The sequence below is a fragment of the Molothrus ater genome, chromosome 11 (genome assembly GCF_012460135.2).
Source record: "Molothrus ater isolate BHLD 08-10-18 breed brown headed cowbird chromosome 11, BPBGC_Mater_1.1, whole genome shotgun sequence".
NCBI lineage: Eukaryota > Metazoa > Chordata > Aves > Passeriformes > Icteridae > Molothrus > Molothrus ater.
Window position 1 is genome coordinate 10,973,332 of NC_050488.2, and position 70,399 is coordinate 11,043,730.

The 70,399-nt window shown below is 48.9% G+C and overlaps 2 protein-coding genes across 4 annotated transcripts in view; one reads left to right on the forward strand and one right to left on the reverse strand.

Annotated features, from left to right (window-relative positions):
• The first annotated feature begins 12,846 nt into the window (after positions 1-12,846).
• CHST13 (carbohydrate sulfotransferase 13) lies at positions 12,847-40,242 on the forward strand. The gene is made up of 3 exons (XM_036391200.1): positions 12,847-12,940; positions 35,469-35,545; positions 38,931-40,242. Exons 1-3 carry the CDS (start codon positions 12,847-12,849, stop codon positions 39,774-39,776), a joined length of 1,017 nt encoding a protein of 338 aa, XP_036247093.1. The 3' UTR covers positions 39,777-40,242.
• Positions 40,243-47,103: 6,861 nt separating this feature from the next.
• The window catches only part of SLC41A3 (solute carrier family 41 member 3), a 27,360-nt gene continuing 4,064 nt past the window's right edge, over positions 47,104-70,399 (reverse strand). For 2 of the 3 annotated variants that reach the window (XM_036391269.1, XM_036391268.2), the window contains exons 3-11: positions 61,170-61,277; positions 60,314-60,385; positions 59,380-59,524; positions 56,862-57,008; positions 54,108-54,252; positions 52,559-52,638; positions 51,282-51,416; positions 50,345-50,493; positions 47,104-47,963 (exon numbers count right to left, since the gene is read on the reverse strand). In XM_036391269.1, coding sequence (XP_036247162.1) covers positions 47,778-47,963; positions 50,345-50,493; positions 51,282-51,416; positions 52,559-52,638; positions 54,108-54,252; positions 56,862-57,008; positions 59,380-59,524; positions 60,314-60,385; positions 61,170-61,277 — 1,167 coding nt within the window. In that variant the 3' untranslated portion in view covers positions 47,104-47,777. Of the gene's footprint in view, positions 47,964-50,344; positions 50,494-51,281; positions 51,417-52,558; positions 52,639-54,107; positions 54,253-56,861; positions 57,009-59,379; positions 59,525-60,313; positions 60,386-61,169; positions 61,278-67,306; positions 68,250-70,399 lie in introns of those variants that run through there. The other variant, XM_036391270.2, reaches the window with a different exon arrangement.

A 70,399-nucleotide genomic window follows, 5' to 3' on the forward strand; every position in this document is an offset into this window, starting at 1 on the left:
CAGGCAAGTCACTTCATCTTGACACAAGGACTGTAGGGACATGTATCCAGGGGAGGTCTGTTCCATGCTTTTCTGGTAATGGCTGTGTTCACTTTCTGCTTTGTCCATGTTCATTTGATCTGGAGATATGCCTTTAACGTTTAGAACAGGGTACTATGGATTAGAAGTCCTTGTTAAAGACCCAAGCATGCAATAGATAGTTTAAAACTAGTGAAGGTGTAATTGGTTAAAGAGTGAGTAAAATGGAAAGGAACCTGTGGCTGGTAGGGCAATAGAGCTCCATGTTCTCACCCCATCAGCCCGCAATGGGGCTCCTACAATGATTTCAAGATTCATTGAATCTTGGCTGCCCACTTTTTGCCACAAAGAGCTATAAATGTGTCATGTTCCCCATGGCATTAACTTGTTTGGCACCACAGCCTCTTCTGAGCCAAGTATTTCTATAGTGGCACCACACAAACAGTGCTGCAGCTTGCTGTGAATCATTGAGTATCCCCTTTCCAGAGCAGAAATGTGGGGGGGAAACTGCTGACACCCCTGGGCCTGTGGACTTTCCTTCTGCCTGTGCCAGCTGTGGGAAGTTCTGCAGAGCTTGTGAGCAGAGCTCTGCATTCCCCAGCTGCTTCCCATTGCTTTTACACAGGACACATGCAGGGTGGTAAACTGGCAACAGGGCTTGTCTTTGGGTGGGGCTTTTGAGGGATACTTAATGAGACACTTGTGCTCTTCTGCACATCTTTTTGATGTGCTTTAGTACAATTCTGATCCCAAAGGGTATTGCCCAGCAAACACTCATCCTAGTGAGTCTTTGGGGTTTTTTGTGTTTGAACTTACTTGGACAATTCACCTGTGTTGCTTAGATAATAGCAAAAATATTCCCCTAGAATCTGGCTGAAGAATTTATATTCAAGACCCAGGATGCTATCATTGTACTGATCTCTTCTTATGCAACTCTCAATCCAGCTCACAGACTAGTGCACTCACTGTGTGCTCCTTCTACCCTTCTTACCATCACCTCCCTCTTCATCCTCACTGTCCTACTACACAGCTTGGTCCATATCTTATACAAACTATGCCCCCATTTTCACCCCCGAGCTTCTGCGGTGGAGAAGACACAGCACCTGTGGCCCTGGGTCCAGCAGTGTCCCTGTTGTTCCCATTCCTGGCATCTGTGTTGGAATGGATAATAAAATGCTTCTCATTTCATCTTTATTAGGCTTTCCAAAAGGCTTTGGAAAATAAGATCTCTGTCTGAAGGGGTCTCAAAATTCACAGGCTCAGTTAACTGCATGGACTAGAAATCACCTGGAGAGCTTTTTAAAAAATTTTTGGCCTGTGAAAATTTAAATTTAGCAACCAATGTTTTCTCTGCAAGAGAAGGTGAATTAACCACCTCTTAACTCCAAGGAAAAAGCTGCTTTCCCTGATTTCCTTACAATGCTTTAGATGTTAGTGATTAACAGTGTCAGCCTTCATTTCTGTCTTTGCAATACTGAATTTTGTGCATGTGGCAAGTAATGCAGGTATACCACCTATTGCTAATGGACCAGCACTTCCAGCAACAGTAATTCATTTCAGCTGCCATTGTTTTGCCAAATTGCAACTATTTGGGCTGAAATTTCCTAAGCAGAGAATGTCTGCTTCATATGGATTAATTTGCTTTAAATATCAGCAAAAATGTTTCAACTACTCTTTGGCCAAGGTTAAAGAGATGCAATATCGGATGTTGTTCTTACTACTTTGGTTATGGTAGAGATTTTTATCCCTTCCATCAAAGAAATTCTACCATCCACATTTGTTGTACTCTAAGCTTGTCATTTCTTGGATGGGATTTCTGGTGTCAGGCAGGGCTGTCCTGAGAGCCTCTGTGAAACAAATGGTGAAATCACAGCCCATTTCCCTGCCTCCTGTTACAGTCTGTCTCCTGGAAACCTTGCTTTCCCTGCTCCTGTCCTCAATCCCACCATCCAAGCTGAGTAGCTTTCTGCTGTCCCCTCTTTCAATCAAATACACTTGGGGTTTCAGGCCTCCTTCCCCTCACTCCTTACAAATCTCTCCCAGTGCTCAGATGTACATTTTTGCCCTCCCTGAAGTCAGCAAATAGGCTGTTTTTAGTTGGTTGTATGAGTCTGGACAATGTGAACATTTCCCACTTGATAGAACTTCTCAGCACTTTCTGTGTCTGGAGAGGGTATGGACACTGAACATCTTGGGAAATGCTTGTGTTACATGAGTTTATTCGGGTTTCTTCAGATAGCTGATTGATTTCAAAGCCAATATTCTTATGGGAAGGTGGGTGGAAGTGGTTTTTTTGGACCAGGAGAAAACCAGATACTGGAAGCTAGTTAAGGAAAGATTCCTCCCCCTTCTGCCCCCACTTAGTTAATATGATATTTACTTAATATCACTAAATGTTATTTAAAAATGGCAAGAAAGACTTGCTGCAGGAAAACAGAAATATTCACATCTGTCACTGTAACTAACGGGGACTTTCTCTGAGCACAGCCCAGAAAGTCAGGTGCATTTGTTTTCATTGCTGTTGGATCTCTCACCAAAAGCATTTGGTTCCCCAGCAGGATTTCCTGCTCTGGCTTCCATGAGATTAATTGTTTCAAAAGCTGGAGTGGATGGAAAGTTGTGATGGCTCAGTCCATATAGAGCTAGCACTAATTCTCCATGCAGGAAAAGCTGATATTTTGAGCAGTGCCATGTGTTTCTGTGCAGTCTAATATTTCATTCAGCTGTTACAGATTTTTTACTTTATTCAGTCATTATTTAACATATTAAGGAAGCATATGAAGAGGTTCCATGCTGCTGTTGAATGATACCTTTTCCTTTATAGTCTTCTCACAGCAATTTTTAAAGTTGCATTGCCACACTCACAAACAGCAACATGCAGTCACAGATCAGACTTCAAACCCAGGGCAGGTGTTGGAGGCACTGCAATCAAAAGGAGGAGATTTTGCTTTGTGTCATTCACTGCTGCTCCTAACAGTGGTCACAAAGAGTGGGGTCTAGGATTAAGTTTCCCTCTGCAGTCCTGACTGATTGAAGAATACATTTGAGAGACTTCAGCTGAGAATGAAGTCTTCCCTCTTCTTCTGCATTGTTCAATGAAGATGTCATTGGAAAACAACTAGTTAAGTACATCTCTTCTTCAGCTGAAGTTGCAGCAACCCCATAGCTATAAATTCCTGTGTACCTAGACAGGGGCTCACGAGATCCATGGAGTCATGCCCACTTTGTCAAGCTCTGGACACCCTGAGAGGAGCCTCTGGAAAGTTAGCACTTGCCTTGACTGCATGCTTGGCTGGTTTAACACCAGGAGTCTCTGCTGGGCTCTGCAGGAATAGTTTGGCTGGCTACAAACCAAAGACCAGAGAAAGTACAGCTACAGGAGCAGAATAGAAGGCAGTAGTCGTGGTTTAACCCAGCAGGCAGTGAAACACCACACAGCTGCCTGACAGACTCTAACACACACACACACGACTGGGAGAGAACTGGGGACAAAAAGTACAGGACAGCAGTAAAGTCATAGATACTGCCCTGCAGTGGGGATGGTAACTGTCAGAATAGCAGACCTTTAGCACATTTTTTTCCCTAATTCCTAATGTTTTCCTAGCATGCAGCCAGAGTTTATAGTCTGGGCCAGCCCTATTTCTAGATAATGTTTAACCATGATTCCCTGTCACCGATTATCTTACAGCTCAGTTTCAGCTGCTTTGCTGGGCAGCAGGAAACTTTTCCACATGGTCTGTGGACATCATTAAAATGTGACATGGGCCTGGTGCTTTCAGCCCAGAGGGATTTGACCCCCCTCCAGCAGCAGGCTGAGCCCAGCAGCAGCCCCTGGCTCTCCCCAGCCCCGTGGTGCACTGAGGAGCTCTGCACAGGGAGCCTCAGCCTGCACGCTCCATGCAAGCTTGGATGAGATCCATGTTGCAGTACAGTATGGATGCACAGTTCATTCCAAGCATGTCCCTCTCTGCCACCCCTGCAATTTGAGCAGTGAGGTTTTAATCCCTCACTAATTATTAGGTATTCCTTGTCTTGCTTTGATCAAACCAGGAGGTTGGGGATGGCTGTAGTCCCCCATCTTGCATTTGGGAGAGCCCTCATGAACAAGAGGACTGCAGGGCAGAATTGTTGGCCAGGGGCATCTCAGGGCATAAGCCACAGAGAGGCTGACTGAGGAATTTTGTTCAAGCTCCTTCACTCCATTAACTCCAGGATGCCAAATGCAAATAAAGCAAGCTTCAGTGCAGCTTCGGGGTTTAAAAACTACAACATATGCCTGAGCTACCTTGTACTGTGTCCAGCTGGTGCTTTCTGGACATGCCCTCATTGAAAGAGACAATTGTGTTTTGTTTAAATTAATTTCTGAAGTTTAAAAGCCCATTTATATCTGCACAGTTCACTGAACTGAACCTCTGCACAGTAGCATATTCAGTTTCTACTGTAACCTGCTTCTGGCTGTAGCTGTAACCACAAAATAGCAGCCAAAAAAAACCAAAAAACACCAACACTCTACTCACTTTTTTCCTTCTTTTTTTAATTTTTTTTTCCCTGATGACACTGGCTGCACTGTTCTTTGGAAAGAGGGTTTGGGCAAGGCATATGACTGTGCTGTCTTCCTCAGCTGAGAGAGGAATTGGAATTCTCTCTGCCTTTGCTGAAATCACTCTGTTGCTGAGAACATCTGTAGAAATGAAGTCGCTTTTTCTCTTCTCCTCTCACTGATGGCAAACTTCAGAGCCGGTCAGGCTCATGGGTGTTTGTGTGGATTATTTTCATGACACTGAAAAGGGTAGAGCCTGTCTCACTACAACCAGCTGGAAATACAGCAACCTCTTTAAAAAGTACATGATTTAGCTGCCATCAATGTATAGATTTGGTGGCAGCCAGACTGTCCAACACTGTCAGCAGTGCCACCACAACAAGCCAGGTGCTTTGAGAGGAGATCTGGCCATGCCCTGGGCAGTGCAGAGCAGCAGCAACTCAGGCAGCCACACTCTCTGCTTCGATGCTGGAGCCTCCTCCAGGGTGCCTCAAAGCTGGGGACAGGCTGCACCTGGGAGCTGCGACTCTCAGCTTGAGTTTCTGGAAGCCCATGACACACAAGCTCATGAATCATCCTTCCATGGCCAATCTCTGCAAGAAGAGCCCAAGGCACTCCCTGAAAACCTTTGATCTGAGGGGTTTGGCCTGCAATCTGCAGAGCTCCATGGGCTGCTTCTCCTGGATTGATTGTGGTAGTAATAAAAGCTCCAGCTGCAAATCCCTGTTCCCTTCTGTCTGTGGACACTGGGATGAGGAGCTTGTTTGGAAGATTTCTTTAGCAAAGAGAGAAGCCAGCTGGCTTGGCCTTCTCTGCAGTGGCTCAGAGGCTTGGAATGGGCTTTCTCCACACCACACTGAGCTGATTTGGTAGCTCTCCAGGACTAAACTTCTTGCAAAAGACACCTCTGGATATAGTTTCTGGTGGAGGCAGACACCATGGTTCCTTGATAGACCTCCTAGACATTGTGGGTCAGTGGCTGTCTGATTTTAGCAGTGCTGGAATTTTCTAATGCAGATGTAATTCAAATAGGGCACCCAGAGGATTGGAGAAAAGCCTTTATTATTTTTAGTCTAAATAAAAATAGTATCTCAGCCTTCCTAGAATAGTGAAAACACAGAGTATCATGAACAAGAGCTGGACTAAGAATATTTATATGCCTTTTCAGCCAGGGTTTCCATGAAATAGAAGCTGTTTGAATTGGATTTGCCCAGCCCTGTCATGTTCAGACACATGCAATTACTTCTCTATGCTTAAAATTGCAGTAACAAACCTGAGTTTGACTTTGTGGCAGTATGTACTCACTAATGTATTTAGTTGATGATGATGATGATGATTATTTTAACTGCACCTCCTTCAGTAAACAAGAGATCTGTTTTTAGTCATGAGGGGATGTATCAGCAGTACTAAAGGGATTTAGGAACCTACAACCTCAGCCATGCATGGTCAGTGAGGACACTGCCTAAGTCACGCAGGTTTCTTTGAAAGTGTCATTCCATACTGTTTTCTTTGTTCATTTTTCTCTTTCCCCAGGGCCAGCTTGCTTCATTGTAGAAAGAGTCAGCAATGTCAATATTTCAGGATGGTCTGGTTATGCTGTCAGGACATGGGGTGCTGAGGGGAGAAAGAACAGACCTGCTCAAGCTTCCCTGATGTGAGAGGGACAAGAATAAATGGGACCTCTGTCCCTGCCTATAACACAGGGTTTTAAGGAGAAAGAGAAGTTTCTCAGCATGTTCTTTCTGTGGTTGAGGAGATTTCTATAGTGCTGTTCTGAGAACTGATGGCAATTTACAGTTGCTATTTCCAGTGTGGGTGTTTTCCCCTTCCCTTTGGAGCCAGTTCAGATGGATGTGTGCATTGTGTAGCAATGTGAGCGCTAGCAGTGCCCACCAGGCTGGGAAGATGCTTCCCTTGGCCACAAGCATTTATCCCCACAAAACACCCCCTCACTCCACTCTCAGGGATAAATCTGCCTTTGCTCAGACCTGGGGAGTGACAGAATGCAACACCCCAGGTCACAATCTTGTGCTCAATGCTGCTGGGCTCAGGAGGGGGCTCTCTAAATGAGGCACTAAAACTAAAGTCTCTCTCATGCTGTTTCTTGGCTGTGGCTGGTTGGATGCAGCAGATCCCAAATTCTTTGGTCCCAGGATTCTGCTCATGAACAGTCAATGTAAATCAACTGGAGTCCAGGAAACAGAACACTCCAGAGAGATTTCTGAGCAGTCTTTGCTACCTGCTCTGCTCCTGAGATAGCAGGCTTGTCTGTGCTGCTGAGTTATGTTCTTTCAAGCAAATAAAGCCCAGTTTAGAATAATCTGGTTTATAACTTTTGCGAAAGTATAAAAGCATGCTGTTAATCAATTTCTTTCTATCAAATGCATTTATGCTGGACGTGGTCCCTCAGCTGGGATGAACTGAATACAGTCTCTGAGCAAATGCTTAGAGCAGACAAAGATCTGGCCTCTCCATTACAGGCTTCTGGGCTCCAAATCCATCACAAGGCACTGTGTCTGCGTGGGCAAGCTCTGCCTTTTGCTTCCCCAGCACCAGCTTCAGCCAAATAGCAGAAAGCACAGGGTTCAAATTGCCCTGAAATATGGCGAGGTTTCTTGATGGCATCTCCAACCCTCTCTTTCCTCATTTTGGGAATATTTTGAATGAAAACTGTGCTTCCAAGGAGAGAATTTTCTGTTCTGACATGCTGGAACTGTGGTAGCAAGGTCAGCATGTGGAGGTGCAGATGTTGTGCCCATCTCACCTGGCTCCGCTGGGAAGGTCCAAGAGTGCCTGAATGCAGACAGAGGCTTAACAGAGCTGCCAACACTGGATTCCCAAAGACCCATACCAGGTCATGGTGAATTTCTGGGAGGTTTAGGGCTACCCAGTAACGCAGACCCTGCAGTGTGTTCCCCCCAGATGCAGAGAGCAGTCAAATGAAACATTTCTTTGCAGAAGATTGGCCATGACCTATTTTTAACCCCCCCAAAATTGGGCAGTAGTGCAGCTCTCATAATCCCCCCAGAGATTTAAATGCTGCTGTGTCACACTGTGAGGTGAAGCAGCATGGCATAGGATGCAGTCAGGACTTTCCATTGATTCAAAAATTACAGGCTTGGGCCCTTGAGAAACCATCCTGCCCTGAGGAATTTGGGTATATAACTACAGGGATTTTTTTTTCTTTTTTCCCCAAGACAGGATTTGGTGTTATTTGTTGAGATTTGCAGTACCAGGTATGAATAGGACATAAGATATTTTTATGAAACAATGAATACTCAGTGACCACAAATACTGAGAAACCTGCAAGAGAAGGTAATTTGGGTCCTATAAAAAGTCTGACAATATAGCTAATCTGAACTGGGTATTTGTGAGCCAGGTAAAATTCTATGGGTCTTGTTTCAGGAGTTTTTATCCTTTGCTTCAGAGTCCTTGTGATAGGGCAGATCCAGCTCTTCCTTGGAGGGAGCTGGAAAAAGAGGGAAAAAAGGAAAAAGAGGGAAAAATTTCCACCTCCAGAGGACACTTGAAATGCATGGGTTTTTGTTTGTGCTTGAAAGGCTCCAATTCCTCGTTCCCAGCCACCATAATAGGGCTGTAAGAACAAGCACTGAATGTGAGAGTCCCTGCTCTGTGCAACGTTTCCATCCTACCAACAGCATTTCCAGTAGATGCAGGCAGAGGGTTGTCCTTAGAGCCTGTAATTTGGTTTGCTTCCTTCACCACTGGTGCTTTTAAAGGAACAAAACTGCTTCTTTTTCTTTATTTTTAAATTGTGGCAGAAATAAAGTTAAAGGAATGTTTCCTTGAAATATATTTTGACAGAGGCCAGCATGCCAAAACGAGAAGAGACAGCCCCGTTTTTAGTTCCTTGGTCTTTAGGAAGATTTCTGAGGAGATCAGGAGATTATTGTAAAAGGGCCCCTGGGAAGTCATTAGCTTTTTCTTTTTTATGTGGTGAGGGGGTAACAGAAAGGTTGAGAAGCTGTGGAAGTTAGCCAGGCTACAATATTGACTACTGAGAATCAGGTGCTACATGCACTATTCTAAAACTCAGAACTTTTTTTCTGATGAGGCATAAGAACCTGACTAACTTTAGGCAATGTACACTCTCATACCCACCACATCAGTGGGATTCCTCAGGGTGTGGAGTGTTTTTGGGATTGGCTGCTGTTGTTTCCCTGCCCTGTCCTTCTGAGACCAAGGAGATTTCTCAAGGCATCAGTGCTACTGATCTGGCTGCAGATTTTAAAAAGATGCACGAAGCATCTTGTTATATTCTATGTAATTAGTAATCCTCCAGTTACCTCTCCAGAGGTATTTGATGTCATTTTTACCTTTTATCCAACCTGTGTCTTTTGTATACTGACTTTGTCAATATTTAGTCCAGCACTCAATGGTGAATAGTCCACCCCAGCATGGCTCTCTGCTGCTGTGAAGAAAGGCTCTTGTGTATCAGTGCAGAGTGAGCATAAACACTAGTGCATTTATGGAATAATATTTGAAAAGTCACATTCTGCAGGTACAAAGGGCTACAGGAAATTATGGAAAATCAATGTACTGCTTGAGAAAGCAAGTATTCCAGCTCGGTGCTCTCATCAGCAGTGATTTTTCCTTTTAATACATAAAAGTGACAGAACAAGGCTCTCTGCTTATCTTTCAGGGCTAAATGTCCCAAGCCCCTGATAATGGTTCAGATAAGGTTCCAGGAAAAATTTTAGAGGGTTTGTAAATCTGGAAAGGATTGCTTGGCGAGATCTTTGGTGTCCATCTTGGGGAAACTTGCAGAACAAGCTCAAGCAGGGATAGGCTGAGGCTGTGCAAAGTCCCTCTCAGCCAGCACGTTACAGTGATGCCATAAAATTTAAACCACAGCATTGAGTGTCAGGATAACCAGGGGTCCATGGAAACCCCAGAAGCAGGGAGGTGTCTACTGCAGTTCTTAGGAAACAGAGAGGACATGACCCATGGTCACCCCTGGAGCATCTCCCAGCTGCTGAGGAAAGCCTGTGCTGCACCAGTGTCATTCCCCACACCTCTGCCCAAGCCTTCACTTGGTGACACTGACAGTGGCAGCACTGCCAGTGCTCCAGGGCCACCAGCAGATGGGAGTCTCACCGGCAGGAGGCCAGGGAAAACTGCTTCTGCAGCTCCAGAATTAAACAACTGGGTGCAAAGTCAAAATATCCTCTAGAAAGGCTTTTTCACAATGGCTGGACAGCCGGGCCTCAGGGAGGAGTACCACAGATTCCTCAGTTTCCAGCAGCAACTAGACACTGTTTAATTTCTATTCAACATGGTCATCAGACCAAAGCTCGGGGTTAATCTCACTCAGTGGCACCAGGGTCCTGGGAAAAAGCAAAGCATGTGGCAGAAACCTGCTGAGAAGACAGTAACGAGCACTGCTAATGAGCAGGGAGGGAATCAAGCATGCACTGCATCAAAGGCACAGCATCATTCTGCAGGCAAACTGCACTTCCTCTTCACCTACAAGCCAGCTGCAGCTCAGACCTTGGCAGTAATAAATAATTTCCCTCCACAGCATGTTTTTAGCACCTTTTGATCATTATTTTTGGTTACCAGTATTGTTTAATAGTCATAAATATCTTCAGCCATGCTCTGAACCCCACAGTGGGAGGCACTGTGGAGACAGGGAACAGGGGGCCCCTTCCACAAGGAGTTCACAGCCTGTCAGGGAAGGAGCCATTGCCATTCTACAGCAAATACTCAGTTCTTCCAATTGACCTGGCAAAGCAACAGATTAAGACACCAGGCATCAGTGCTTGCCACATTTATTTCATGTGTGCTGCTGAGCAGTTGTATTTTCATGTGTGCTTTGTGCACCTGCTGTTTTCCAGCCACCAGTGGGGCCTGGGGAGGGAGAGAAGGGCTCCTCCAAAGCAGACTGACTCTTATGATTCCATTAGAAATAGGCTTGGGATCATAATCTGAGACTCTGACAGCTTCATCTTGTGCCCTTCTATATATCTGCAGTGATCTTCTCAAGCAAGCACTGGTCACTTTTTGCCTTAATGGGCTGGGGTTGCTCTTTTCAGAATGGTGGAGCTGCAGGGGAAGGGGGGTCGTACAAGAGAGCAGCCTGTGTGACCAGGGAGGTCTGTCACCACTCAGGAACAGGCAACAGCAAAGGCCTGACCTCCCAGCAGCTGGTGCCACTGCCAGCAGTCAGCTCTTATCAAAATATAACCTCTTCCCTCTGGAAAATGGGTTTGTCCTTCTAAAAGGGGTTTTCTCCTTCTGAAAGGGGTTTGTCCTTTAAAAAAGGAAGCATTTGCAGCTGAGTACACATAGGAATCCTAAGAAATGCTCATGATGTGCTTCCATGTTTAGCCCCGTGGATCTGAACAGCATGTTCACCTCAGGCTGCTGAGGACCAGCCTCGCATATGTGATGTGCTCACAGATGGCACTGGCCCTGCCCCCAGGGATGAAATACAGACAGCAGGACTCAACAGGTCCTGCTCAGTGCTTGAGTTTCTACTGGGATGATTTACTGTATTTTCTTTAATGGGAATTTCCAACTATGGGTGAAGTTTGCTTATTTCTACTCTTTTTATTGCTCCTGCTAAATCCAGGGAAGCTGGGCTAAAGGGATGATTATTTTCCCTAGCTCCTCTGGGAACCTAGGGCTAGATTTTCTGGTGTTTCAGTACTGGAAGATGCAAATAATGAAAAATTCACCAACAGTCTTGAGTTCACATTCCAGCTCCTGAAAAGCTACTCCAATGGAGTTCCCACTCCACAGGCTGGACATGTCTTCAGTCATTGAACTCCCTCTGGCCCCAAGGACAGCAGTACCAGACATCCCTTTTGCTGCCCCTGAGGTCTACCAGCCCATCTTTACATGTGAGGCAAAACCCAAGTGTTTCCACACTCATCAAGGGGCCAGAATTACTTCACCATTTGCAACAGACAGGAGGCTGCATGTGCACAGCCGTTGGCACCAGCAGCACTCCCGAGCTCTGTCTCTTGCTCCCTGGTGCTCGGGGTCACAGAAATAGATCACAGATCCCTCCCTGCAGGTCACAGAAACAGATCACAGATCCCCCCCTGCACAGATCCCTCTCTGCAGGGATCAAACAGGCACAGGGCTCTGCAGCCAAGGTTCCTTCCACACTGGGGTGCCCTTGCAAGGAGGGGTGTTAGGGTCCCAGTTGTAGTCTCATTTCTGTTGCCCCTCTCTAGACCATCCAACAGGGACATCAAAGAGATGTTTAATTCCATGGGCATAGCTCAACACAGCCTGCAAGGTGCTGTGTGTGCTCTTACTTCATTCCAGCTTCCTTCACTACAATGAGATTTTCCTCCTGGTTTCCTCTGCCGTAAATGAGGGTAGAATGAAGCCCTGCATGTGCACATACCCAGGCTTTCTTTGTCATTCCCTGTGGCTCCTCCTTGAGCTGTCCTCTTTTTCTCAAAACTAAGTGTGCTGGGGCTGAGGAGAAGCAGTGAATGGGTGCTGTCAGTAGAATCCAGCCCTCGGTCTGGCTAATTTGGCAGGTGGCCTTTGAGTAGATCTCAAGTGTTTTACAGAGCTGGGTGAAAAGCATTGCTGCTATTTCAAAACTGGGGCAACGAAAGCTCTGGGCTGGTTCTGCCTGTGATTGCAGAGCCCGGGGGATAAAGGATGCAGTAAGAGAACTTGGTGCTCTCACTTTCCAAAAGCATGCCGAGAATCATAGAAAATTGTGTCCTCCTTCTACAGAAATTTATTGCTTGAGGTGGAATTAGTCAGAAGCATTATTGCTTTCAGTAAAAGACTGCAGGGGCGGGGGTAGCCAAAAGAATATTAAAAAAAAAATAAATAAAAAAAGAGGTGTATTTTAAGACCACGTGTATTTTAAGGCCACGAAACTTTGTGATGCTTGCGAAGTCCTGACCGCGCGGAGGAAAGTCACCAGGAAACTCCCGACCCTGCCACCACGCCAGCGACTCCCTTTTCCCCTGGGGGAGTCCCGGAGCCGTGGCAGAGCCGGGCAGGGCAGCGCGCACCGCCGAGCGCCGGCAGGGCGCGGACACGGCACGGCCCGCGGAACCCCCCGGCCCCCGCCCGCCCCCGCGGCCGGGCCGAGCCGCTGCCGGCGCCGCGGGGCTCTCGGGGGGCGAAGTTCCCGTGGCGGCGGCTGAGCCGCCCCGTGTCACTTCCTGCGGGCGGGCGCGGGGCCGCGGGCGCGGGGCGGGGCGGCGGCGGCGCCCGGCGGGGCACGGCGGGCCGGGGCCGGGGCCGGGGCCGCGGGCGCTGCGCTGCGCCGCCAGCCGCGGCCGAGGATGCGGCGGAGCCGGGCGCCGCGCCTGGCGCTGGCCGCCGGCCTCGGCTCGCTCCTGCTCGTCCTCTTCTACTTCCAGAGCAGCCTCAGCCCAGGTGGGTCCGCGGGCGCCGCGCTCCAGGAGGGTCCCCCGGCGGTGGCGGGCGGGCGGAGAGGGGAGCGGGGCACGGCGGGCAGCCCTGCCCTGCTCCTGGAGCCCCTCGGGTATCGGCCGGTCCCCGCTGAGCTGAAGTTGTGTCCGCCGGGGAAGTCGCCGGCGTTGCCCATCGCTCGGCTGAGCCCGTCCAAGTTCGGCGCGGTGCGAGCGGCGCTCCCGTCCCGGCGCCGCCGCTCCGCAGGGACTGACAGCCGCGTCTCCTTGCCAAAGGCACCTTCCCTCGGGTCGCTGTCCCGTTCGCTGTCCCTGCGGGGCACGGAGCCCCGGTGAGCTCTGTGCCATCGGGGAGCTGGGCGCAGCTTCGCAGCCCTGCCGAGGCTGAGCGGGGTCGGTGCGGGAGAGCGGAGCTGCTCCGTCCCGCCTGTGCCCATTCAGAGCCGCGGTCACTGAAGTTCCTGGGAGACTTTGAGTGGCTCAAGGGACTTCTCGTGTGTGTGCTCTTAGAAATTTCTCGCAAGTTGGGAAAGAATTCTGAACTAAAATCTGAACCGTTTTGTACTGGGGGGATAATTTATTTCCCTGCCTTTTCTGCTCCTTTGGGGAAATTAGTTCCTCTTTCCTACGAGATGTTTTTGGGTAATTGCTGCCGTTTTAACAATGTACTAATGTTTTCTGAGTACAGCAGCAATCCATCAATGGGGCCTTTAGAGTTATATCTTAAAATTCAGAAGACTGACTTGACTGAAACGTTAATGGAATTTTATCAGTGTAGAGTAAATGAAATGTGATTTTCTTTTTAGAGGGGGATGCTCCATCACTTTAATGTGTTTTTTTCCTAAAAATAAAAAAGGCATAACTTGTTGGCTGAGTAAGATTGAAAAGGAGTTGGATTTCGAGCAAGCATTTGTTATTTCTAGACGAGCGTGTGAAGCTTGTCAGATGAATTCAGAAATCCCAGAAGACCATAATCAGTATTGTATTCCTTAGTAACTTTTTCTTTTCTTAAGGAAATTATTTATGCGCCATATTTTAGTATTGGGGTTGCTCAGTAAAAAGTGCAACACTGAATCAGCTTTAATCTCCAGGGGTGCTAATGAGGATATGGATATGCCTTCTAGCATCTGACTGGAAAACATATCTCTTTTCAGGGCTCTGGTTTTCAAAAAAGAGATTCTGCTGGTCTGAGTCAGCAGAACTTTCTGTGCTTAGTTGACTTTAATTCCTCACCTGGTCTCAACCCAGTTTCATGCAGAGTTCCCGTCAGGTCAGAGCAAACCAGGTGATGGTTATGGTGGTGGTGTCTCACGAGGCACTGGAGGGAATTTGGGTCTGGAGTGCTAATGCAATGCCCTGTAAATCTATTATTTCAATGGGGCAAGTGTGTTTTTTGAAAGTTCCCATAGATGCTGATAGGTCTGAGGTAGGGATCTCCAGCTGCTGGAAGCAAGTAATGTTTGTCACTCAGGGGGAACCCATTTGTGAGGATGTGGATGCCCTCTGCAGATTTGCCCCTTTAGGTTCAATAAAGAGGTGAGTTAAAGCAATATTCATGTTCTCTAACACCAGCTTATTTTCTAGCCACACCGTTGTCTCCCTGGGTCCAGCCTTCATTTTTGTGCCATTTCTTTCCCTTATTATTTTTCAGTTTACAGTTTTTCCTTTCCTCTTCCCATCAGTGAGAAACGCTAGCAGAGGAAAGGTCATTACCATATACAGAAAAGAAGCAAGCTACAGATTACTTCATTTTTTTATCCCAAATGAAAACAAACTGAGACCAGTTGCTAGAATTGTAGAAGTTATAAGTTACAATAATAGGTAAACAATTTGCAAATGAAAATGTCATCTTAAAAGTGATGTCTGCCTGGGGGTTATTTGGAGTTCTGGTTGTCTGATGTCATTTGGATTTTATATAATAATGAAGAAAAATGCTAGAAAAAAAGGAAGCAGTGCTATGAGTTTCCCCCAGGAGCAGTCAGATCCTTTCTCCATCATTAGCAGGATTGAGCAGGTTGCCTTCCCTGGGCCACCCACAGTCCATTACACGGAACATGCTGAATTAATCCTTGCTAATAGCACATAGAGACCAAACCTTCCTGTGACCAGGACAAGGAATGGGGACAATGATGATACAAACCTTGAAGCTTGAGAGTGCTCAGGGCTCCCTGAGCTCAGGGAGCAGGAATTATCCACTCTGGTTGCCTTGCCCACTTACAGCTCCACCCGGACAGTTGTGCAGGCAGTGGTTTGTGCTGAGCTCCGTGGCTGGGCTGGAATAAGGCTTTCTTGTTCTGCCTCAGGAACACCCACACACCAGCCTGTGCTGAAATAACTCTGCTCCTGAATGCCGCTGAGTTGGTTATTTTGGTGGTGGGCTGAGTCAGTCTGTACTGCAGGCAGTGGCAGAATTCCCTGTTGTCCCTCCTGGAGGCAGGAATGGGCTCAGTGTGTTTGCCAGAGGGGTGGGACGGGTCTTGGTGCTCCACAGGGAGGTGGCCTTGTGTGCCTCAGTGTGCCCTGACTTCATGGCCCTGCTGGTTTTTGTTGCCTTTGCTTCCTGCTGGCTGTGCTGGTGAGCAGACACGGGGTCTGTAGCCCCTCACTGCCCTGGCCCTGGGGTGGAGCTGTGCCATGGGCTGTCCCCTGTGACCTGTCTGTCCTGTTGGCCATCAGCTGTGGCTCCAGGCTCACAGGTGCATGGCCAAGGGGAGGACATCTGCATTGCAGGAAGGTGCTGAGGTGGTGCTGAGCACACTGGCTCTGGACCTTCCACACCATGCCACAGTGGGTAGTTTTGGGGTGTACCTGGAGCAGCCACCTTTCAGCACCTCCTGCACCTGGGCTGGCATGGGCAAGTGTGCTCAGCTCCCAGGCAAGCCTCAGGCTATCTCAGCTGGGCTCAGGGGGTGATGAGAGCCACCAGGAGTCCTTGGCTGTACTGGTGTTACCCCACAGCCATCCAGGAGATGCTGTCTGGCCTTGGCATGATTATCATCCATCATCTGAGCTGATGTTCCTCTGCTGTTCCCACTGTGAGCTGTGCTGACTTGTGCACGCTGTACAATTTCTGCACTGGGGTGAGGATACACAGCAGGGCTCCCAGGCTGGTATTTCATCTCACTCTGCTGGCAGCACATCTAGGCTGGCACAGCAGGAGATACTGGAGGCTGCCATTCCTGGTCTGCATCAGAGCTTTGGTCACTGCTGTTCTCAGGGGCACCACACTGATTTTAGCAACACTGGGGGAGGTGGGATTACTCTGGTAGTACAGATGAAGGATAGAGGGAAGGGGCAACACGTGAGGGAGGTGAGTGGCAGGTCCTAAGGCTTTGTGTTCATCTGGTCTGAGGTTTCTGCAGGGCAGTACTGTGGGGCCACCCCATGATATGTCTTTGGGGCAACTATGAGTAGGCAGACTGTACTGACATCTGGGGAGCTGGCAGATTTTCTCCAATCAGAAAGAAGGAAAAGCTCTCCATCTCAAAGTGCTCCTTTATTTCTGCTCTGGTTCTGCCCATTTGCAGCATCCAGCTGTTGTTTCTTAGGTCTTTTTAGCAGCACTTGCCCTATGCTGGCTTCTGTTGTTTCACAACCTTCTGTCGGCACGAGCTGTTGGACCTCACGGGGCCTTGCAGGTGAGATGTGCTCAGCCTGTGGTCTGACTCTTTCACAACAAGAGATACCAGAAGTGCCAGGGTTGTGATCCTATTCCAGAAAGCTTTCCAAGTGAGAAAGCAGCGAGAGCTCTCTCTCCATCCTTATCTGCTCCTATATCAACCAGTTGGGTTATAGAGCTCTCCTCTCAGCTCTGATGGACCAAAGCCTTCTCCAACCCCTTCACCAGCCTGAGAGAGAGGGGTTAGGGTACTGCAGGAGGAAGAGCAGCAATGCCAGAAGCCACCTCAACACCTGTAGCAGATATCACAGGTAGGAAACTGCCTCACCATCTCTGTGTTTGTTAGCTCTCTGATGTGCCAAGGTGGATATGGAAGACACCACTGCCCCCACTCTCTGCCAGTTCTCAGGTGGTTTTAACTGTCCAGCCCAACACCCCTCAGGACCAGCAGAGCTTGGAGAAACTCTTGCTTCTCATTGTTCCAAATTTATTGATTTCAGTCAGCTCCATCTCTGTGCCTAAAGATTGGTCCCTTCAGAGGGATACAAATTATTACAGAAATTATAGAATTGGAAAGTGATTTGACCTGCAGAGCTCTGGTCCCTGAACCTACAACTGCACTTAGACCTGGCGTGAATGGAGATAAATACACAATATTAGCAGACCTTTGAAAACAAGGGATTTAATTTTTTTCAGAATAGGAAAGAGTCTGTTTTAGTCCTCAGTTCCTCCTCATTGTTTAAATGTATTTGGAGGCTGAAATTCAGCCGCTGCCTTGGGATGTGCACGGGGTTTGGCCAGTGAGTGCTCCGAGCCTGGGTCGTGCCTGCAGCTGGCTGACACATGTCCTCAGCCTTCCAGATAACCAGGGACATGCTGCTTTTACCCTGGCTAAGGCTGCAGCACAGGCAGGGATGACAAATCTAGGCACCCTCAGATACTGTTGATTCTTTTTTCTTTTCTTTTCTTTGTCCTCTCCTCTCCTCTCCTCTCCTCTCCTCTCCTCTCCTCTCCTCTCCTCTCCTCTCCTCTCCTCTCCTTCTCTTTCTCTTTCTATTCTCTCATTTCATTTCATTTCATTTCATTTCATTTCATTTCATTTCATTTCATTTCATTTCATTTCACTTCATTTCTTCATGGGGCAGTTTTGCCCAGCTCATTTTCCCAGTCATAGTATCGTGATGCCCAGGATGCAGCCCCTTCCTTTGAGGAGCCAGTACTTGAAGTACAGTGACATTTGTCAGCCAAGATGTTGGCAAACACAGGCTGGATGCCCTCAGGTCTGCTGTTTTTGGAAAAGACATGAAGCACTCCATCCATGACCTGCCGGGGTAGCAGAATCCACGCAGTCCGGTGCTGAGAGCAGGGCAGTAATGAAGCCCATGTGTTCCTGAGGGCCAAGCTTTCCATGAGGAATGCTTTCTCTAGTCCTTCTTGGCTTTATACAGTTTCCTGAGAGTCTCTGATACATGCAAGAGGTTTTGGAGGGGAAAGGAGTGGGCTCAGCACACCTGGAGTTAACTCTGTCCCTGCAGGAGAGATTCGTGTCCTGGTGGCTCTGCTGGCTGCATCCAGCCTCTCCTGGCCCCACATTCCTCTGGCATCTCAGCCTGTTTCTGTCTGGCAGCACCATGCACCTGCATTTTGTCCCCACACACAAAACTCCAATGTGCTGCAGTAAGAACTCCACAAAAACAGCACCAGGAGGGCTTTGTCTGTGTTGGAGCAGGGCTGTGAGGTCCAAGGCTGAGAGATGAGTGCTGGTGCAGTGCTCAGGGCTCTCCTGAGGGTGGTGGGATTTTTGATGTGCTGGGTTTAGTTTTTGGTCCTTGGTTCCTGCAAGCATCTGAACGGAGAGCATGACAGACCCTCCATCTTAATTCCAGTGCAAACACAGCTCTCTTTCCCAGGACTCTGTACCAGAAGCCAAGGAACTACAAAGGCATCAGCCAGCAGTGCCAGTTCCCCTCTGCAGGGAGCTGACACCCAGCAGCCAGGGGAACCTGCAGTGCTGGCAGCCTGAACTGTCACCCCACCACTTCACAGCCACAAATCTCTGCTCCCCTCTTGGTGGGCTGAATCTGACAGAGCTCAGCAGTGCCCTGAGTGAGCTTTCAGGCTGAGCCCCTCAGACAGGACAGTGATTGCAAAAAGCAAACACACACACACTGCCCTGTGCACACACACTTTCCTACCATTGGCAAATTGGTCTCTGAATCAGCCCCACACTTGCTGTGATTCACCCTGGGCAGCCTAAAGTGTGGATTTTCAGTCTGAAGAGCTGATGAAAGGCTGTGTGAGGGCACCACATGGGATCAGGGCCACAGTCATGACGCTGGAACTCCATCTTGGACCTGGTGCTGTCCTTGTGACCTGCCAGTTCTTGATGTGGGGACATCTTTATGCTGGCTTCTGGTGGACAGGGAGGGGGCAACTGGGAGGGAAGCTGAGCCCTCTTCCAGCATTTCTTTTAAATGCTATTTAGCAAGTTTCATTTTTTCCCAGACCCTTTGCAGCATCCTTACTGGGATGTCTGGGGTCTGTAGGCTTTTTGAAGGTCCCTGCTTTTTCCACCTCCCACCTTTGGAAGTCTCTGCCTCAGGTTTGTTTCTAGGCTTGGTGATCCTTGCCTCAGAGATCCTTGCACAAGTCTGCTCCCTTCAGCTTGCTGGCACTGAGCACATTTAGCTTCAGGGCATGGAGTTGTCCAGCCTTGAACCAGCCAGTGGGGAATTCCTGCAGCCTGTTGGAGGAGCAGCCTGCCTGCTCTGCCTGCTCCTGTTTTCCCACAGTGCCCTTGAGCTCTTAATATTTGGATGAGCTTTGACTAAATAAATAGTCAAAGCTAAATTGTAAATTTATGGGCAGGCAGACTGATGGGAATCTGGCTGGGAAGGGCTTGGAGTTGTTTTTTCCTGGGAGAAGGAAGCAGGGTTTCTCCTCTCTGGTCAGGGCTGTAGCAGCTCCACCACCCCTGGGTTCTGCAGCTACAGCCTCAGCTGAGGTGGCTCCTCTCTGTCTGCCAGTGCAGGAAAGCCTGGCCACACAAGCCACATCCTCTGGCAGCTCTGATGAGAGAAGAATCACCCTTGGGTGTTGAAAATGGTTGAGAACCTGGTTTTGAGGGTGTGAGTGTGTGTGGATTCCGTGTCTGCTGATTTTTCTGTCCCAGTTGAAGATGCTGTCCCGTGCCACCTCAGGTCCTTCCCTGTGCTGTGGTGGGAGCTTCCTGACCTGCAGCAGGGCCCTCCAAGCACCAGCCATCCCCAGCTCTGTCAGCAGCCCTGGCCTGGCTCTCTGGGGTCCTTCTTGCCTCCCTGCCTATTGCATGTCCCACCTCCCCTTCACCTTACCAGTGATCCATTGGAGCAAGGAATGGCAGAGGTGTTCAGTGCTCCCAGCAGTGCTGCAGCCCTGGTCACTGAACCCTGGGGTGCTGTCACATGTGAAGCTGTTTTGGCAGCTGTGAGATGCTGCAAACCACAATGCCCCAGGCTTGTGTGTGGTGCTGTGACTCTGTTACAGGGCTGTGTACACAAATTGTGCTGAGCACAGGAGTGAGACCTGCTGTGCTGAGGAAGCACTGATTCTGGTGAGACCCAGTTTTTTCACAAGCGGACTTAATTTTCATAGACTCCCTCAGAGCAGCATCCAACTGGACTTGAAGCTGTTTTCTCCCCAGAGAATGTATCTGAAGGTGTTGCTGCCTCTGCAGTGGCTCGAGTGACAGATGAGGAATTCTCTAGCCTGGCCATGGCAGATGGGCACGTCCTGGTGGCTCTACTCATGATACTTGTGCAAGGAGAAGTGCCATCAAAGTTTTGGATCTTCACAGCAGTGCACAGGGCCTGTAGGTCCCTTCCCATCAGCTTGTCACCTGTGGTACAGAGGGATGCTGAGGCCATGAGTCCTGGCCTCCAGTCACAACATGCTCACAGCTTTTCCTTCTCCATGTAAATGCCACTTGGATATAGCCCTCCATCTCCTGGCTGCTTTCCCAGCTCTTCCAGGGAGGGAGCAGCAGCAGGTTGCAGCCATCCCTTGCAGTGCTCTCTCTCTGTGAGTCTGCAGCCTCACTGCTCATGTGGAACCCACCCCAAGCCTGCTCTCTGGCCAGATGTTGCTTCACTGACCTGGCAGGAAGATGGGTAATATTGACATGAGGTTCAAAGGTGATGTTTGTTCAGAGCTGCCGAGGGTGGGTGTCCCTGGGGCTGCCTTGCCTGTTCTAGAGGACTTTCTTCAAAGCAGGGACCTGAGAAACCAGCACAAACTAGCTGGAGGTCAGAAGCTCCTCAGCAGCTCCCCACCCCATTTGTTCTGTGTTTCCCTGCAGACTGGGGCTCTGCCTGCCACAGGAGCCTCTGCACAGGCAGATTTCCCCATGGCAGGAGAAGGCAGCGAGTTCGGTCCTGCACATATCTACAGAGCCAGGCCCTTCCTTTTGGCAAGGGTGCAGGGGTAGCATATTCATAGCTGAGTCTCTTCCAAGTTTTCTCCTGGCAGTATCAGGGAGATTGATTTCCCTTTAGTTTAATAGGATCAGCAGACACAGGCGCTGTGAGACCCAAACGAGGCTGAACTGATGCTGGTGGAGTTTTGCATCAGTAGCCCACAGCTGCTGCTGGGTGGTGTAGACACAAGCCTCCAAGTTCCCTTCTTCCTGAGATCCTCATCAGAGCTTGCTGACTCCCTGTGAAAAGGAAAGGGGTGTCCCCAGAGCCAGCAGTCACTGTCAGGAAGGGTTAAATCCAGCAGCCACTCAGACAAGCAGCTACCAGTGATCTGTTGTGCCCCAGAACTGCAATGGCAGTGGTGTTTGTGTCCTCTGCTGAACAGACAGGGCTCTTTGGTGGCCTCAGGCAGTGGACATTACTAAATGCAGCAGAGGCAGGCACAAGGGGCCCTGTGGTGGGACTGTATGTGCTGGAGATGGTTCTCAGAGATGGCTCTCCCAGGTCTCCAGCAGGCTGTATTTCACTCCTCTCCTCCTCTGTGAGCTCATGCATCTCTTTAACTCTTTGTAAAGCCTCTTGTTGTGTATCTTGTGACAGAGAGTCTCACCAGTTAATGAGCTGTGTCATGTAGAAAGGCAGGACACAGCCCCCCAGCTGGCTCTGCAGGGAGCAGGGGGATGAGAGACATGGAGCCAAGGCAGGGAGGGATGGCTGCGTGCAAGGTGCTGCCCTGGGAAGAGTTTGCTGAGTGGGCATTTTTCCTCAGATCACCTTGTTGAGGCTTTCATCAATCCCAGATGCACAGAGCTGAGAAGATGGCTTGAGACACGTTCAGCTGGCAGGCTGAGCCATCTGCCATTGTGGTACCTGTGCAGGTGGCCTGTGTGCAGAGGGCACAAACAGCATCTGCCCAGAGCAGAGCTGAGTGCGGGCAGGTTCTGAGCAAGCCCAGCCTGGTCCCCTGCAGGCTGGCCTGCCGTGGCCCCAGCAGCTGAGCAGGAGGCAGAGGCTGCTGCAGATGGTCCCTTGGCTTGGCTGGCAGCTCGTGGTGCTGTGTGAGCAGCTGTGGGCTGCCCCAGCCTGCCCAGAGAAGGGGCCCTGCAGGGCTAGGGACACCACACCAGCAGGGTTTTAGTGGATCTCTGGGGCAGCCTTGCCCAGGGAAAATCAGCCCCTGCCCACCTGACAAAGGGCTGTTTGCTGGTGCAAGCCCTTCTTCTGCAGTTCCTTTGGGCAGCAGGCTGCAAAGGAGGAGTTTATTGACAAGGAATGGAAATGCTGGCAGTTCAGGCTTGAATTGTAAATGCAAGCAGCCAACTGGGGCCAGGAGAATGACAGGCGTAATGGGGAAGAGAAATTGCTCTTGGAAAGCTTCTAGCTTGGCTTATGGGAGGAATTAACCATTTGGAAACAGAAGATTGCATGGTACTTACACACAAATACTTTATTTGCTCACAGAGGCTGTGTTCCTGCTGGATATTGTTAATTTTCTGTTTCCTATAATGATCTTAATTGCAGTCCTTGTGACAGTAGAGACCAGGGGACTCTGCCCCAACAAAATACATCCCTCCAGCTACAATGCCTGTGATCTTTCTATAAAACCTTCCTGGCATCTGCCTCAGGCTGGTACCAGGTGACCAGGGCCTCCTGCTGCTGAGGAGACATGAAGGTTTAGGAACTGCACTGAATGGGGCAGAGTGTCCAGACCAGCTGCCATTGGCTCTGTTCCTAACATGATCCCCACAGACGATTCTGGGGCATTTGGCAAGCTCCTTGAAGCAGCTGGATTCCTTCTTTCCCTTTCTGGATGATTTATTGTGAGCTAACCCTATAACTGTCACCATTTTCCATCACTTGGTTAGAGTTTCCCTGGCTGATCCTTGACTCAACTTGACTAAATGGGAATTAGAGGCCTTTCTTGTAAAACAGAGCCTGAGCCATCCCCACCTCTGGGGAGGAGGGAGCCACAAAACCAAGGCCCAGCTGTGCCAGCCCCTGCGCCTGGGTATGGCTGGTGGCACTGTGATAGTCCAAGAGCTGTCAGTGAGAAATGAAGAAAAATTATCTTTAGAAACATAAGGGCCGAGTAAGCTGTGCAGGAAAGTGGGAGCCAAAAGAGGAAAGCGCTTTCATGAAGCTTTATAGAAAACAAGGAGGCTCTTCATGTAATTTTAATATCTTCCTAATGGCAATAACTTCTTCCTAAGTAAACTTTCCAGGATCTTGAACGTCAAGAGTAATGCACAAGTGGTTTTAAAGCATGTCCAGAAGCCAGATCTCTGAATCAGAGTCGCTTCTGGAACGAGTGGCAGCCAGTCCCTGCACTGGCTTGGGTACAGCCAGCACTCCCTTAACAGTAGGCATCTGGCTGAAGCCTGGACAAACCAAGGATTTCAGATTTATGAGGTCTTTTCCAGGCAGTTAAAAGCTGAGAAGCATCCTGTTAAGGAAAAAAAAATAAAAAAGGCAAGGCAAAATAGTAAAGTTAGAAAGATAATTATTTTCCTGCCCGATGTATGTGACATGCAGTAGAAATCTAAACTAGTGCAGGATGTTCTGACCCCGTCTCACGTCAGGAGTTTAATGTTCTTTTTGTAGCAGCTTAAAAAAACATCCATCAGATGACACCCCCTCAAACCCCAGAGCCACCTCTGTGGCTGCTGCCTGAGCTTTGTGTACAGCAGATGGAAGGCAGAGACACAGAGCTGGCTGCAAACCCCTCAGTGCTGGACCGTCCCTCGGCCTGGCTGAGCTGCACAGTGCTGAGTGTGCACAGCAAATGTGGAGCTCTCTGGGCTGGGTTTGTCAGCCAGGCACGAGGAGCAAAACACACACAATCCATTGTCTCTTTTGCCAGGCAAATGCCCCTCCAAAGGGCACTGATGGGGGCTGCACGCAGGGTCACACTGGCTTTGCTCGTCTGGGAGTTCTTGCAAGCCTTGAGCAGTGAAAAGTCAGCTCCAAGATTTCCAGTTTCTGCTAAACCTGTAAGAGCATTAATAGAAATGGACAGTGGAGATTATACTGTCAGCAGTGCTTGCTGTGTTTCTTTGGAGCACTTTCAGCAGAGATCTCTCTTTTTTTAGTGGCTTGGAGCAAAACCCAAGTAGCTCTGAACATTGGACCACTGCCTTCCTCCCTCCCATCCCACATCCCACGTGGTGCTGAGTGGGACATGCAGGCTGTGATGTGGCAGGGGCAACCCAGAGTCCTGTTTCCAGCCATGAACTGTGCCAAAGGCACAGCAGATCCTGGGGAGTGGGAATGGAGAAATTGCCCCTTGGAGAGGCAGTTTCTGGATCCTCTGAATGGAGGAAGGAGTGGTGATGTGAAATAAGGTTTAGTTGTCACGTTTATGCAGTGATGGCAGCGCCAGCCCCATGTGTGACCTGTCAGAAGGCTCTGTGCAGGTGTGACTCCTGGCAAGGAGCATGGCTGGGATGTGTTCAAGCTAAAAGAGAAGATCCTGACCTTTGGTGGCCAGGGGGACAGCCATGAGGAGCCCGTGGCTGGGAGGGGTCGGGTCAGCTGCAGCACCCGCTCAGGAGGCGTCTGTGCCCTTCTTGGCACAGGGACACTCCCTGCCCCACAAAGGTTGCCACAGCACTTGAGAGGCTGGGCTGAGGCATTTTCTGATGGAAGTCAATGTGTCTGTCTTGAACTGGATCCAGATGGAGAAACCTGGAGACTGGTGGCACTTGGTGCCAGTGGCACCTTATGCTGCTGGCCCATGCTCCGTGTTTGCTGTCTGTGGATTTATTGCATCTGGCATGAGTCACTGAGTCTGGAGATGGTTGTGGGTAGGTGACAGTCATGAGCATGGGTCACTGCAACCCCAGACTGAGGAAGCAGGGAGTATCCATCTGCCTCTGGCAGGCTGGAAACCATGGGAGTTTTTTAATTTAATGTGTCTGGGGCTTCTTTGCTATCCCTATGTCTGTCAGCCCTCAGATTTCTGTGTGAGAGTCTGTGCTGTGAGTAATCTGCACTGTGTGGCTGGGACAAGTGCCCCAATACCAGACAGAGGTGATGCAGCTCTGCTGCCTCTCCATCCCCCACTGCAGCATGCCAGAGGCATTCCAGTCCCATGAGCCCCATTTACAGGGATGCTGCCTGCAGATCACTGTGCACACATATCAGGGATCTTGGGCACAAGTGGAGGCAGGTGTGCTTGGATTTTTGGTCCCACCTCAGTTCCCTGAGGCTGTGTGTTTCCACCCTCAGACATTCAGCACAACCACTGCTGCTTCTGGCAGGCCTGGCTGTTCTGTCTGGCTGGAATGAGAGCAGGACATGTACCCACCCCTCTGCATGGCTCTTCCCATCCATCACAGCTCAGAACCTTCTTCCACACCCTCATTAACACTTCTGAAGGCAGGACACCCCTTGTCCCTCTCTTGCCCATGGGCTGCTGCCTTCCAGCCTGCAGCCACATCCCTGGAGGAGTGAATGACTTTTCCTGCTGAAGGCAGGGCAGTGCATTGAGTTATCCATGTAAAACAGTGACTCACTGTCCCCTCTTTGGAGAGTGTTTCTTGGCTGGAGGAAGGCTGCTGTCAGTGCCAGGGAGCCTGGCTGCCATTACCACCCAGCTGTGCCACACAGCCCTGTGGAGAAGCTGCAAGGAGGGGATTGCTGAAAACAAGGGCTTCTTTTTAGGGAGTGACACCTCCTTCCCAAAGGAAGCAATCTTGGACATCTTGCCTGTGTGCACCTGGTTATGGTGAGGTCCAGGGATCCCCAATGCCTTCACATCTATGTATGTGTGTAGGAACTGTGTGGTTTGGGGTGGAAAATGCTGCAGTAGAGGATGGTGGCTGTGGAGCATATGCAGTTGGTGGAAGGAGTTTGCAAAATGCTCCTTTCCCTCTTGGCTAAGAGGTTTGTACTGCTGTGCCTCCTCAGAAGTGCCTGTGTCACCTCAGTTCAGTGCCTGTGGAGCCTCCTCTGAGGGTCGTGGCTGGGAAGGGGGTACTGGGGTGCTTCAGCAGCAGACATGGGATGAAAATGTGTCCTGGGGATGGGGTGCCCCATCACCCTTCAGGAGCCATCTCTGACTGCTGGGAGTTTGCCTTAAGTAGCTTCCCAGGAAAACAAGAGAGTCATTTGTGCAAAAAGGGGAGATTTTGGGCAGGAAGGTGTGTGTGATAGAGACTGGTAGGATCCCTCCATTGGCCCCACAAGAATGTAATATATTATAGCCAGGTACTGGAGAAGAGGAAGACGATGGACCCCTGTGCACCCTACTCCTGATCTTGCCCTGCAATAATAATTTATCACTGTGGCTAAAACATCGCTTCTGTGTGAGCCCAGTGCCTGTGGAGATGCAAACCCACCCTCTCCCATATGCAAACATGACTGGGTTCACCCATCTGGGCTGATGGCAGAGCAGATTTGTCATCCCCTGCTGCAGCTCAGTGCACGTGGGCTGTTCTCTGTGCAAACCTCTCATGCACAGGTCCTGTCTTGCCCTGCTCAGGTTGGCCCTGAGCTGCTTTCCTTGTGTTTCCTTGTGGTTTTCCCTCAGTGTTGTGGGTAACCTCCTCCCAGTGTATCTCTATTTCCAAGTGCTGGGTGTGAGGGGAGGTGGAGGGTTTAGTTGCTTGATTTGGCTGTTTCAAGAGGACTAGGGGGGATGGGAGAAAATGTGCAGCTCTGGGAAAAAAAGCCTGAGCTAAGCTTTCAAGCACCCCTGTGTTGCTGGGACTCAGTTCTGTCTGATCCAGCCAAGTTCAAGTCACTTGGTTTAATTTCTGCTAAATTAGATATCATTAAGTCAGGAGCCACCAAATGGAGCCCCTTTGCCATGAGGATAACCAGGCTGCCAACATCCAGGCACTGACTATGCTTCAGAATAGAATTGTATGGCCCAAAAGCTACTTGAGGCAATTTCTGAGCCTGAGAGTTAGGGTGCAGTGCTGGTGAAGGACACTTAGCCTGCGGTTTCAGAGGGACACCTCAGCTTCCTGGTGCCATGCCAGTGCCTGGGGGTTGTGGCTCAGCTGGTGACATGGAGGAGTGAATCATGAGATGGCTTTGCAGGGCACAGGGATGTGCCTGCCTGCTGATCTGCTCAGGGAGCCACAATCACAGAGGTCCTGCCCTTCTGATACACTGCATTAGCCTGGCTGGCTTATCTGGGAAGGACCTGCTCCAGGAGCCCTGCAGGGGTGCAACCATCCTGGCCCTTGGCTCTGCTCTCATGTCTGAAAATGCTCTGGAACAAGCATGGGGAAGGCTCTGCTGCTCCCCAGGATGCTCCAGATTGTGAGTTGTCTGTAGGGAACAGGAGGGGAGCTGGCAGGGGAAGGGCTGATGGAGAATTATTCCTGTTCCCTAGCAAGTGAGCTCAGACAGACATCCCCAGCAGACTCCCTGCTGCCTGTACCTCAGCAGAGAGACATGCAGGGCAGCCAGCCCTTCCCAGGGCCTGGCCCACACAGCCAAGGGCAGGAATAGCTTGGGTTATACATTCTGGCTTGTTCATCAGCAAGGAAAGCACTGGAGGAGGCCAGTGGTGGTCTGCCTGTGCCCACACTGAGTGGGGCTGTGTTAGGTGGCAGCGCCTGTGTCAGTGCTGAGCCTCTGCAAGGGGACAGTTATGGGGCAGAGCAGGCTGAACACCATAACTGGGGAGAAAAGCACCATGGAAAGAGAAGCAATGGTGGGAAAGGCCACAGAGGCATTTCCTGAGCTACAGAGGATGTTGGTCTGGAACAAGAAATGGATGTTTGTACTGTAAATATCAGAGTTGCAGAGTTTGCGAGTCGCTGCCAGCTCCCCTCCATCACTCCTGCTCACCACGCACTGGCACAGCCCCAGGAGGAGCAAAAGAGGTCAAGTACAGCATTTGCTCCACAGAGATCTGTTCACTGCCACCTGGAAGCTGTGCAAGGTGTGGGCTGTCATGGGTTGATATCTGAGCTCTCCTCTTCTTGGGGAGCTGTGCTGTGCCTGGGAGAAACCCAGGGAAAAGACCAGAAATCATCTCTTCTGGTTGCTTTTTGCCATTTGCTTGTGCTTGTCTGAATATTGCTGTGACATGTTCTCTCTCCCCAAAATTCTTTCTTGTGCTCTGCTGCCAGTTACCTGCCAGAATGGGGCATGGATGCTGCCCAGTCCCTCTGAGTGTGCTGGGTGCAGACACCTGGATCAGCCCAGCCCCTTACAGCTCCTTACACTTGCAGCTCCCCAGCAGAGGTGGCTGTGTCTGAATTCACAAAGATGAAGGATGCATTTAAGCAAATCAGTCATGTGGCTCTATTGGATTTCTTTTCCTAAGCTTTTTAATTAAGCCTCTGTTGTCTACATCCTCGACTTTCTAGATGCAGTAAAAATGAGCAGTCACAAGAATCTAAGGAGATTTGATTGCCTCTTTGAAGCCAAAAATTTGATTTGCTTTTGGAGCCAAAAAATTCCCATTCCCAAATCAAAACCTTTTAGAAAGAATTAAGATAGGAATAATTCCCAAAGGTCCTGCCTTAGCTGTGTGAACACCAGAATTGCCACACAGTTCTTCACAGCCAGGGCTATGATGTGAGAAAGCAAACAGTCACTTATTTGGTCATCTTGTCCATCAGAGAGAGGTCACTGCCTTTCACAACATTAAGGCAGTAAGTGAGCCTGGAGTTCTCTGTGGGATTCTGGTGTTGGAGTCTCACATCACCATAGTTTGGAAAAATGTCTGTCTTTAAAAAAATCCACAACAACAAACAATCAGCCTTTGTGTTTAGGCAGAAATTAAGGAAATGCATTCTCCACCAATAGGAGCCCAAACATAAAAGTCAGAGCTTCCTAGAATTAAACTTCTTTCTGGAGACAGCACTGACCCTTTAGCTCTGATCCTTCCAGGCAGGGCTCTCACGTGGACCATTGAACACTGCCCAGGGGTTCAGCTGGTGCTTCCATGTGGGATTTCTTGGCCTCCATGTCCTGGACCATCCTCATGCAGTCTGTGTGTCTAGCTGCATGTCTCAGTCTTTGCTATCCAACCAGGAGGGAAAGCTGAGCTCTGACTGCAATAACTGTCTGGGTCCATCGCTGCTGCTGCCAAGCTCCATTTTCTTTTTCTTTTTTTTTTCTTCTTTTTTTTTTTTTTTTTTTTTTTTGTCCTGCTTGGATGTTAAAATCGAAAATTGGACAGATTTAGCCAGGGTTTGGCTTTGACTAACACAGTCACAGTATCCTCTCAGAAATTCTGCGGCAGAATCCTTCTGGGTGCATTATTTCAGTAGTGAGGAGCTTGTCTTTGTGGTCAGGGGTGAGTGAGCCGTCACTGCTGAGGCTGAAGCACTCACTCATTGCCCCTGGCACGTCCTGGAGAGGAGCTGCAAGGTCTGGAGAAGCTCATTGCTGTGCCCACAAAGAGATCCAGGTCCTAATTTCTGGCTCTTCCAGTGATGACTTAAACCAAGTGCTAATCTCTGTACACTGTAGAGCTCTGGGCATTGTTAACCCCTCTGGAAATACAGTTATTTGTTTCCCTCTGTACACTTATCCTTCTCCCATGAATTCAGTTCAGCTGCTCACATGCCATGTGTGCCAAGCAAACAGCTCCTGTCACCAGTCCTTTTTCCTTTGTTCAAGTCAGAATCCATCGAAAATCACCTTCAGTTTCAGAACTTTTTCTTTGGTGTAGGAGAGAGCATTCCCTTCCAAGAGGGAATTCAATTCTCCCCTGAGAACTGACTCTTCCTACAGAACAAAGCAGCACCTCTCCCACTGCCCTGCTGGCATTTGCAGGCTGTAATTTACACTGATCATTTCATGCACCGCAGTTATTTTTTTTCTCTTTTTTTAGGTTTTGCACAGACACAACAGGAAGCAAGGCTGGGGCTGTGAGACAGCAGTGGGGAGGCAGTGGTGGGGTCAGGAGTAGCTCCTCAGGGTCCCTGGGGTGCCTGCTCATGTGCAAGTACATGTGCTGTCTCTTCACTTCCCTGGTCTGGAGACCGCTGATCCTCTCCAGGTGTTAGCTCTCTCCAGGGTTTCATACTGGAGACCACATGTGGAGTTTTGGCTTCTTGTGGCCTCGGGGTCCAGCCTGGAAAATATCTGAAAGCTTCATCCTCAAGCCCAAAATGAGTTGGGATTTTTCCTGCTGCATCCCAGCCACCCACTCCCACTGATGTGGGGCTTCCAGACCTCTTCCAGTCTGGCCCCTGAGCAGGTGGGAGTGATGCTGTCCTGCACGAGGACCCCTGCCATCCTCTCTGCTGGCTGTTCCCAGGGGTGATGGCATCCCAGCTCTGCTCATGCACACATCCAGCCCTGCACCTCAGGAGTCCTGGGGTCACCTGCTCACCTGGCAGCCCTTCTCAGCACCCCTGGACCTGCCTTGGTGCAGGAGAGCAGAACTGTCAGTGCTGCAGGTGAGGGTCACCAATGCTATGGATAACAGCATATGGATAATGCTTTTTTTTTGCTGTGATGGCAGATATCTCACCTGATTTGTTTCAGGGCTTCACTTGCCTTTTTTTTATGACTGTCACACTGGCAGCTGATGGCCCAGAACTAATGCATCTGGGACCTCCTGCCACTTCCAGCAGCAAAGTAGCAGAAACTGCTGAATTCCAACATTGTGAAATTAAATCCTATTAAGTTTCCACTCCCCTCGTCCAGGATGAACTTTGGTTTCCCTGTTGGTGTTTGTCTTTTCCTGCCATGGCAGCCTTTTTCAAGTCTTTGTCCATCATCAGTATCTCTCTGTTTTTGTCAACTCCTTCTCAATGTATTAATCCCAAAGCTAATCTGGGAGATATTTTTCTAGAAATCTGCCTTCTGCCCAGTATTTCTCATTTAAGTGCCACCTGCTTTCTTGTTGCTCATGACCTTTACAGCTCCCCTTCTAAATTTCATCTTCTCTGACTGAAGAGGATGAAATCCTTGTTTCCTGTGCAGTGTTGTCTCTCTAGCACTGTGTGTATCTGGGTGAGGATCTACCACATAGGCTTGATGTACAGAAACAACTTATTTACAGACAAGTTTGTATGGGTATGAACTGTGTCTGGTTAGTGCCATGTTGATTTTCATTGTAAGTTATTTATTATCCAGTTGCACCCACATGTTTTAATTGCTTTCTTTTCTTCAGACTGTTTTCTAAAGCCTGGGTAATGCTGATGTCAGCCTAGCAGGCTTGTTGCTGCCTGAATCTTGTCTCCAAGCCAAACTCTTCAATTCACACACTGGATTTGCTGTTGTGGTTGCAGAGAACCTCCCTCCCTTTTTAAGAGTCTGTGCAGCCAAAGCAGCATATTCTTTCACTTCTTCTTCCAGAAGTCTGGAATAGGCATGATCCAGTCTTTCCCTCACCTCACACATGTCTGGCTGTCTTTGCAATCAGCTAGTACACCTAAATATTCACAGCTTTAAAATCTATTCCCTTTTCCAAGGACAGCTGGCAAGACATTGAAGCCCCAGATCCTGCTGTGGTGTTGATGTCACACTGCAAGAGAGTGTCTTCAGCTGTGGTAGGACAGCACTGAAGTCTGAGGTACAGGAGGGAAGAAAGGAAAATGTGTGGTGTCTTTTTAAGCTCCAAAAGAAAGTCTGAGAGCCCTTGTAGCACAGGAGACTCAAAAATGTGCCTGAGTTTCCTTTCAGGCTCATCTTACTCAGTGATTTCTCGTCAGTGTCTCTGCCTTAGCATAGAGTTTTTGGTCTCCTGCTCCACATCACTCCCATTCCCTTGCCTCATACTTTGAAGATTTAAAGGACAAATGTGATACTTCCTTCTGCCTGTGTCAGTGAAAACCACTTCAGATTTGGATCACAGACATGCACTGTGTTGATACTTCTCACCCAAACAGAGATCCTGCTGTTGCCAAGGGTTGGTGCTTTTTTCCCCTTTAGAAAGCTGATATGCCTTGGCTGAGTGATGTCCCCGCTTTCAGATGCAATTGTGGCAATGCTAAATTTCCAAGGATTACCACTGCATGTGGTGGAATCTGGGAACCTCAGTAACAAGCTATAAAGTCAGGAGAAAATCCAAGATGCGAAGATCTTGGCAGCTCCTCCACAATGGAATATCCTGCTGTACTCAGGGCCATGTTGCCAAAATGCAACACAAGCCATTAACTCACTCACATGATACTCCCTCCTCAACAGTCTCATTTATTTCAATATTCCTTGGCCTTCCCAAACTTTTTGGGAGTCCCAGGGGCATTCCAGAGATTGGTAAAGCAATGGTACAGGGATGGGATGCCTGGCACGCTCTCAGCATGAATGAGTGGAATAGGAGGGATGTGTAAATTCCAGGCAGCATCTGGCAGCAGGGAGGGCTGGGACAGGAGTGTGTGAGCAGTGATGCTGCAGGTGCTGGGGCTGTGGGCAGGGGGTGCCCACAGCCTGGGGTCATGGGGCAGGGCTGTGTTGGGTGTCAAAGGCTGATCTTAGTGGGGTGGACTCTGTTAAATCACTGTCTCCAGCCTGCTGCTGGCTCAGGTGGGTTGCAGCAGCCCTGGCCTGCCTGCCACTGTGATCCCAGATATTTTGGGGATGCTTTGGGCACAGACAGCCTGGACTTGTCTCTGTTCACACACTGCAGCTGCTCTGACCCAGCTTTATGGAGAGAGGACACTCCATCCCATGGGACACTGCAGATGCTGCCCTCCTCATGCTGCATCTGCCCCAGGGCTTAACCCTGGCTCCAAAGCCACCATCCTGGCCCAGCCAGGATCCCAGCTGCTTTTCTCCTCGGGATGCCGTGAGTTGTGTGAGCAGACAGTTTCTGAGCAGGGAGACTTCCTGCAGTGGAGCCCTGTAGAAACCCAAAACCTGCTGCCAGGCCAGGCCTTGCTGTGGAGGGTTTGGCAGTGCCTGGGCAGGGATGGTGTCACCACTTTGGAGCTCACAGCCTCAGGATGCAGCCAGTGTCGAGTGCTGGTGCCTTCCCCTGCCAGCTCAGCACTCCCAGCCTCCTCCAGCTGCACGGGAGCAGCCTGGCAGGGAATTTTTTTCCATTTTTTTTAATCTCTTCCTCTTTTTTTCTGGAACTCTCTACAGCACGAGCATAGCAGGGATCCCAGGGGGTTTGCTGCTATCCAGAGAAGATGCCTTGTTCTCTGCCAGATCTTGCTCTGGGGAAGGGCTGGAGGAAATCCATTCTGCAACGTTTCTGCTGGGGCTGTTGGCAAGAGCCCTGCGAAGTGCAGCAGCCACTGGCCAGGCTGGTCCCTCTGAAAAAAAGAGGACTGAAGAGGTCAGAGCATGGCTGTGACCTGCCTGACCTCTGCTCCCTCCCCTCCTTTGCTGCAGATTTGCCTTTTGTTGAGCCCAAAGAGCCTCCTGCCAAGCCAGCGCTCCTCCGGGGCTGTGACCTGACACTGCAACAGGCACTGAAGCCTTTCCCTGGGACGTTTCCACGCTGCCCTGTGCAGCACCAGCATGAGCTATTTGCATTTCTAACAGCCTCAAGTCAGCCTGAACCACCCAGGGTTTGCTTCTGTCCCCATGAGAAAGGTTCTGGCTGATGCACGTGTAAATCTCAAAAACAAACGCCTCCGCATTGTCTGTACTAAATATAGGAGCAGCAAGGCACTGCCAGCAGCCCTCAGCTGGGTCACATCCAACAGGAGTTTATCAGCCCCAGCCCAAGGGGAAAGGGGCTCAAGTTCAGTGCTCTCTGTTTGCAGATGTGAGCTGCAGTGAGTGGAGTTTTCAAGGTCGATCTCATTCCCTGTCATTTGCAGAGGGCTGAGCCTGGAAATGTGAACCGGGGCTCCTCTGGGATGAGCATCTCAGCCCAGCACTGTATGTTGGATTTTCTGCTTATCACCCACTGGCACAGATGCTATTTCACCCTCCTGTGGGGTTACTGATACAGAGGATTGAGGAAGAAACTGTACCTTCTTCTGTTGAGTCACATCTTGATCAATCCAGCGCTGCAGGAAGTGTCATTTCCACTGACGTGCAAGCGTACAGGCACTGCTGATGAAACTTTGTGAGGTCAGGCAGCCATTTCCTCCCTAATTACACCTCCAGGAACGAATAATGTTTAGCTGAGACCCTGGTGACTCTGTGCTTTGGTGCAGTTTTCATTTAAGCAAAATGCAAGCACATCGAAATGAACACAGGGTCTGGATTTTTCCTTCTGGTTATTTTGGTTGTACAGATGCCATCTGGGACTTGTATAACAAATGTGGGGTTGTTTGGTGACGGTCAGTGAATGAAAAGATCCAGTGCCCCAAACTGTCATGCAAAAAGCTTCTGTTAGAAACCTTCAAGTTGCCAGAAATGTCTTGTGGCAGATGCTTTTTCCAGGAACTTGGAGGACTGGAAGAGCCTCCCAGGCCACAGTCTTCTGAACAATGTGTCCTATCTTCCCCTTCAGAAAAAACATAATTCTCTATTTTAAAACTCATGGTGTGATTCCTTCTGTTGAAGGCAACTCCAGGGCTGCACAGCCCCCATGGTTACAAACCTTGTCATGTGGAAATTGTCGTGGCATCCTCTGCCAATGGAGAGAGTCAGAGCCAAGCAGCAGAGGGTGGGTGAGTGGTGGAAGAGCTGCTTGGAAGTGTTGCTGCAAGGGAGAGCCTGTGCCCCTGCCATGGCTGGCTCCAGGTGTTGGGTTTGGGATATCCAGGCCACATGGTTCTGCCCCCGCTGTGCTGGAAACAGGTCCCTGAGGGGACCTCAGAGGCTGAGCTGAGGCAGATGCTTCCTAGCCTGGAAGCTGGTTGCATCCCTAAATAATTTATGAGCACAAGAACTTGGCCAGCTGTCACTGATTGGGTTTCTGGTTCTGCACTTATGGCTGGCCACATCCAGCCTTGGGTTTGGTGCTGCTACAAATGGACCTCCAAAATTAAATATCTGATCTGCAGGGCAGGGAGGGGCAAGAACTGCCTGGGTGGCTGTCTGCAGCTTCAAACACCAGAGGAGATGCTGCTGGTTTAGAAGGGATGGAAAAAAATATAAATAGCAAATAAGAACTTCAATTGATTTACCAGTCAGAAAAAGCACCTGACCAGTTTGTGTCTTTGAGCCTGGAAGTGCAAGCTCTGAGCCTGTGGGGGCTCAGCACAGAGCTGCCAGTGTTGGATCTGCCCTTCATCTCTGCCAAGCACAGAGGCTGTCTCACCCCTCACAGGGCTGTGGCAATGCTGGCAGGGTCCTGTCTCCTCTGGGTCATTCCCTCAAACATACGGCCTGGACAAAGTGCCATTTCCCAAAAGCATATGGATCAAACTTTTCCTAGTTGCTCTTGAAATTGTAATTGTTACCTTTATTTATGGTGTTTTATTTGATAAAAAATAGGTTTGGACCTTTTGAATCCTAGCTGCAGATTTTGTTACAAAGGGGGAGGGAAGAGCATTGCTTGAGCATCACTTCCAGAGCAGAATGGGTTTGTCTCTTCTCGGGAGAGGCTGTCTTATCCCACCTTGGGTATCTCAAGAGAAGGCAAGGGAAGCAGACCCTTCCAGCCCCTCTGATTTTCCTCACTCCTTTTTCAGCCTCTGAAGATCTGAGATCCACCTGGCAAGGCAAGGCTGGTCGCAGCCCACTCCAGGCCCTGTATGAGAGTGACCAGGTAAGGGCACAGGGACAGAGAAGTGCTGGGGTGAAGTTTGAGTGGAGCACTGAGTGCTGACCCTTTCTTCCACTCCTCTGGTGTGTGGGGCACTGTGCCAGGTCCAGCCACCCCCAGGGTCCTTGGAGCCGAACCTCTGGCTGTGTCTAAAAGACAAGACCACACTGCTTGGGGGTGTAGCTTGATAAACACTGCTTATGGCCCTTGCTGGTACTTGGGTAAATGTTTTAATTACCAGTGGGATGAGCCATAGCTGGGCAAACCTGGGAGACTTTGCCATCTGAACATTTCAAAGCCAACTCTGTGCCATCATAGCTGGGCAAGAGCTTCATTGCTGCCCTTCCTGAGCTAATAATTGGCAGATGTTTCTGTGTTAGCTGCTATATATACATGCACACACATAGGAATCTGCACATATATATGTCTACATAAATATAGCTGGACTCAGCCATGGGGGATTTATAATCCTGGAACATCTCAGGCCTCTCCATCACTCTGAGCTGTGCCAGCTACACCTGCTGAGAAATGAGCAGCCAGGCACAGCCTGGGCAAAGGATCACTCCCCTCCAGGTGGGCTTAGTGGGTCCCTCCTTGTGCAGGAATCAGGGAAGGTGTCCTGCTTACCCCTCACAGTATGGCTTACGGTCGGAGCTGTAAAAACTCTTTGTTCCTTTCTGCTGCATTTCCCCCTGGGCAGGCAGTTTTCCCCTAATTCAGCCCCACTTCCCTTTTCAGAGGGATCATCACCCACAACTTCCCTGCAGGAAGCCCTGTGGGAAACACCCTCCAACGGGTGCCATGCCACGTGCCCAGCCACCAAACATGCCCTGCATCCCCCTGTGTCCATGGGGCTGTCTTCTGCTGCAGCCCCCAGGAGCAGAGGGCAGTGCTGCTGGCCCCTCAGTGGGCTGCCACCCCTGCTGCCCCCCCAGTGCCCCATGCAGCCAGAGTCAGCTCTTCCCATAAGTGTTGCTTTGTGTTGAGATTGATGCTCTTATGTCTGTAAGCAGCCAAAGTACATCTGCTCTCTGAAAAATTACAAATATGGACTCCCTTGGCCGTGATGCCAGCAAAGCCTGGTGCTGCTGGAATGTCGTGGTGCTATTTCCTTAAAAGTGATACTTAATTTCCCTGGCTTTTAAAGAGAAGGAAATGAAGGGAGCAATTTTGCTCTGAAATAACTGCAAGACATGCATTTATTCCAGTGGGCGGCTGCTGAAAAGTAGTCACATTTATTTGTTGCCATGCCTGCAGACAGTGTCTGTCTGTCTGTCTCTCTGGTCCAATAATTTTGAATTATGCAAGTGCAGGGAAAAACACCTGAAAAAATCACATTATTAAAATGCCTCTTTTTCTAAGCCCTTGCAAAAAAGGTTTTCCAATTCTAAAAGCTGACAGGGAAGCTCCAAACAAAAGAAATTTCTACTGAAAGGTTTGGCTGTGTTGCAAGACAGCATGAGAATGCTTCTTCAGCTGTGGTTATCACCTCCCTAGGTGCTGTATTTTCTTTGTAGCCTAGTAGCCAACAACATCAGAGTCATACCTTGCTGGCAGTTAGCATCTGTTCACCTGAATTTCCTTCATTTTGGCATTTTCCCTTATCATGTCCCTGTTGGATGGAGTAAGGATGGGATGCTTTCTCCTGTCCCTGTCTCACATTACTGCCCATACAGGTTCCTGGAGAAAGTGGTCACTAAGATGACCTGGACAAGATTATTTGTTTGTGGAAATGAGATCCAAAAGAGTCCTGAGTGTGGTTCATCCCTTGCAGAAGGAGCTGTTTGCCCAGATGTTAGTGTCTCTCTGAGGATGACAGGTCTGCTGGATCACCTACAGGATGGACAGTTTGCTTTAGTGTCCCAACTCCCTGGCAGGAGCTTTACAAGCCCTTACAGCTGTCCCTCCAAACACCTCCTTAGCCCCCAGGGAGCAATGAAGGAGCACCTGAAGCCTGGCCAAGGGTGTCCTTCAGCATCCCTGGGCAGTGGCAGCTCTCAGCAGCCATGCAGGCAGCAAGGCCTGCCCTCGCCCTTCATCTGGAGTCACCACAGCTGTACAACTGCAGAGCTGTTTGCTGTGGCACCCTCTGACACTGGCAGGGCTGTCTTTACAATCCCAAAGTGGGAGCCACTCTCATGTTGGGAGGTGGTGGTCACTGCCTGGCATGAAAGCCGCAGTCCTGTGAGGTCAGGGCCACCCTAGGCTGGCGGGTGCTTGGTGCTGCTGTTCCCAGACGAGGCTGTTGGATGTTCCCAGCAATGAGGAACACAAAATTTCCCAGCCCTTGTGAGCAAAACAGGGACAGAGTGGGCAGGAGGAGGAGGGGACCTTCCCCTTCTGACTTCCTGGAAATAGTTTCCTTCCCCAGATGTTCTAATGACATTTTGGGATTTTTGACAAAAACCATGACAGGAGAGGTCACGCCCCCAGATCTGTAAGGGGGTTTTATCTGGGTCAGGGGTTAAGGGACTCTGGGCTTCTGGTAAGCCAGTGCAGCAGCTGCCAGCTCTTGATGTGAGGGTCAGAGGGGTTAAAGGACCATGTGTTGGTTCCTCGTCCCTGCGGCCAAAGGAAACTGTGACCAGAGCTGAGGCGTTGGGCTGGCCTGTGTGGAAGAAGTCCCTCAGGAGAAGGAACCCAAAGCCCTCAGGAAGGGCCCCAGCACTACCTACTCAGCCCCTTTCTCCTGTCCATCATACCTGCCACCCCACCTCATCTCCAGCACCCCTCCTGCTCACCAGGCTTTGATCATCAGCGTTAGAGACCATTTCCATTTGCCTCTCCTTGGCAGGACACCCAGGCCATTTCCATCCAGCATTCCCAAATGTTCTGCCACATTTCTGCCCTTGGCTGGGTGTTCACAGCAAGCACATGTGTGTGGATGTCAGTGTGGGCAGCAATGCCCCATTGCAGCAGGAGGTGTGCAGGACCCTGTGCCAGCAATCAGGCTGTGCTTTCTGCCCCTGGGGCTGTGCATCCCCCCAGACTGGTGTGAGGGAGGGCACGTTAGCCCAGTGTGTGTGTCTGCTTTTAAAAAACCACTCTGTTACTGACCCTCTCTGCACCACCCCTTCTTCCCTCACCCCCTTCGGTTTTTCTCCTCATCCAGCTCCTCATCACATTTTGTCCTTTCTTTTGATGCCAGCCTGTCCAAGGATTAAGTGCACCAAACCAAGATGTGTTCAAAGCGAGTGCTGTCTCCAAAATCCCACATGGCTGACTGACCGACCCAGCAAAGGGGAGGCAGTGGGGACAGTTGTGGGCCAAGTGTTGTGTGTAGGCCACAGGGGAGGCAGTGGGGACAACTGTGGGCCGAGCGTTGCATGTAGGCCACAATCAGCTTGGGCAAGCCAGTGACCATCTCTGTTGGGTTTTTCCTCCCCAGTTTGAGCAGTCGTCCCTGCAGGCAGTTCACCAGCAGAGACGGGAGATGTTGAGCAACATCTGCAGCCGTTACACCCGCAAGCGGCGTCTCCTGCGGCCGGACGACTTGCGGCACTTGGTGGTGGACGACACCCACGGGCTGCTCTACTGCTACGTGCCCAAAGTGGCCTGCACCAACTGGAAGCGGGTGATGATGGTCCTGACGGGGCAAGGCAAGTACCGGGACCCTCTGGAGATCCCCGCCCACGAGGCCCACGTGCCCTCCAACCTGCGCACCCTGTCCGAGTACAGCGTCGCCGAGATCAACGCCCGCCTGCGCACCTACCTCAAGTTCGTCTTCGTGCGGGAGCCCTTGGAGCGCCTGGTCTCGGCCTACCGCAACAAGTTCACGCTCAGCTACAACACGGCCTTCCACAAGCGCTACGGCACCAAGATCGTGCGGCGGCACCGGCCGCAGCCCAGCCAGCGCGCCCTGGAGCGCGGCGACGACGTGCGCTTCGAGGAGTTCGTCTACTACCTGCTGGACCCGCGCACGCAGCAGGAGGAGCCCTTCAACGAGCACTGGGAGCGGGTGCACTCGCTCTGCCACCCCTGCATCATCCACTACGACGTGGTGGGCAAGTACGAGACCTTGGCCGAAGATGCCAAGTACATCCTGCAGCTGGTGGGGGCCGACGCCAGCGTCAAGTTCCCGGCCTCGTCCAAGACCACCAGGACGACGGACGACATGACGGCCCAGTTCTTCCAGGACATTAGCCCCTTCTACCAAAGGAGACTCTTTAATTTATACAAAATGGACTACTTGCTGTTCAATTACTCCATCCCCTCGTACCTCCGCCTCCGGTGAGGCAGGAGCTGCGGGGAAACAGGTGAGGGAGAGCTGGATAACTCTCACCTTGCCACAATTCCTCTCCTTCTGCCTTGAGCTCGTCTCTTGGTTGACTTCTTCCCTGTGCCCATTTGTTAGGGTCTGCTCCACCTCCTGATGCCTTGTTTGTGCATGTTCTGGAGGAAGAACACTTCTCAATACACTGGGGCTGGAGCTTTTCCTTCCCTTTCCCTCCCAGCCTTCAGTATCTACAGGGAATGGTGGTGGGACTGGACACTTCTTGCCTTGGTTGGGGACTTTCTTGTAACTAAGAAACTCCTCTGTAGATCCAAATCTTGGGAAGGCTCCTTTTTCGGGCAGGATCCCTTCAAGTCTTTCTCCTCCTTACTGGGCTGTTTGGGGGCAGACATGGAGTCTCAGGGGTCAGAGTGGAGTGTATCAGAGACTTGCATAGAACCAGAAATAAAGCAATAATTTAATGTAACTTTTTCCTTTTATTTAAAATTGCTCCCACCTTTTCTTTTTGTCTTGTTCTCTTCTTGTCCTTCATGCCATCCCTCCTGAGGAGGATATAACACAGAGAGGTGTGTTACTCTGACCACATTTTTATCCCTGGAGGGAATTTTTGTTCCTCTCCTTCCACGTGTTCTCAGTTGGGGTGCAAAATACTCCAAAGATAGAGAGGAAAGGCTTGCAGCAGGTCCTCAGTGCTTTCCCCTGAACTACCACAGCAGAGTGCCTGTGTGTGCATGTCTCTGGATTTCTGGTCAAATCCATTAAACCCAGGCCCCACACCTCCCATTTTTGAAAGCAGGTGACAACAGTTGTGAAGCCATACAGAGTGTATGGGTGCAGGTGTCTGCTCTGATGAAATCACACCATCCCCAGTGTCCTGCCCATGGCCCTGCTGGTCAGGCAGGGCCCTGCTGGCAGCGCTGGCTTCTCTTCCCAGGACAGCATAAAGGGGCTGCTCCTGTGTGCAGCCCCTTTAAAAAAGCTATAAAGTGTTTGGGGGAACACTGGGCTGGGATGTGGGAGATTGCTGTGGTAATGGAGAGGTAATGTTGGATTGGGAGGCCAGAAAAGTCTGTGTGTGTGTTTGTGTGTGTGTGTGAGAGAGAGAGAGAGAGAGGGAAAAAATTGAGGATAAAAACAGGGAGAGAGACACCTAGAGGGAAACAGTCCTTTTCCTGGTTGCCTTTGGATAATCGTTCCTTGAAGAAAAAACAGGGAGGAGGGAGTGAAACACAAAAGAAAATGACAAACCAAGCCCTAGGATTTTAAATTAAAGCCAGTCCATATTTCAGTTTTTTTCCTCTTTTCTGTTTGGTTTTGGCTTGCTGGCTGCCTTTGTAAATAAACACACTGGTAATAGATGCTGTGGAGTGTGTCTGCTGGCTTAGCTGCAAACACTTGACTTATTAGTGCAATACAATGGGAGGTTTTATGAAACCACAGTGCTCTCAGTATCTGTAAAAAAATGGTGTTTCCATCTAACAACTTTCAGCTGTTATATCTTAACCTTTTTCCTCTCTGCCTCTGACTGGCATCTATATGCTGACACTCCCTCCTTGCTTGCTCCACTGGAGATTGGCTTTAGCAAAGCAATGAAAAAGAAAAGTAAATGAAGCTGCTGGTGATGCTGGCAGTGTGACTGATTCTCCCAATCTGCACTGGAGATCTTGAAGAAATGTCCTTTCTCATGCTGTCTTGGTATCTCCCTGTCTAGCTGAAACACAAAACACAAAAACAGATTATATGATGCAACAAATTTCATCTGCAGCATTCAGGCTTGGAGTGCATTCCTCCTGCTTTCTCAGGAGTCTTGTGCTCCCTGCTTAGAGCTGCCTCTGCTTGGAAAACATCATTGTTCAAGTCACTGCAAGATCTTTTCATTGCTTGTGGTCATGAATCATAATTTGGGGTCAGATGCAGGGTCATAAATGGATGGATTTTTGGATGTTTTTTTGTTTTTATTTTTCCTAAACACTGTTCCCTGCCAGTACCTCTGAAGAGCTGATGGCACAGTGAGTGGAAAGGACAGAAACACTCAGTCCCAGCTGTGCTGTCTGTATTTAGACAATATCTGGCTGGCTGGGAGCTGCTTTGGTCTTTCTTTGGTGTGAAAGTGAGGGAACAGAAGCCTCTGGGCTTTGTTCTTCAGCCAGGTGGTTTCTAATCTTTCCTGCAACAGTGGCAATGGGGAGGTGGTCCCAGCTGTGAGGGGCTGTTTGACTGGCAGCCTGTCCTGGCATCCCCATCAGACCTGACCCACTGACCCAATCAACAGCCCAACCACAATGGACCAAATGCAGCCCTGCAGCCTTGGCTGTGAGCTTCTGAAAGCAGGACCCTGTAAAGGTGTGCTTTGGTCATGTAGGACCTTTAGAAATACCCAACTTTGGGCTGTTTCTGTAAAATCCCCACAGACAACATCCACAGTCCAAACCATTTAGATCATACCCTTGGCTTCCACTCTGCCTACACCCAAAGCTTTCCAAAGGAAAACCTAACCATGCAAACAGAAAAGGGGCACTCTGTATTTCTGAAGCAAACACTTTCAGCCTGGGCTGGAGCTTTTTGGGACAGAAATCTCTCAGCCCGTGCCAAAGCTGGATTGCTGGGACCGGGATGCTGTGGGGCCAGGATGCTGCGGGTCAGGATGCTGCGGGGTCAGGATGCTGCGGGGTCAGGATGCTATGGTGTCGGGATGCTGTAGGGTCAGGATGCTGTGAGGTTAAGATGCTATGGGATCAGGATGCTGTAGGGTCAGGATGCTGTGAGGTTAAGATGCTATGGGATCAGGATGCTGTAGGGTCAGGATGCTGTAGGGTCAGATGCTGTGAGGTTAAGATGCTGTAGGGTCAGGATGCTGTAGGGTCAGGATGCTGTAGGGTCAGGATGCTGCGGGTCCGGGGCCGGCAGCCGCCGCCCTCGCCGCAGGCACGGTCCGACCCTTCCCGGTCCCACGGAAAGCGCTGGAGGACGGGAGCAGGACGGAGCGAGGAGGACCCCGTGTGACCGGAGATCCCAACTACAGGCGGTGAAATTCCCTGTACGGGTGCTGGGAACCATTTCTCTGAGCGCTCCCGGTTGGTTGGGCTTTTCATACCGTTTCACTGCGTCCCTTTTTCTTTTTAGAGGAAGAAAGCATCAAGGAGACCTGAGCCATCGCTAAAGTGTGACTGGATTTGGGTTTTTTCTCCTCCACTTGGAGGTGGGGATGTGGCACTGAAGAGAGAACCATGGCAGTAATGTCCCCCAGCCCCTGAAAGGGTCCCACCCTGGCCTCAGGCTGCAGAGCCTCTAAATGAGTCAGGTTGGTCCTGGAGTCTGGCCCAAGGCTTGGGAGCTACTGGGGAGCTCCCAGGGACACAAGAAACAAGAACAGCCTCACTTTGATCCATTCATGTGTGCACAAATACACAGTGAAAATAGTGATTATATTATAATGTATAATAGAATTACTGCTGGGTGAATCTACATATTATATACTGATTGCATTTGTATATGGTTATAATACTTAATAGACATTTGGCTCATGTTTGTCTACATATGTGTAGACAAATATGTGCAACATCCATTTATTATATAAATACTCATATACTCCCCAGCATAAAAGAGAGAGCATCTTCTCTTGCTGCACTGGTGAGCTTTGCCACATCCCAGCATGGCTCAGGAGTTAATGAAGAGCCAGCCCCTTCCTCCCAGTGCCTCCAGCAGCTCCAGCCTGGTGAGAGCTGAGCACTCTGTCTGTGCTCTGGGTTTGCTGGGCTGTGCAGCTCCTGGGCCCATCCCTCATGGCCCATGTGAAGCTGTTGAGTTTCTCCTTCCAGTGGAACAAAATGGAGCTTCAGTGATCAGGAGGTTTCCTTCCAGACTTTCCTGTGCACCACAGATTGGGTTGTTTACCAGCTGGAGGATTAAAGAGACTGTCATTGAAGAGAAAAAAAAAAACAACTGTATTCAAGTATGTCTTGGAAGCAGTGTCTCCCTTGAAGGAGGCTTTTCAGACTTACTGTGTTTGCTGGCTGGCACTTTGCTTGTCCCTGGTAAGGAAGCTCCATCTCACAGAGAGTTTCTGGAAAATTACTGTGTTAGGATGGAGGCAGTGAGTGGAAGCAGTGGGGGGAGAAAAAGAAATGATTTGACTAACCCTGAAAACAAACCCCTGCTACCATCTTCATCTACAGATGGTGGCAGCCCCTCCTTTGCCTGCGAAGAAAAACCCTCATGCACCCAGGAATGGGGGAGCCCCTGCCTGACCTTCCTCCCCAGAGTGTTCATCTGGGCTCTCCCCAAGGTCCCAGCAGCCACCCCAGCACCCCAACACCTGGGGTGCTCCAGGGCAGGCACCCACCCCCTCCCAAACTCCAGTGCTCTTCCTCAGCCCCATCCCGCAGCCCTGACATGAACCTGAGATTTAATTGGGGCACAACTCGTGGTCTGGAGTGAACCTGCCTGCACTGCTAATACAGTGGGAAATAGAACCATGGGACACTAAAAAAATTATATATATTCTTTCCCTGCCCACTGCTAGAGTCTAAATTGGCTGCCTGATGGCTGCACAGGGTTCAAAACCAGCCAATCTCATTCTCTGCCAACACTCCACATTTTCCTTTATTCCCTCTAAAGATTACAGCAAGGTAAGCCTTCCACAAGCATCTCACAGCACTGGGTGGGTGTCTCAGTCCAGGACCAGCACTGAGCCCAAAGGGGCAGCTCAGCAGCCAAGGACCAAAGAGCACCACAAAGAAACTCTCTTCTTCCAACTCCTCCTTTTTTAAGGCTGTTGCTTATTTGGGAGCTGTGAGGACTAAATACAAATAAAAGTCACTGTTGGCTGAAACTGAGGTGCTGGTGTCTCTGGCAGGGTGGGTCCAGCCCAGTGACAAGCTGGGCTCAGTAGTGACACAGACACAGCAGCAGAGAAGTCAGGCTGGCAGGGATTTCCCTGCTGGGTTAGACAGAAATCCCAGTGAAATGTCCCCACCCTGTCTGGGCTCTCCTACCCACACAAGTCTGCTCTGAAACTGCAATTTGTGGAGGAAAAGGGAGTCGAACAACCCCATCCCCAAATCTCTGGCCAAATTGCTCCAACACAGCACCACAGGGAGCATAAAGCCAGGTAGGGCCTGCTGTGATGTACTGAAAATTCTTAGAAGCTGAGGAGCCTGAAGGTATTTAAGCATCAAATTTCTGATTTTAAGGGAAGGGAGAGGATGCCTGGACAACTCAGGGGCTTCTGGCAACTGGTGCCAGGGGACAGAGCAGTACTGCCCACTCACTGGGAGGGCTGGGGGTGCTTTCTTAGAGGAGCAAGATCAGACAGAGTCACAGGAATGCTGATCCAAGCTGTGCTTTGGGGTTACATATCAGCTTTGTTAGCAAAGACCTTTTCTCATTTGCACAGACAAGAAAAAAAGAGGAAAGAGTAAACAGGCTGAGCAGCCAAATAACTAGCCTCTCACTGCCCTTATTAAAAAAAAAAGGAAAAAATCCCTTTTTATTGAAACCTATTTCCTTTGGTTATATCATTTCTCTTGAGACTGGAAGCAATTTTAAGTCTTAAGTGCCTTCCCTGCACTAAGTCCACAGGCACAAGGCTGAAGCTTGGCTGCCCACCAAGGGGTGCCCTGGAGAGCAGCACATCTTGCTGTGCCCTCTGTCATTGCCCCAGAGCACCCCTGAGCCCCAGAGCCTCCTGCAAGGGGCAACCCCCAATCCCAGCACAGGCCAGGTGCAGCGTGGGTCACCTTGGCACAGCTGAGTGCCACAAGTAGGACACAGATGGCCTCCATTAGGTGTTCCCATCCCTGTCCTCTGTCAACAGTGACAACCAGATTAAGCTGAGTGCTGCCCAGAAATCCCCCAGTGAAGGGACATGCCAGTGCCAGGGCTTTGCTGAAGCACACAGCAGAGAAGCAGCTGTGCATTGGGCACTGGGGTTTGATGCTGGAGGAGCGTGATGGGGTCCCTTGCACCAGTCACTGGCTCCAGTCTAGGTCTTTTGCAGGATTGGAGGAAGCAGGGCCAAATCTGTGCTAATAAGAGAAAAGCAGAAGGAGTTTCACATGTTCAGGATCCTGTAGAGGGCTGGGATGTCCCCAGCAGCTTGGCTTGAGCACCAGCCTTACCTGATTCACAGGAGCAGCACAAGCACCAGGCTCCAGAGAGGACCTCTCTGAGGTGGTGGGGACGATGCAGCAAGGAGGAGGAAACATGGTGTGGGGGCAGGAGGAGTTACTTGCCAGGACTGCTCAAGCCCGTGCCAAATTCGAGACAATAAAGCTGTACAAAGTAAAGCACTAAGCTCAAATCATTAAAATAAATACATACACATTCTCTAGGGTGCCCCTCAAAGAGGGACTGGCAGTCAGATGCTTTGCTTTCCCCACAGGCTGCAGCAGGGGATAAAGCAGTGACACCCAAGGCAGGGCAGGGTGTGCTGAAACCTCCTTGCTGTGCACAGCCTCTGCAGCTCAGCAGCACCAGGCAATTTGTCCTTCAAGACAAAAAAAAAAAAAAAAAGAGGAAACTTAGGGAAAGGGGAGGCTTTCCCTCCCCAAAAAAGAGCTTTTTTTTTTTTTTTTTATTCAGGGAGTGCTTTTCCCATGCCTGGCAGCCCAGAGCTGCTCAGCTTTCACTGTTAGGGACCCCCAGCCATGTGTGGAACCCATGCAGGGGCCTCAGCTCTGCAGTGACACCAGAGCAGAGCTGGGAGCAATGAAACAGCCAAGGCCAGCAGGCACTCAGCACAGCTGAGGTTCAAGTGTTTTAGAGCTGGCCAGGTCCTTGTATATCATGGGGGACTTGACCTCCCCTTCTCCCTTCTCCAACAAGAAGGCAGATAATTAATAAAGGTGAGGCCCAGTGACATTTTTTCAAAGGTTTGATCCATCTCCTCAGCTCCTGACTCTTCAGCATCTTATTATCTAGAGGTCTCTAGTGCTTCTTCAATTTCAGTGAGAATTGGCTGCTTCCAGCCCCAAAAGCCTCCCTGATGTGTCCTTGGTAGCACCAGATTGCCACCCTGAGGAGTCACTGGCCCCAGCCTTGTGCCTGATCATCACCCAGACCAACACAGGCAGTCCTGGACTCAATCCAGAGCAGTTGTTAATGAGTGGATGGTGACTGTGGGAGAGGCTTTAATTCTGACCCAAAACATATGGGTGTCAAAACATTCTTTGTTAGGAGACACTGATTTTCCTGAAACCCTATTAAAATTGTGTTGTCCAACCCTGAATGGATGAGAAAAAAACCAAGAAGTTCTACCTGACAAGTAAGAACTAAAACCAGGCAGAGTCGTGGCAAGAAAAATCAACTCGCAAATCCACAGCATTACTCTTTTTTTTTTTACCCACTTTATTTATGTGTGTGTTTCTATAAACATTTTAACTACTGGACATTTCATAAACCGTAATAACAAACCTTCCTGCCCCTAAAATGCAATCTAACCAGCTTTTTGGTCAGACACCAGTGATGCTGGCAGGGCAGGTAGGTGGTATCCCTAGATAACCTCCACTGGGCATGAGCCAGCAGCTCACTGCCTCAGATCCTGAGCCTCTGGTTGCTCTGCTACTCCAGGAGCAGGAGGAAAGTGGGGTGAATAAAGAATTTCCCTTGGTGGAAAGTCAGAGTCTGATGGAACAGCATCCCCTGGCAGGATCAGACACAGTGACCTGGGCAGGCTCTGGAGCAGCCTCAGGGCTGTCTCAGTGCTGGGGATTGACACCATGGCCCAAATGCTCCTTCCTGCCTTCCTCCCCAGTGGCCCAACTGCTCCTTGTTGCCTGGTTTGCAGGTGTGAGCAGGGGGTGCTCCTTAAACCCGCTTTGCTCCCCTGCCAGGGCAGGACTTTGTGGGTGCTGATTCCTGGGGCCGGCTGTAAGGCACAGTGGGGAGGGCAGGGGGTGGCAGGGGGGGCCCAGCCCAGCCAGGTGAGCCAGCACAGAGTGCCAGGCACCCTCTGGAGGGGAGCACCGTGTCACAGCAGGGACGAGAGCAGCACAGGCACCCTCAGTTGCCCAGGTTCATGTCTGTGCCGTGGATGAGCCAGACCAGGCGGAAGCAGATGGCCAGGAACCCAGTGCCCAGCAGGTCCCCCAGGGCAGTGAGGTAGGGGATGGAGAAATTGTCTGGGTCCAGAGCCTTCCTCCACATCAGGCGCACGATCAGGTCGGCCACGTAGAGCAGGATCCCCACCTGGGAGAGGCAGAGAGAAGGAAACAGACAAACCCTGGGCTCAGAGCCAAAGGGAGGTGGCCATGGCCAGGGAACCAGAGCCAACTGCACCACTGAGCATTCACACCTTGCCAGAGAGCTGGGGCTCCTCCCTGGGATGGGGTGGGATGGGATGGGATGGACGGGATGGGATGGATGGGAGGGGATGGGATGGGATGGGATGGGATGGGATGGGCATGGCATGGGATGGCATGGCATGGCATGGCATGGCATGGCATGGCATGGGTGTAGCTGGCTCCTACCCTATCACATAACCCACAGTGCCACAGCCCTCTGCTGCCAGCCACAACTGCAGAGACCCTGCTTGAACTGCTCACCAGCACTGCCTGCCCAAACCAGAGCCTGGCCACCAAAAGCATCTGCCAAAGGTACAGTTCCTACCCCTGTGCCTTGAGTGGGAGTGCTCCACTCATTCCACCAGATGAAGGTTTCTGTGAATATGCAGGCAACCCCAAAGGACAAGTTCGTAGCCAGACTTTTTTCTCTTCATCCTTCTTTTTTTCCATTAGAAATTCAGATCATGTCTACTTTGTTTTTCCTAAAAGTCTCAGTGGACAACTGGAGTTTGAGGCAGTTTTTACATCAAAGCCATCCCAAGCAGAACTGACATGATAAAAAAAAAAATCTTTTTTTTTTCATCTCAACAGTTTAAAAATCTTTGTTGTGATTTCTTTTAATTCTTATTTCATTCCCAATTCTGATAAACAGATGGCAGAAAAAAATATTTTCGTTAAAGATTAAAGACTGTCTAGTTAATTGAATTAAGAAGGGAGAGAGAATTTGCACCCCACATCTGTGGTCCCTCCATGGGAGACCACAGCACATCAGGAACCAAAGCCTGAGGCAGCATTTCTAAAGGTGAAAACTGCAAGCTGGGTTGGGAGAAAGGGAGGAGGGGAGATGGGGGAAGTAAATTAAGTAACAGAATCACAGGAACTAAAACTGGCTGGAAACTCAAGTGTTTTACACAGATCATTTGTCTTCCTCAATTCAGGATCAAATACATCCACATTTTCCTGATGGAAAATTTGTTTAACTTGTGCTGAGCAACCCTCACAGATGCCACACTCTGAGCAATCAGCCCCATAGCTTTTCCCCCTCATTTTTGTTTTTCCCAAGGCCTAACATAAATCTGCCTCTTTCCATTTGAAATCCATGATTTCATGTTTCCTCCCCTAATGACCACATAGCAAATGTTATTCTGTCCCTTCCTACAGAAATTTAGCAGTTTAAAGGCAGTTAACCAGACTTTTCCCAAGTCTCTCTACTTTGGACTAGTTAATCCCAAACTTTCCCCCCAGCCCTTTTTTTTCTGTCTTTCTTTATAAAGTATAACAGAGGGGAAACAAGGGCCAGGCTGAGTGCCCCCTCCTCCACTGGCCTCCATGGGAATCTGTTGGGGGTCAGTGGTGTTGCTGGGATGCTGCTCTTTGTGCTGTCATTTATTCTTGTATTTTCATGCCTGGCTTTGGTTGAGGAGTTACCTCGATGCATAAAGAGGAGGATAAATATTTTCCTTTAAACTGTGGCTGTGCTTCTGGGCTTAGGGCTGTGCAAAGGTCGAGGAAAAGTGATTGTTTACACACACAAGGAATTCACCCTCAGACACAAGGCTGCTTGTAAGGCAAAGTGAGAGTCAGCCACCTCATCATGCAAATCAATGAATCACTCATTTAAAAGGGCAAGTGAAGTCAGAGCTTCTGTGAGTTCAGGCAACAGCCACATGCATTTCTGAGTGAGAAAAATAAAGTTTACAGGGCAGGAAAAGCAGAACAAATCAGATGATCTGTTCATTGCCTACCAGGAGCTTTTACTTTTGAAGATGAACTTCTCAGGGCCTTGGCTTTCCCTTTGTTTTTTGCCCACATGGCCCTGCCCAGAGGGATTCCCTAGGTTTTCACCATAAAATGTGACAGTGGTTTCCAAAATGGGTGGGGAAACCTGCTGGCTGCTGCTCACTGCTTCTCACCTTGCTGGGGTAACTAGTGGCAGCCTGGAAATATTTGGAGTTTAGAGACCCAAGGAGTGAACATTTTAAAGCAAGGCTCTTCTTGCTAAGTGTGTCTTTGCACACTTACTGCAGCTCAGTGGATGTTGAGGAGTTTTTCCTCCTCTCACCCTAAAGCACAGTTGTGCTCATGTGGGAAACTAGAGCCTGGCAATCTGAGTGAAGTATTACTGGAGCTACAGACTGTACATGATTCTTGGCAGAAGCACACCTGAAATGACAGGAAGCAGAGCCTGCTGCTGAAGGTTTCACTGTGACTCCTTCTTTTTAACCTGGAGGATGCTGGTTTTATGCTATCTGATAGATTCCTTCTGGGTGAGAGTTTGGGGTTTACCTGCAGCAAAGCAGCAGCCAGATAGAACATCACAAAGGTGAAGGACAGGGATGTGTGTCCTCCCTGCAGCAGGTGGATGGTGTAGAGGAACACCAGGTGCCCTGGGATGACCAGCAGGAACAGGACCCGAGCTGACTTGGAATTCACCCCTGCAGAGCAGAGACAGAAACAGGGGTAACAGCAGCTGGGGAGGGTCAGGGGAGGACAGGACACAGGGAATATTTTAATGCATTAGCCTGGGGCTGCCCCCTCCCACCAAGCCCATTGCTAATGCTTTCTCTAGATCACACAAACATGGGGAGCGTCTGCAGGATCAGCCCAGCAGCTTTGTCTAGCACTGAAACTGCATGCCAAAGGCTTTGTGCTCCGTGCTGATCCACTGTGATTCTTGCAAACACTCCTCTCAGCTGCTCTCTGCCTCCCACAACTTCTGCTCTGCCTCACTGCAACAGATTTTCCCAGTTTATAGTTTGATCTAGCACTAACTCTCAGCCTAACAGGGAAAATCAAGAGGAACTCTATAAAGACAACAGACACAAAATTGAGTTTTGCTGATGCTTAAAGTATTTCCAGTGCTGAAGATGGAGGAATTGCTGATTTTCAGCAAGATTATGGTCTATTCACTGCTCTGTCCACAGGTGATGGCTGTAGGCTGGCCATTAAAATGACTTTCTGTTAGATCAAATCTAAGATTCTTTTTCAATTACTTTCTTTAGTGCTCCCTGAAGGCCACTTTCTTTGCATGCCAGTGAGCAAATATGCCTTAAGCCTTTTTTTCATGCTGCCCACTGCAAGGATGCTTCCTCTCTGATCTGAGTTTTCTCTGAGGAAGGGGAAAATTCTGCCTTTGAAACCCAGCCAGTGCTTCACCAGCCAGGCTTGGGAAAGGAGCTGCCTGTGAGGACAGAGACATGGACACCAAGGGCTCAGGGTCTACCTGATGAGAAGAATGTGGTGCATGGGTTGGGCCAGTTCTGCCTCATCTTGTATGGCAAAACTCCAGGCATGCTCCAGAAGTGCAGGAATGTAGAAATTCGGCTGGCTTGGATGGCAACCAGATTCCCTCCAACACCTGTGAGGACAAAAACACATAAAAGCTGTAAACCACCCTCACCACAGCAAGAAACATCAGTCCAAAACCCAGCCTAAGGTGAGTTAATCTGCATTCACTGAGAGCAGCAGTGAGAGAAAGAGAAAACCTGATCCCTGCATCCCTAGGGGTGCCACACTATTCACTTTGCAGGAACAGCTCCTAAAAATCAGAAAGGCTCCAGTAATTGTGATCTCCTGACTGCTGGCTGAAAACATTTTCCCTTTCTCCCTAGCACTGGATGTGGCCTCTGGAGATGATGTAATTGCACCTGGCTGGACAAAGTCTGTGAGCAACACCTGGGGAAAGCAGGGCAGATGCTGCTCATGGCCACTTCTTGGATTTACTCACTCAGAGAAACATTATTGTTTAAAAGACAACAAAACATCACAGATTGTACTGTTAGGTGTGTGCATAAAAGTACTGAAAATAAATATAAATATAAATATGCACAGAACATGTTAAAATATATATACATAAAAATCCAATTATATCCAATCCATGCATATAATCTTTATATGCAAAAATATAATAATAATCTTTATATATAAAGATATATATTTATCTCATGCACATAAAAATTATAAATATAAATATAAATATAAATATAAATATAAATATAAATATAAATATAAATATAAATATAAATATAAATATAAACACAAAATATGTTTATATATATATAAAAATCCAATTATATCAAAACCATGCATATAATCTCTCAGATAAATACACATGTATAATCTAATTATATTACTAGTTATCAACATTCTTTATAGGGGATGATTGGACTGTACAAATCACTGAGTGGAGAGAAGGAAACAAGGGAAAATGGATTTATTGTGACATGCCAGTAGGTTTGATTTTATGAAAAGTGTCACTGTAGCTCTCAGAGATGCTGTTAACCTTTTTGCACAGCTCTGTCCTCACTGCTGTTTTGCTCCAGAGACACTTCAAAACATAAGCAGGAACATGATGGGGACCAGTGGCTTCACTTCCACTCATGATGGGAGCAGGGAATTGAACACTGATCTCTATGTAAGGGCAATGGGGGATGCCAGAAGCCTTGGGAGGAAGGGGAGGCATAAATCAAAGCATGCATAGAACCCCCATGCCCAACCTACCATTAATCACAGGTGTGAAAACTGCCATGCCTTCAAAGTTTGGGTCAGTTACAGTTTTGTCCAGGATGAGCCCACCAATGCTGTTAAGAAAAGGATGCAAATGAGGTTGGAGCAGTCTTTTCCAGGGCAATTCCTACACTGAAAATAGCACCCTGCCATGGGTTACTGCATCTTCCCTCCTGCCAGATTGGACTGTTCACCATGCACTCCTTCCACAGCTCAGCTTCCACCAACAGAGAGCATTACAGATTTTGTTAATGGCATAATGAGCTCAGAAGGATCTCCTTGCCCACTCCCAAGAAAAACTGGAAGTAGTTAGGAAAGCATTATCATCCTCCCACAGAGTTTTGTTACACTTCTATACTGGACTTAGCAGTTTTTCTTTAATTCTCTTCCAGATCTCAGCTTGTAGCACAGGAAGAAGGAACTACCTGGCTCTACATTTACCAGTATTTTCTCTTTACAGCTGGATAAGAATGAGGTTGAAGCCTGACAATTTGTGATGATCATCATCTGTGCTTTCAGTTTCCTGGCTTTCACCCATGTGGTGCCTGGATGTGTGAGTGAGACTCAGAATGATTTGCTTTTCCCAGTCCTTTGGGGGCTCCTTATCAGCTGTCTCACAAATAAGAGAGACAGACTGAAACCCTTTGGCACAGTTTGTATCTCCTTTATGCAGGACTGAGAAGGACCAGAGGCAATTAAAAAAAAAAAATTGAGAATCTTCTCTGGCAAGAGGTGTGGAAACCCAGGGCACAGGGAATATTTCTCTGTCTGCTCTGGGGTGCCCTGACCCCCAGGGCAGCACTGACTCTCACTCTCATTCATGGAGAAAGTTTCCCAGACTTCAAGATAGACTGGAATCCAAAAAAGTGTGACATAGATTATAGAGAGCAGTGTAGGTGCATCACTTGGTGAGAAATTGAGGTTTTGGGATTTTTAGTATGTTGTGGATGGAAGCAAGATGGAGGGCACAGGGTGTTGTCCTGGGTTTCTTCTTCATGCTTCTTCTTCCTTCTTCTTCATGGGTTTGGGTGGCATTTTGTAATTGGGCAGAAGAGTCTGCATTGTGGGCTCTGTGGGATCAGTTATTGGGTTAAAACGGAAAATAATCTGGGTGTCAGTTCTTAATTGGATAGGTTTAGTCTTAAAAGACCTTGTAACAAAAGACTGTTAGCCATTTTGTGCCTTCTAATGAAAAGCTGCTGAACTCACAGTAGTGAGACTGTTTTACTGATAAGAAATAATAAACTCCTGAGTCCCAACACAAATTACTGTTTCAAGTGCCTTCAATCCAGACCCAGAAAAACTGACAACTGGTACCCCCACAAAGAGGATATTCTGCAGCAGGAGAAGGTGCTGCAGGTGGCACACAGTACTTCAACCTTTACAGACCAGAAGAGAGCCTGTTGGAGAGTCACCAATGGCTGAGAAGCCCTGGGCAAATCCCCTGCTGCTGTCCCTGGCAGTGTCACCCTTGGTGTCCCTCTGAGTGAGCCCAGGGTGTGTGTGCAGGGTGCACCCAGGGCTGGGGCTGTGCCTCCCTTACCTGCTGATGCTCATGGCAACAATGACCGGCTGCCAGCCAGACTTCAGGACTTCGGCCAGGGATGGGCTTTGCTTGGCAATAGCAACCCAGAGAGGGATCATGACAATGAACACAGCACAGATCAGAGGAGAGAGGTACTTCACATCTGGCAAGGAAAAGAAATGTTGAATTAAATATCCGTAGCTTCACCGGTTGCCAAAATCATAATGCACAAAGATGGGAAGAAATGCAGCAGGATTCTTGCTCCAGCTGAGGTATGTTAGAGGAAAAATCACGTGAAGCATGATAGTCCCCACAAAACCACCTCATTCCACCACAGAAATTCATAATTAATCCCTGAAATTCACTGCTAGAGGATGCTGTTTGAAAATCAGCAGGATTCAAAGCAAGTTATATTTGAAGACGAACAACTCTCCAATTTCATCTCCGACTAAGAAAGATAAAAAGTTACAAAATTTCTGGCTTCAGGGTGCAAATCAAACAGCAGGGGAAGGGGGAAACTCAGTGTGGAAGCTGTATCCTACTCAGGGCAGACACCCCTCATACCTTCACCTAAAACAAGAGGTAAGAAGCACTTTAGGAGGCGAGCTAGCAGAATTGCTGAGCAGCTGGTCTGCTCTATAGGAACAAATGTTCTCTGGCACATATCAGCCAGTTCAGATCTGGGGTTTCTTTTGTGCTAGCTTGCATGTGTTTCCATGAGGTGCTTTTTCCATTCTGCAGAGGCATAGCCTTGGATCTTTAGAAACAAAGAAATTAAAAACTAAGATGTGCAGCACTAAAAGAAAATAAACATGACTCAGAAGCATGAGAAACACCTTCGAGCAATGGGGCTGATGCCAGCCCTTTTGATACAAAAATGCTCCTTCAACAAAGCTCTCCATCTGGTCTCTGAGCTGGGGCCAAAGGCAGTGGGATGTAATGCTGGCTTTGCAGGTAATCTGGGAGATGAAGCAGCTCCAAGTGTGCATTTTTAAAAACACCACTGCCAGGGCCTTGGGCTACCTGGGTGAGACAGCACCGACGTGATGGCATCTTCTGGGCGTGAAAGGCTCTCACACAGAGAGGTGCAACACCTCGTGAGAGGCTTCAGTGGACACTGAAATGCATCTCCTCCTGGGAGTTTAGAGTTTTGTCAGTTCATTTTACCCTCTGGAGTCACCCAGGACAGCTGGGTTGTATGACAGACTCAGCTGCTGAACTGGGTCTCTTACCCACACCACATGCTGTTTTGACCAATTAATTCCTTCCTAAATAATGCAGGCAGAGTACTGGAGTTGATCAAACCTTATCAGAGCCCACAGAATGGCTCCTGGTGGGATGAATGGTGTTCAGGCTCCACATTCCAGTTCTGCTACATTCTCTCACAGGCAGCCCATAAGCAAGCTGAAACCCTTTGGCACAGTTTGTATCTCCTTTATGCAGGACTGAGAAGGACCAGAGGAAATTTAAAAAAAAAATTGAGAATCTTCTCTGGCAAGAATATTCTGCAGAAGGAGAAGGTGCTGCATCAGGTGACACACAGTACTTCAAACTTTCAAACTTTACAGGCTCATCAATATTTTTGAAGGATACATACACACATTTTGGTAGGACCCAGAAGTTTTTAGAGTGTGACCTGCACCTTATTACACACTGGGCAGGGAAATGGATTTGTTCAAGCACCATCAGCAGTGCCATCCTTCTACCTGCTTCACTTCATGCTCCCAATGACTTGGTGTCTGTGTGCTGACTATTTTCCATCTCAAGAGGCTCTTTAAACTACTCTGGCAACCCCAGAAATGCTCTCTGGTCACAGCCACAGAGGTTATCATGTTGTTCTGCCCTGTGCTCTCTGGGAGATATTATCTGAGGCTCAGCAAGTGAAAGATAGATTAGCTTTACAGAGGCAGGTGCAATGGCATCATGGAAAAATCCTTTTAAAAAAAAAGCACCTCTGAAGCTCAAGGAGGACAGGATGGAAGCAATCCATAGGCCTCTCCCTGCAGTGTGGGCTCCTTCCCTCCCTCACTTGTGCTTGCACATGGAATGAGTTATGCAAACTGAGAACAGCTGCCTCGCTGTTCTGCTCAGTCTGGAGCAACAGTTTGGGTTTCAAATGGAATTGAGTTTGCTGGATCTTTTTATTTTCCCATTTCTCTTCTAGCTTAGGCTCACAATAAATAGCCTAGCACTTTAAAAGCAACAGACACATATCACCAATGTTTTGAACTTCTGAGGGTCATCAGGTGCCCAAGCCTTTGGCAAGCAGCAGCACAGCTAACCCCAAACCACAACTCCTACTCAGAGTCCTGCAGGCACAAAACACTGCAGACTACTTCCCTCCAACTGAATATCTTGTTCATCCATGACTCTCCATGTGAGAGGATACAAGAATATTTTACTAGTGCCAAACCCCTGGAATTGCCTTGTGAAGAAGGAGCTGCTGTTAGCCATGCCCAGGAAGGAGTTCTGCTGGCTAGTGACAGATCGAGGAACAGGCTCAGTGTCACATATGCCAGCCTCCTGTTCCAAAGCTGCACAATACATGTTGGTCATTTCTTTGACAAATCCCTCTTGTGTTTACTAGGCTCTGCCTTCCAGTTTGTTACTAAAAGACAGTCTGGAAAAAAGCCTCTTTGGTCGTTTTTCTACCCCAGTGGCATGACAGCCTCCATTCTGAATCATGCCAGAAATGCTGAGGCAGCCTGCAGTAATTTCAGAAGGATTTGCGAGCCCCCTTGCTGAGCTGCAGCTCCCTGCTGAACACTGTACCTATGTATTTGAAGAGTGTGCTGCTGATTCCTGCCAGGAGGGAAAGGGTTATCAAATCTCCCAGGCTCGCTGCTATGGGTGTGGCGACATTGTCTGGATTGATCCCAACTTTCCTGGCTCCAATGATCACACCAATCATCACCAGACCTAGAGAAGACACAGAGCAGGCATCAGAGAGAGCATTTGGCTGTGTTTTACCCCAGAGCTGCTGCTCTGGTTCAGGATTTGGGGGTCTAAGAGAAGCAAGAAGCATGTTACCCACAACAGCGCCGTGCAGCTGGAGACTGGGCACCCCCAGGAACTCGTCCTTTTGTTTTCACCAACCTGAAGTGCATGACTCTGTCCTTATAAACTGCACCAAGGGCCCAGAGGCACACAAGCAAATTCCAGGGATCAAAGCAGATACCAGCAGGCAGCCCAAATGTAGAAGCTCCCCTCCTGAGCAGCCTAATCTTTGCTGCCTTGAAGCAGGAGCAGGCACGAAGCACACTCATAGATAAGCACACAGCAGGCATGCAGCAGCCTCTTGGTGCCATCCCCTCCTCTGGATTCCACAGCACAAAGATATTTTCCACATCAGACTGAAATGTCTCAAAGTTTGAATCACCAAGGAGCAATGAGCTTCCTTACAGTAGCCTGCTTTAGCTTTTCAGCCCAGCCATCAGACTGGGCCCTCGTGTCCCAGAGCCTTTGGGGCTGCTTTAATTTGCACTGGGGGGATATTGATGCTGTGAGCAGCTCCAGAGTCAAGGGGTTATGGTCTCTTCCCTTGTCCTCTGAGGTGCACCTGGAATATTGAGCTGCTTTTCAGCATTTCTGGGGAGAAGAGAGGTTTTGCTTGCCCAAGTTTAGGAGCACAAACCCCAAACCCTGGTGAACATGTGGGAGTCCCTCTGTGTGACTGTGTGCACAGGGGTTCGAGGATGAGGGAAGAGATGAGGATCTGACTCCATGTTTCAGCAGGCTTGATTTATTATTTTATGATATAAATTATATTAAAACTATACTAAAAGGATAGAAGAAAGGATTTTATCAGAAGGCTGGCTAAGAATAGAAAAAAAAAAGAATGAATAACAAAAGCTTGTGTCTCAGACAGAGTCCAAGCCAGCTGGGCTGTGATTGGCCATTAATTAGAAACAACCTCATGAGACCAATCCCAGATCCACCTGTTGCATTCCACAGCAGTAGATAATCATTGTTTACATTTTGTTCCTGAGGCTTCTCAGGAGGAAAAATCCTAAGGAAAGGATTTTTCAGAAAATATCATAGCTACACCTCAGCTATCAGGGATGTGGAAGAAGCACCTGGAATAAGCTAACTAGCAAAGGCAGCCTTGAGACAAGACATAAGACATCCCTTCAAAGTCCCTCTGTGGCTGACAGGCTGCACCAAAGGAAGCTCAAGAAATGGTGATTCCCTCCAGCTCACAGCCTCTCTGTGCCTGTCTACACAGCCCCCCCAAAGCTGAGCATTCATAGGAGCATCAGTTCTACCCCAAGAAATGCATCTTGGGGTAGAATATGCATCTTCCCTGATACAACATCCCTAACACAAAAACACATCCCCACACAAGGTGACATTTCCACAGCAGCCCTCCCACACACCCACACTCCCCTTCCCTCAGCACAGTTCATGCTGCTCCCCTCCCTGGCCACAAAAACAGCAGCTTTCCCTTGTGCAGCCACACACAGGCTGCCTGTGACATCTCCAGGGAAAAAACTGATGTCAAACCTGAGAGAGTACAGCAGCAAAGCCTCTCTGTACCCCACCAAGCAGGGAGATTGTAGGGAAGAGTAATGAAAGCTGAGCTGCTGGTTTTTAACAACTGCCTCATCCCACGTTTTCCATCAAAGGCATCTCCAATCACCCTTTGACTCCAGCTTCAGGATATGCAGTTGTTCTAACTTGTCCCTTTCATTTAGAAAACTTGCAGCATCCTTTGTGCCAGCTGCTCTATTCAGGGTATCATGCTGCCCTCGTATGGCAGACCCACAAACTGGAGATCTTCAGGCCTCAGAACAGCTCCTCTGCCCAGCCCATCACATTCCCCTGGAAGGGGAAGAGCCAGGGGACAGAGCTGCCTGGTTCCCAGCTCACAGCAGGCAAACTGTGTGGGGTGACCCATCTCGAGTGTGGTGTGGATTTGTCAGCTAACAGACCCTCAATCCCTGGGTGACATTATTGCACTGTCCCCTGGGAAAGGGACAGTGTAGATGGCTCGTGTGACACCCCAGAGACACAGAGTGGGGGGTGTTTGTACAGCCATGCACAGGTTGGGGCACTTTTCATGTGTCAGGGGAAGCACATTTTGATTGCTGCCTGTGGATGCTGCAGCCCATGGGGGAAGAGGAGCAAAGGCAGGATGCAGAGAGGATGAAAGCAGCAGCCACAGCTCCCTGCACCCCTCCTCGCTCTGCCAGGCCAGAGGGACGCCAGCTGGGCCTCCCTGGTGGGACAGGGACAGCTCATCCCCCTCCTGAGTGCTGCATGGTGGATCTGAGGAAGCAGAAGCACTCACCAAGGGAAAGTGCAGCTATGAAGGCCGTGGTGACACTGCTGGCACACAGCACAGCAGCCTGGCTCAGCTCCACAGAGCCCTTGGAGATGGCTCCCAGGATCACAGCAGCCACAGCAGCCAGCAGCCCCACCACAGTGGCCTGGACCTGGGGACCAAAGGACAGCTGGTGAGAACTCAGCCACATCTGCTGCTGGCAGCCCTGGCCCCACTGCTGCAGCACTGCCACAGCCTGGAGGGCAGAGCCTGGCACTGGTGCTGAATGTCTGAGTATTTGAACAGCATCCCTGCAAGGCTCCACTAGATCAAAAAAAGAAATCCTGACAAAGTTTGCAGAAAATCTCTGGGGGTCTGCAAAGGACAGATAACACTTCAGCAAAGGACAGAGAGTCCAGCCATGGTCAAGACAAAAATGGGCTCCCCATCAGCTCTGCACTCCTGGGAGGCTTGGAGCTGTGCAGGGAGATAAGGGAAAGCACACAGACACATGCTGCCAGCCTGAGGTCTTGCCATGTGCAAACTCTGGGCTGGCTCCTGGGTTTTAACAAGCAGAAGAATTGCCTTTACAGGAGGCAATTTCTCCCCTCTCCCCTCTGCCCAAGGCTGATTCCCAAACAGTGCCAGTGAATGACAGGCTTTATCCAGGGGCTGCTGTGACACAGGGATTGTGCCACAGCTCCTGCTGCAAAAGGAGTTTTTATTAGCTCAGTTTGTCCACAAAGGCAATGAATGTCCAGATGTGTTTTACAGCTAAACTACAAGCTCTGGGGCCACACAGAGCTTTATTGGAGGTCAAGTTCTGGCTCTGCTTGGCTGTGTTGAGGATACCTGCCCCAAATCACCAGCTCTGCATTCAGCACTGCTGGAACAGATGCTGCTGGTCTGCAGCAGAGCAAGAGAAAAGGGACTTGTGCATCTCCCAGCTGAAGTGACTCACCTGGATAAGGGCTAAATTGCAGGTGGCCATTTTCCATTGCTTCTGGGCATCATCCATCTGTCCAGTGTTAGCCTAGGAGTCAAGAGAGATACCCTGAAAAGCTGTTCCTGTGGTACAGGTGGCTGCTGAAGGCAGTTCACCTGGTCCCTGGGGGAAAGGGCCTGTCAGAGAGAGGCAAATACAGGTGAACATCTCCCAGCCTTCCCTGACACTTCCTTCTTGACACTTTTCCACCAACCCAATGTCCCAGGGGCATCAGAGGCTCACACTGGAGGTGCAGAGGTGTTGCAGGGCACCCAGCTAAAAGTGAAGTGAAAAAGCTGAACAAATTAAACCATTTTTTGTCCTTTGTTCCCCCTAAATTGCTCTGGTGAGCTACAATTTCTCCTGAGGCATAAAAAAAAAAGACCAAAGTAAACAAAATTGCTTAGGGAGATAGAAGAGATCAAATACAGAGCAGCAAAAGCTGCTGCAGGTTCCAAGAAGCCTCAGTCTGCTCCCCCCAAGGTAGGATAGCTGGGAAGCCCTCAGGGATCAATACCCATAGAAAGGCAATCCAGCACTGGAGCTGACAGCTGTGGAGCCCTGGCTTTGTGTCCTTCATGTGTCACAGGGCCCCAAATATCAGCAAGTGGCCACCCAGGGATTCATTCACCTTCGAAGCGCAGATGGAAATTCTCTGTTCCAGATACAAAATGAGGGCAAACACATTATTTTAATGCTCACACCCCACTAGTTTCTAGTTAGCAGAAAGGGCATCTCTCACACACAGCATGATTATATATAAATGAAGAATCTCCTGATGTCTCCTGCTAATCACCCCCCTCCTAAAATTACCCAGCCTGTTAACACTCACAGCAGTGGAGAGCCTGGATGCCAGTGTCATCTCCAGATTTCCCTTCAGGCCAACCAGGGCAGGAACCAGGATGAAAACTTCTGTAATGGTCCGGAACACGTCCCAGTGCTGCAAGGAAACAGAGGCAGGGACCTCAGCCTGTGATGCTGCCCAGGCCAGGGCTGCTGCAGCCCAGGGTCTTGTCTCAGCACCTCCAGGTGTCCTGTGCACACAGGGACAGATGCTGCCCTGATGCATTTCATGTTTTGCATTTTGGGAGGGAAGGAAGGAATTTTCAGCTTGCAGTATTCTTCCTCATCTCGTGCACAACAAAGCACTGCCCTAATGGGGAAGGATCTTTCCTTCTAGGGGCAACAGAGGATTTTGGAAACCCATAAACTAAAACCTTTGCATTTTGGAAACCCATCAACTAAAACCTCTTTAGCATCAGCCAAGACCAGTATTAAAAATAATTAAGGTTCACAAACCAAATTAAATAAAGTGTGTTCTCCATCCCTTGCACTGAGAGTAGAAACAGGAACCTCTACTGCCATCCAAACTCATAAGAACAAAACCAAAGATGTAGAAAATGATCTCACTAGAAGTTGTGTCTGTCTTTTCTTACCAAACTTCTACTCAAGCATCTAAGACTGGTAGGGGGAAGGAATGAGATTTTTGCATCTCTTCTCCACCAAGCAGTTCCTAAATCTTCCTGTTACCTTTTTCCAGTTACAGCAGGAAAAAGGTTTTGAATTAAGATCTCTCATAAGCCAGACTGCTGGGCCAATATCTTGGTTGTTGTTGCTCCTCTGAAGCTGAACTGTACAAAGCTGCTGAACCAGCTGCAACACCAGAGACAATGTGAAAACATAACAAACTTTGTTGACTGACATGTCTTCTCTAATTTTTGTACCACACAGTGCCTTGGAATAGAATTCATCCCTCCTCTGTGCATTCAAGGCTGTTGGCAAAGCTCTGCTGTGGCCAGAGAGGTTTAAATCAGGATGGAATCACAGAATGGGGCCACTCAGCATGAAGGAAAAGCAACGAGCCCAACATCTAAGAGCAGAATACAAGGAAAAAAGGGTGGCTGCAATGAATCACTTCAAAGGTCCATCTAACCCATCCTTAGCTCTGCCAAGAATCCAATCTGGGTGTGTAAAACAAGAATCTACAAAAACAACAAGAACATGGGAAAACTCTCCTGTGTATTTTCCAGACTCTGGACTATCTCCACAGGGTACTGAGCTGCTGGGGGTTTTCTGCACATTTCCCAGTGCTGAAAGGTTTTCTCTGTCAGGTCCTCATCCAAACTCCCCCCTCCAAGCCATGTGCCATCGTGTAGCACAGATTTCCCCAGTTTAGCTGCACATCACATGAAGATAAATTTGTTCATTCTTTCCAACTTGCCACTGGCTGGTACCCATGGCGGTCCTGAATTCTGGCACTGGAGGACAAAACAAACCAGCACATCCCTACCCACCTTTTTCACATCCACTGGGATTCTATAAACCTGAATACCCAGGTGGTTGGACAGACTCAGCAAATGGTGACACATTCAGCTGCCAGCCTGTTAGGAAATACATACAGGGGGTAATAGTAAACACCTGTATCGAGGTGTTTTTCTCTGGCTGTGCCATGGGAAGCTGTGGGAAGGTGGTGGTGTCTCTCTGCTAGGAAGAACTCACAGCTTCCTTCTCAGTCAGGATGGATGAAATTGGGGCTGAGCCAGTCCTGAGCATGTGGTGCAAGGCACCTCAGAAGTGCAGATAACAGCAAACGTTATTATCAATATAAAAAAGGCACTTCTCCTGGCAGTGCTGGAACAGGCACGTTGCAAAATGTTCAAGGTATGTTACTGTTGCATAAACAACCAACAACACAAAAATTGTCCCCTTATTTGGCACCCTACAGTTTTGTTTAAATTTGTTAACATGGAGCTTAAATACCTGAGAAAAGCTAGGGGTGGACATTTCTTTTAGAGATTCATATCCCCCTCTCTCCTCTCTCTTTAATTAAGAATAAAGATCCAAACACATCTTTGACACCTTCAAAAGAAAGAGGAGAAAACACAGACTTCACAGTCACAATGTAGAACTCCCAATCATTTAAAGCACAGAGGCATGCAGAAATTCATACTTAAGACCTTGCATATTTTGCACATAAAAAGACATAAACAGAAAGCAACAGAAAAACTCAACTGTCTGTATTTTCTGTGCATGCCACCTTTATGAGATATAACTGATATATCTAGGTAAGCTCCAATCCTTGTGACATAATAGATTTTGCAGGTCTCAGGCCATCAGAACAGAAGTTTCAGCATATGAGGTATGACTTTTTGGGACTCTGCCTTAGATATAATTACACCTGAAAGCTCTGAACAATTAATAATCACACAACTGAACTAATAAAAAAAAAGCTGACTTAATTGCCTCTATTTGAGTCTCATTAGTGACTCACTGAGAGCCTAAGGAAAGATTCGTAATGATTTATACCACAACAGCCAGGGCTCCATTGTGTTAGTGACTGCAGAAATACAGAATAAACAGATGATGCCTGTGCCATCAACTTGCAGGACTGTCAGCTGGAGGAGTGGCTGAGGAGGGCAGTTTGGAGCCATGCAGGCAGGGAACTACCTGACTGAAGACACCTGGACAAAGCCTAGGAAATGTCTGTCCCTTGAGACAAAAGCTGGCCTAGAAAGAACAAAAACATTCCATGGAAACCCACACAGGCAGACACAGCGCCAGAAAGAGACTCTTTCCCATTTCACATTTTCATAATGGAGTTTCAGCCCTAAAACTCAGCTCTGAAGAAGCTTGGTTAATAATGGGTTAATAAAAAATTCCATGTTCTACCCAAAGCAGCTGGATCTGCTTATGGGGTCCCTCAGAGGAAGAGAGGTTATTCACCATGGATGCACTGAGCCAGCCCCCAGCCTCAGTGCAGCCCCTCCGTGTCACAGACATCTTTTATGGAAAATCCTTTCTTTAGGATTTTTCCTCCTGAGAAGCTGAGAGGCCTCAGGAACAAAATGTAACCAATGGTTATCTGCTGCTGTGGAATGCAACAGGTGCATCTGTGACTGGTCTCATGCAGTTGTTTCTAATTAATGGCCAATCACAATCAGCTATGAGAGAGAGTCCAAGCCACAAGCCTCTGTTATTCATTCTTTCTTTTTCTATTCCTTGCTAGCCTTCTGATGAAATCCTTTCTTCTATTCTTTTAGTATAGCTTTAATATAATAGATATCATAAAATAATAAATCCAGCCTTCTGAAACATGGAGTCAGATCCTCATCTCTTCCCTCATCCTCGGACCCCTGTGAACACGGTCACACCCCCAGCCCCAGTGCAGCCCCCAGCCCCAGTGCAGCCCTGCTGCAGCTCCCCACACTGTCCTCACAGACCCAGCCTGTCCTGTAACCTCCCCAGGACATCCATCTCCCATGGCAGCAGCTCAGAAGCCTCAGAAGTTTTCCATGGCTCTGAACAAGTCAACAAAAAGATCAAAATATCCTAGAGTACAAAATGCAAGCCAATTCAAAATCCTTTCCAAAGCTAATCATCTCATGGGCTTTTGTCAACAAAGGACAGAGATATCTTATATCTGTGACTTTTATTTGGACCGTGTCCCACTCCAGTGGCGTGGAAAGGGAAAATGAAAGGGAAGCTTTCCTCCTGAATTCTCTGGTTGGAAATCTGATCAGCCAGCTTCAAAATGATTCTTCACCTTACAGTAAAAAAGTGGGCCAAACACTGGCAGGGCCCTGCAAGGTCTCCAGCAATGCCAGCCAGCCCAGAATCCAGATGGACCAGCAGCCAAGGACCACTGGAACAGGGGCAGAAATGTCCAGAAGGAAAAAAACCTGTGCCTTGCTATCAGCCCTGCAGAGAGACTGAATCACCTGCACACACAGGAAGGGAAAATGGCAAACATCTTCTTCTTTGGGCATCCTTGCAAACATCTTCTTCTTTGGGCATCCTTTTCCTACAGCATGGGAGACCCAGGTCATGGGAGACCCAGAGCCTTAGAGTCAACTGGGCTAGATAAATCTCTTCTGTTGATTTTTCTCTTAAACACTAATATGAACAGTTCTTGGTTTCATCCCAGAGCAGATCAGGATCTGCCAAAATCCTGACAAGTTTGGTAGGATACAAATGAGCAATTTACACTTTGTTCTCTTTACAGCAATATAAGCCCTGCAAAAGACAGCATCAGCCTGGACTCACAACACAGAACCAAGTTATTTCAAGATATTTTGAATGTAATAAAAGAAGTGCAGCAGGATTAAACTCAGTATTATCTATGCTCTAGATACCATCCTTAAGCTTGCCCATATATCTCCCTGTCCAAGGCAAACAGAGTTTCCTAAGAATGTTTTGCAGTCACTAGGGTAAAACATTCCTCAGCCAGAAGAACCACTAGAAAATGGGCAAACCTGAGACTCCTGGACTTGAAAAACCTGTAGTTTCAGTATGTGAGCCCTCATGCCTGGCAATATGAGTCTCATGGTACCTGGCCTCAAGCAAACAAACTTAGTGTCAGGTTTTAGTTGGACAGGACTGTGAGTTTCTATCTCTCACACTTGCAGGAAGTTGAAAATCAACAGCTCAAAGACAAAGAAGCACAGAACAATATCCTAAACCTTTAAAAACTAAGATCTCTGCGTTTTCCCAGCTACTGGTTTTGTTTTTAGCTGTGGGGTTGTTGCTACCATGGCAGCTCACCTCACTAACATCTCTCCTGTGCCATCAATGCACTGGGCTCCCTCCTCTGGGAGCTGAACCCATGGACTGACCATTTCTATTTCAACATACTTCACCAAAATATACACTTCCTGTGGTTGTGGTTTACACCTGACCCCATTTCTATGAGTCAAGTGAGCAAATACACAAACTAGATTGCACACTGTCATTTAAAGGACAGGTGCAAGGTATGCATACATGGCCTGTGTTTCCTATCAGTCTGGATACAGTTACATTTTTGAACACAGCTCAGTTCTCAGCAAGTGAATTGATTTCTTCTGGACAAAGACCTGCTCACTCCAAGGTACAGAGTGGGTATGTGCTGTGTCTTTCTCCTTCTTTGAGACAAATGCTAACTATCAACATAACATCTTGGGTAGTTTGAGAACTTCTGTAATGCTGCAAGACAGGTCTGTGCCTAAGCACAGCACAAGGTGGAGATGACAAAAACAGCCCAGAAAGAGCCTGTGCCACTCCAGTTAACCCTTCTTTGATATTCCTTATGCTCCCTTTAGTTCAATCTCTCTGCCTTCTTTGTTTCTTCCAGTGCAAGAAAAAAACAAGCAAGGTATTGTCTTTCCAAACATTCAAGTATCCATATTTAGCTCCTCCTGTGGTATTAATGCCAGAGAATCCAATGTATTCCAGTGAGCTCAGAGTGTAGGATATATCCTTGGGAAACTCTGCCAGCCTTTTGATTTGTAAATCCACCAGCATTAAATGCTCAAACAAGATCAAATTTTGCATTTCTATTTGTGCCACCAGCACAAAGGAGAGACGGATGGGACAGATCCTGGTTGGGGGGCACAATGGTGTAAATGCTGCAGCACTCCCTGGCAGCCAGGGGAAGTCATTCTAAACTTATACCCACCTCAGGAACTGCCCAAGAAGCACTGTTTGTAGGCAAGGCTAATCATTTTATGGTGGCATGCCTCTCATCACACTATCTAAACGCTTTCTAGACCAAAGATTGTATTAGGTTGTTTGCAAAGAACTGAAAGCATGAACTTGCCTCTAAGTAAAACAGGTAGTTAATAACAACCCTGACCTAGATCTCCTTATCAGCAGTTTTCGAAGGAAAGAAATGATATCATGCAACAGGGGAATATGCTGCAGCCTGATTCAGAGAGTCACTACCAAAGTGTTCAGCTCCATAGAGAAAAGGGAGCACCCTGTCTAACACACCCAGAGCAGTGCTAGGCAGACATCTGACAACCAGTATCCCACACCACAAGGAACCCAGCTACTGATAGGTGGAGGATGGTGTCCCTCCAGCACAGAAAAAGCCTACAGCCATACTGCTGAGTGGCTGCTAGGACCACACTCATTACAAACAAACAAGCTCAAATGCTCAAGGTCAGAGCCTTAGCCCACCCTCTCACTGCAAGTTCCCTAATTACAGGTACCTACTTGAACAACATCCATCAAGAGGCCAGCAGCTACCATTCCCAAGCCAGCCAGGAGGAATGGCACAAAAATCTGGGAGGCAATGGAGAAGGAAGTCTCTGGGAGAAATCCACTGGCTGACCTGGTCAACTTGCAGGTGAAACCTCTCAGCTTCTTGCCATGGAAGCACAGCTCCAGCTGTAACTGGGTGACCACCATGGTCACACACTGCTACCCCATGCTCAGCAGGAAAATGGAGGGAGATCAGGACATGACACAGATCCTCTTTGCAGCTCTCTCCAAAGCCAGAAGGAATGTTTTTCCTCAAACTACAGCAGCGATGCCAAATTCCTTTAGTTTCTTCTCCTCCTAGGAGCACGTCCAGACGATTGCAGCAAGGGTATCCTCCAAAATTGGTTCAGCTGGGTTGAGCCCAGGTGGCAGCAAACTCGATGGACACAATTTCTCTGATTTATATCCAGGGGGGAATTTAAAAAGAGAAGAGAAGATTGTAGAGATGCTTGTGGACGAATAGAAACGAGCCCACACCCCATTCAGCTCCCACCACTTCGGTAAAAACCAGTAAGACCTGCTCAGGCTACAGCACTGAAAGAGTAACAAGTCACACAAGAATCCCTCAGTGTGCTCAAACACACTGGTGTCCTTTCTCCTCGGGTTACATTTCTTGTCAGAGCGCGGCGCGCGTTCGCTACGAGGGTTTAATGTGTAAGCTGCTGCCAACCAGCCCAGCTCCTCGCCCCCACCACAGGCACTGCTGAACTTTCCTCACTGTCCCGAGGCCGAGGAGGTGGGGAATTACCAACCACGATCCATTTTGCACTTCTCCAAGGTGACGAAAGGTCAAGCAGAGCAGGAGCCCACGTTTCTCTCAGCTGACGGCGGCGTTACGCAGGTCCTGTCCCCAGGCAGGTGACACAGCTGAGCCGGCTGGTGACACAGGATCTGCCCTCCTAGACCCCAGCCCCAGGCAGGTGACACAGCTGAGCCGGCTGGTGACACAGGATCTGCCCTCCTAGACCCCAGCCCCAGGCAGGTGACACAGCTGAGCCGGCTGGTGACACAGGATCTGCCCTCCTAGACCCCAGCCCCAGGCAGGTGACACAGCTGAGCCGGCTGGTGACACAGGATCTGCCCTCCTAGACCCCAGCCCCAGGCAGGTGACACAGCTGAGCCGGCTGGTGACACAGGATCTGCCCTCCTAGACTCCGGCCCCTCGTGTCGGCTCCATGGCCTCCGTGGGACAGAACAATCAGGCTGTGCCAGCTGCACTTCTGAATGACTGGCTCTCAGGGGGAAAAATGTTCAGAGAACCAGCCAATAAGCTTCAAAAGCGAGCACCCTTATCTGCTGTCATCACTTCAACTTTCTGCTAGTTTGTAAAGGCCGAGATAAGAGTCCTAGCCCAGCTCATTTAAGGTAGCTCCATAATCTCTCTGCACAACAGGCAAGGGAGAGGAAGGGCACGCTGTGAGCTGGTCACCCTTCCTACTCTAAGTGAAACGTGCTCCTCCTGCATGCTCCTGGGAAGTACTGTCTTTTAGAGAGGGGTCTCAACCCAGAGCTCCATGGCTAAGGAGCCTATACAAGGTCAAAAATCAGAGCTGCACCATGGCTACATACGGCAAAAAAATTTGTATCCTGCTCCGTAAAGGCTTCAGCTCAAAGTCAGGCATGTAGGGAAGAGAGCCATGGTATTATGCCTGGGCTTCTTTCTAATAATTATTTTGGGCAAACTAATTGAATCAGAGGGTCAAAAAGCTTTAAAAACCACCTTTTAGGATGGATCAAGCCCTTCCCTCACATTCCCTGCAGAGAGGAAAAGGCTAATGGCTTGTGGACTCTGTCCTTGTGGCAGGGTCCCCAGCACTGCGGGGGAGTTGGAGAGAACATGACATGCTCGCAGCTAAATTGGGAACTGAGGAAGCTCTTGGCCATTCAGACAGTGTTTCTTCAGTCTGAGCTCACACCAGCTGAGGTGACAGAGCAGATGTCCCTGGAAGCAAGGCAGAAAACAAACGGGAGCTGCAGAGGCTCTGTCCTTCGCTGCTTTCTAGGCTGTTATTTTGGTACAGCCCCTAAACCTTCTCCACTCCCAGCTGCCTTGGTGTATACAGTGTCTCCACCACCTAACAATGGTCCAGTTAGCTGAAAGCTAACAGGAGAGCACATCTCAGCTAATCTAACTGGAAAAAAAGTCCCACGATATCTGGAAGAGCCAGGTTAGTAAAAATCCTGTAATAACCACACATGACCCAACCTCTTTACACCAGCTGGGAAGAGAGAAATGACAGTATGCAGGCCCAGTTCTAGTTAGTCATTCACAGAGGCTTCAAGGAAATAAAAGACAATTTCTGGACAAAACTTCTGGACAAAACCATAGGTTTCCCAGTTCTAATAATGTGCCTACCTAGTCCCATATGTCACTGTAACAGCTAACTGGATTGATGACAGGCAGAAGCATTAATGCAAAGGAAATATCAATGAGACTGAATGACTCAAATGACATTAAAAAACACAGCAGCAACACATCCTGTACTAAAGCATCAGCCTGACAGGGTTTATGAGTTTATCACGCTCCATCTCGCTCCTTCTAAGCAAGCACCATAAAAAGCCCTCAACCGATAAATCAGTATGCAGAGAGGTAATTGGTTCAGGTGACCCATGTGTGTACACTGGGCCATTTTATTATGCATTTAAGGAGCCTCTGATAAAGAGCCACACCATATTTATCAGCAGAGAGATGTATCACATTTTCCTGGCAAAGAAATATACTTTATTTGTCTAGAAAACATACATCAGGTTTGAGAAGAAAGAGAGCATTGCTCAAGAGTGGGAAACAGTTGTAACTAGCTAGTGAAAAAACTAAAAAAAAACTCAACAGCTCATGGCTGTGCCACTCAAGATGGCAAAACCTGGAGAGGTGCACTGCTGCCCTGCTCTGCACACAGATACATCCTCCTGTTGCCAGCTAGTCAACAAGCAGCACTGCCATAGAGGAGCAAAAGCAGAAACAGCCTCTTGGGTGAGTCCTGACCCTGATCTAGATCCCCCATCCACTGGCACAGTACAAAAGTCAGAACAGAAAGACAGCAAGTG

Coding starts and splice junctions, on each gene's coding strand:
- CHST13 (XM_036391200.1), top strand. CDS start 12,847: ATGCGGCGGAGCCGGGCGCCGCGCCTGGCGCTGGCCGCCGGCCTCGGC. Junction 12,941..35,468: donor CCAGAGCAGCCTCAGCCCAG/GTGGGTCCGCGG, acceptor CTCCTTTTTCAG/CCTCTGAAGATCTGAGATCC. Junction 35,546..38,930: donor CCCTGTATGAGAGTGACCAG/GTAAGGGCACAG, acceptor TTTCCTCCCCAG/TTTGAGCAGTCGTCCCTGCA.